Genomic DNA, 72,089 nt, shown 5'->3' on the forward strand with positions numbered 1-72,089 from the left:
CCCAATGCAGAAGGATCGGTGGATCTTCCAAACGAGGGAGTTTTCTACCTAAATGTAGCGGCTAAAATCCTATATTTTAGGCTACTGGTGGTTGTTGTTGAAAGGCGTTGGTTTTACGTGCGCTCAATTAAGATTCAGGATGCCGATCTTTTCGTTTGACATAAATAAAGTCATTTATTGCCAGTACAAATGTCCATTGTCTCACCGTTTCCATTTAGATCCACATAAATTCGACATACATCCAAAATCAAGCACAGTAGAAAACTGTTTGCCTCTACCTATTAACCACACCTGAACAGAATCATGGTTGACCTTAAATAACCCATCCCCCATCAGACACTCAGAACTCAAAATAAATACGCCCCCTGGTGGCGATAAACCCAAGAAAGAATAAATGGCTCCTACAAGTGACTTAATTTAACTGTCTACAGTAGCGGCTCTGAACGTGGGCGGTACCGCCCCCCAGGGGGCGTTCAGAGGCCGGCAGGGGGCGCTGGCGGACATTTTTACAAAAGGGAGGCGCTGGGATGCCTTTGGGGGGCGTTTGGTCGAAGGTAAACTTTACACCTTAAATCCACAACAATGCCAGTTTAGACTTTGAGCAACTTGGTAAAAATGTATTGTGTAACATTAAATCATGCTTGGCTGCAACGGTATCGATGGCAGCTCTTCTTCTATTCAGTGTTTGTAGCTTCATGGCGCAGCTCCGCTCCGCATCAGTTCAGCGTTACACCGGCTGATGACGCTGCTGTGATTCACTTTGTCTGGTATTTATGTAGGCTACGTTTTGGCAGTTCTGTGATCATGTCAAAGCAGCAATTTATATTAAAAAGTGTTTTATTTCCGTTTGAAAGCTGCCTGCCACCATGGAAGGACAACAGAAAATCGCTCTTAATTACTAAAATCACGATGCCTTCACTTTGTATCCCTCTGAAAAATGAACCCATTTAAATCAAGAAATCCGTCCATGGGTGATACCACGATAGAGAGCGTTCATTTTATAGCGTTAACACGGTGCTGTAAGTGGTCCGACGTGAAACGGGTGTGATGGAACAACGGTACCACAGCACTTTAAAATTTCAATAATCAGAATGCCGTAATTGTTTCCGTTGTTTTAAAAGTTTTATGTCAGTCTGCCTTTTCACCAAAGATATGTTTCCCGACCGCCCTGCATCTTAGGGAGTTAAAAAAATAAAAATAAAAAAGCCGAGCACATTGCGCAAAATTCTGAAACGTGAGAAGCGGGCAAAACGTAGCGACAAACTAGATGTGAATTATGGCATAAAAACAGAGAATCCGACGCTGAACCGTGAAAAATCAACACATGATGTGAAAAACATGACGATTAAGCGGCGCAGCAGGTGATGAATGAATATTACTGATGATCAATAAACAATAAAATAAATCTAGCAACAGGAAAGAAACTAAAGTGAACATAGCAATAAACCGAGAGAAGATAATACTAATCAAATGAAACTAAATGGAAATGAATGAAAAACAAAATGCAAGAATAAACTAAGAAACTAAAGTAAATACGGAGGAATAAACTGGTATGGCCGATTCAAAACATCTACAATAATGATAGTAACATTAATAATAAAATAACAGTCAGTGCAAAGTAGCCTACAAATTTTTTGGGACCTGGATAAGGGCTAGGGGGGCGCTGGCCCGAAAAAGGTTGAGAAACACTGGTCCACAGCATCAATTTATACTTTAGTATTTTATTAGCAAGCTTTAGCAGGGGAAAATGACATACAGCTTCTTCAATCAGAAAGAAAAAATTAAAAGATTAATATAAGTAATTATTTGGAAATCACACTCCCCAGTCACACTCCCAATAAACAAGAACAACAATAAAATAAGCGCACAAAACTCTTATGAGACAATTCCAGCAATCAACAGCTTTTACATCCTTTATTCATCTGTGTGATTTAACATTGTAAATCACTTAGTACTAAGTTTTTTTCTTTCTCTTGACAAGGTTGTAATGTTATACATGGAGGGTGGCTCTCATTATGTCCTCTAATATTTGCCCAATATGTTAAGGCTAATTGATCTCTCCTGAGCTCCAGTGGCATCTCACCCATCTCAACCTGTAGAGCTGAAACTGGAGTTGTTTTCATCGCCTCTTAGGCATCTCATAATATTTAAAATTCTTTTACTTTTTTCCACTATTTTACCTATATGCATTTTCCATGTTAGTTTTTTATCAAACCATATGCCCAAATACTTAATTTGCTCTTTCCTTTCTATAATACTCCCATATAATTTAAGATCAACATTAGTGTTCACCTTCCTTCTTGTGAAAACAACATACTTAGATTTAGATGTTGAGAACCTAAATCCCCATTCTAAAGCCCAGGCTTCTACCCTATTTAAGGCTTCCTGCACTTTCCTGTTCATAAATTCAGTGTTTTCCCTCTTTTCCAAATGATGCCATCATCAGCAAATAGTGAGACACCAAAATATGTATCTATGTTACTAAAGATATCATTAATCATTATACTGAATAACATAGGACTTATAATGCTGCCTTGAGGAGTACCATTTTCAACTAGATACTTAGAACTTATTTCTCCGCCTATTTTAACTCTAATATTTCTTTCGGTTAAGAAATTTTCAATCCATCTATATATTTTCCCTCTTACGCCTATTTGTTTTAATTTAATCAGCAGTCCTTCTTTCCATAGCATGTCATAAGCCTTTTCCACATCTAAAAAGACTGCTATCACATTCTCTTTGTTGATCTGGGCCCGTCTAATTTCATGTTCCAGACATACTGCTGGATCAGTTGTGCTTCTGCCTTTCCTAAAGCCAAATTGGTAAGTTTTTATCTTTTCCTTTGATTCAACGAAATAGATTAATCTGTTATTTACCATTTTTTCCATAACTTTACCCAGACACGACATTAGGGCTATTGGTCTATAACTTTCAGCTAAACTTGGATCTTTTCCAGGTTTACAAATAGGGATTATAATAGCTTCTTTCCATTTATTGGGCAGTATACCTTCCTTCCAACCTTTATTATAAAATTTTAGAATTATTTCTTTACTCACATCACTAAGTTTATTTAACATGTTGTATGTAATTTGATCATTACCAGGCATTGATTTGTTAGAATGCCTCAGAGCTCTATTTAATTCAAACAAGGAAAATTCCATATTAATAAAATCCTCATACTCTTCATCATTATGAATTAACTCAATATTTCGCTGTTTAGTTGTTTCACGTCCTAGCCTCTCTTTAGTATTTAAATTCTCTGTACTATGAACTTTTGCAAAAACTTTCGCCACTACCTCAGCTTTCATTTTATTGTCTATAATAATATTTCCATTATCTTTTATTGCTGGAATAACAACCTCTTTGGAATTTCCAGACATTTTTTTAATACTATTCCAAACCCTGTCTAATGCAGTGTTTTTTCTCAAGGATTCACAGTATTTCCTCCAATAATCTCGTTTTGCATTTCTTATAATTTTTCTGACTTCAGCCTGTTTCTTTTTATAGCTTATTAGATGTTGGAAGCAAATTACTTTCTTAAGTGTCTTAAAAGCCTTATTTCTTTGTTTAATTGCTATTGAGCATTCTGGAGTCCACCAGGGAACTATCTTCTTTTTTCTATTACCACTACTTATGGGTATACATAATTTGGCTGAATTAATTATACATTTCCTAATTTCTAAATTCAGCTCATTTATTGGTCTATTCATATCTACATTTTTTAAGTTAGCCTCGCTCAATATTTCAAATTTACCCCAATCTGCCTTCTCAAATTTCCATCTTCCTTCAAATTTTGTCTGACCTTGCTTTGGATTTATACCTATATTAACAAAAATTGGATGGTGATCACTCCCTATTGTGTGTTCTTTAAATACTTCCCATCTGCATAAACCAGCAATAGATTGGGAGACCAGGGTCAGATCAATGGCAGATTCTTTACCCCTCATAAAATCAATCCGAGTGCTTTCACCATTGTTTAGAGCGACCAACTCCTTTTCTTCAATAAACTCTTCTACAACTCCTCCATTATAATCGTCCTGGTCTCCCCATAAGGTGCTATGTGCATTAAAATCCCCACATCAAACTATTTTCCCTCTCCAATTTCCTAAGATTGATTCTAGTTTACATTTTTCTAACTGTTTACAAGGATTATAAAAATTTATTATTTTAGCATTCTCATTATCTGTCCAAACTTCAATGGCTATAATTTCTAAGTCAGATACTATTTGTAGCTGTATAAATTTTAAGTCAGATTTTAAAAATATAGCACATCCTCCTCCACTCCCGTTTGATCTGTCTTTACGTGAAACTGAGTAACCCTGAATACTAAACTGTAATGATGGTTTGAGCCATGTTTCCTGAACGCATATTATATCTGGTTTTGGATTTAGATTATTTATGAAGCCTTTAAATTCTTGACCGTTTGATATTAAACTGCGAGCGTTCCACTGTAAAATTATAATTATGTAATGGTTTGAGACGCCTCCAGTTCAGATGTTCCTTCACCCTGTCGCAGTTCATCATGAATTCTTTCCCAAGATAGATCTTTGACCTTGAAAAACTTTGCAGCTGCTTTCACTATAATTTTTATTTTTTCCGTTTTATTTTTTGCCTGTTCTGAGCAATTAATGATGTATGCCAGGAAGGGTATCAATTTTTCTAACGTAACGTTACCCTGGTTGTTGTCTGCCACTGTTTTTCTCTCATAGTTAATTTTTGGAGCACTATCATTATTCTTCACCTGTTTCACTGCCTCAGCATAAGTAACTCTCTTTTCAGTTTTTATTTTTTGAATTTCAGCAGCCTCTTTTCTTATCATGCATCCTGCAAATGCTGTAGTATGATTTCCTCCACAATTGCAACATTTGATAGGATTATTTCCACACTCACCATATGGATGTTCTCCTCCACACCTCCCACACCTCTGTTTCCCTTTGTTAGGTATTTTCTGATACCTACATGGAAAAAGAGAACCACAGACAACGTATATGAGTTTTTAGCCAAGCATCTGCAGAAGGAGAAGACACAGTGAGCTGCTCCTACGAGCCGTTCACAGAGCGTTCTGCCAATCTTTGGGTAGAGCTTGTCTTTTATTATCAAACTTCAAAGTGGGAGGATAGGCAAGATAGACAGCAGAGGAAACAGCTGAGGTCGTAAAACATTTTACCTAAACACAGCAAAGGTCGTAAAACAATTTAACATCTGTCCCATGATCTGAGCCCGGTTCAAATCTCGGTCAAACTGTTTCACATGAAGATAACAGGCAGCTGTGACTTCCAGGTCAGTTCACACATACAGTTTAAAGAAGAGAACACTTTAAACTGGCGAACATTAGACTGAAATATGAACTAAAGTAACAACAAAATGATAATACCAAAAAATCCCTATCACCCTTTACACACATCTGCAATATGTCCAAATCTTTGGCATTTGAAGCACCTGAGCGGTGGTGGAATATACTGCCTTACATTAAAACTCAAGTATCCAACCATTACCTTATCAGGCAGAACTCTATCTTTGAAGACTAACAGTACAGATGTACTGTCCGTTTTCTCTCCATTCCTAAAAGCCTGCAGGCGTTTGATGTTTGTTACTTCCCCTCCTTTAATTATCTTCTTCAGCTCCTCCAAATTCTCTCCTATAGGAATTCCTGATATGACTCCTCTAACTCCTTTCTCTTCTCCAACAACCTTCCTTTCAATCACTTCCTTTTTACACACCATTTGAAGTTTTAGAGCTTTATTCTTTTGTTCAGCATTTTTACAAATGATGAGCAGATTTCCATCTCTTAGGACTTTAGCTAGTTCGACTTCTCCAATAGCTCTCTTAAGTCCATTCGACAAACTAATAGGGCTTACTCCAAACATATCCTGTCCAGTTTTAAATTTTAGTATTACTTTAAACTCTTCCATCATTACTTTCTTCCTTACTTCAGCTGCTTCTTCCTCATCTTCAAAAGATCTTTTCCCAGTGCTTATTTTCTTTCTTGTCTTATCTTTTCCCCCTCCTCCTTTTCTACTTTCTACCATACACCACCCTGTATCCATAGTCTCGTCCTCCAAACTTCCTCCACTACTACTTGCCATCTGATCCACTCACAACCCGGATTATGCCAAAACCACCACCCAGCGAAGCTAGCGTTCAGTCCGTCCGTTTTCGCTTGAATCTCCTCGCTCCCTTCTCTTCTCTTCCTCCAATGTGTTGAATTGTTTTCGTCGTTGTTCTCTGTCTGCCAAGCTAACTCGTTGAGGTCCCTGCCTCCTTGTCGGTGGTTGAAGGAGGAAACTCTCAGAAGCCAGTTGCAAACAAGCCAGCAGCAAAGTGGCTGTTTGGTTGGGACAAACCACTAGTGTAAAAAGGGGGAGTCAGACTGTACCACTCCTAGTAGAGACTTGTACGTGTTTTTGTCAACACATTATGCACAGTCAATAATAATATTTACAGACACTCGCCATAATATAAATGTACATAAAGGAATCACAATTCACTGTTCTCAACATGTAGTGCGTAATTTGAAACATGATTAACCTCCACTTAGTAATAAAATGCTGACCCAGAGCTCAAGGATGGGGGGAGGGAAGAAGGGATGAGAGGGGTAAAGAGGGGAAGTCTGGGAGGAGCAGGTGTGTTTGGAGAGCTTTGGGAGGGAGTAGGGGGAGATGAGAAGGTGATGAGAGGTGCAACAAACTGCACAGATTGCACACAATGGTAAATCAACATTGAATTATAGTCAGAATGGTTGGTTTTTGGTTGAAGTCAACAAATGATGGTGGATCAACCATCAAACAACCATCCGGCTCTAGCCAATGTTGAAATTGTGTCATTGAATCAATGTTGTTTTCTGGTTGAAATTTAATCACTGAAATGTCGATGTCTGATCAACGTCTGATTAATGTTGAATCAATGTCAGCTGTTTTGCTGCACCTTCCCCTTTTCTCCTCCTTATCAGAGCTCTGGGTCAGAGCATTTTATTAGTGGTTAAATTAACCACTATAAAGGACAGGGGGTGATGATTCATTTCTGTACATTTTCTTACTTGTTCATAAAAATTCCTACTGACTGTTTGTGATATATTGACACAAAAACATCTACAATGTACTACAAGGAGTGGAGCAGTCCACCCCTGCTAATTGTTTCACCCGGCGCCCAAGGAGGAGGGGAGGAGAGTGGAAAGGGGGAGGAGATTGAGGGGTAGATGGGCCCAGGTGAGGGGTGGGTGGTGGGGAGAAAGGGGTGTGTGTAGAGGGGTGTGAAAACAGCTTACATTGATTGAACATTTAGATCACGAGTTTATCCCGAAACCTTGTCCTCAAGGCAAACTGACCTGGGTGTTTTCAGTTCAGCAAAACCCCGTTAATCAGACATCAATTAAGATCATGTGTGCTGAATTAAGGAAATGCCTAAAACTTGCAGGGTAGTGACTGGAGGACCAGTGCTGAAACACACTGGATTTGATGTTGGCATTTCAATCAATGGATATCGACAATAAATCAACATTGATTCAATGACACATTTTCAACATTAGTTAATTGGCTAGAATTGAATGGTTGTTTGATGGTTGCTCTAGCTTCTGTCATTGACCTCAATCATAAATTCAACCTTTGTGATCATAATTCAACATTGAATTAACATCTTTTGCAAACAAGCCAACAGCGTGTTTGGGCCATCCCACTCATAAATGGTAGGGGTGGACCGCTTCACTGTTGTAGTAAGCTGTAGATGTTTTGTCAATATATCACACACAGTAAGAATTTTTATTTCAAGTAAAAAAAGTGTACAGAAAGGAATCACCACTCACTATCCTCTACAGTGTTATTAAAAATGTGATAACCCCCACTCAGTAATAAAATGCTCTCACCCAGAGCTCTGATGAGGAGAGGAGGGGAAGGTGGTGTGTGGCAAAACAGCTGACATTGATCAATATTCATCAGACGTTGATCAGACCTCGGCATTTCAGTCATTAAATTTCAACCACAAAGCAACATTGATTCATTGACACAGTTTAAACGGTTTAATTGGATGGTTGTTTGATGGTTGATCCACCGTCATTTGTCGACTTCAACCAAAAATCAACGATTCTAACTATTTTTCAACGTTGATTTAACATTGTGTGTGATCTGGGTAGTTTTTCACCAAACCTTGTCCTCAATCAAACTGACCTGCGTGTTTTCAGTGCAGCAAAACCCTGTTAATCAGATGTCAATTAAGATCATGTGTGCTGAATTGGGGAAATGCCTAAAACTAGTAGGGCTTGGAGGACCAGTTCTGAAACACACTGGATTTGAAGTTGGCATTTCATTTATTTGGTGTCAACCAGAAAACAACACTGATTCAGTGATACAGTTTCAATGTTAGTTAATTGGCTAGAGTTGGATGGTTGTTCTATGAATGATCCACCGTCAGTTGTCGACCTCAACCATACATGCAACCTTCTTCTTCTTCTTTTGTTTTTTATTGGCGGCTGGCATCCAACTTAAGGTGCATTTACCGCCACCTACCAGACTGGAGTGTGGTCATCAGAGATCTCAGAGGGAAATTTTATTTTATTTTTTTTCCTCAATGATGTGCAAATCCACATCCTAACACACTCATTAATACATGAATTAATGCATGAGCATGCACTGGCATACACACACATACTTGGCCATATTCTAAATACGATTCATTAACCCAGTGTTATTTAAGAACCTAACTAAAAGATTTCTAACATAATTTGATTTATTATCTAATAGATCAGTGTTTTTCAACCATTTTTGAGTCAAGGTACACCGTTTTAATTGAAAAAATCCCGAGGCACGCCACCAACTAAAAATGGAAATAAAGATTCTCTGTAGCCGCCTATATATAGTCATTCTTATCAAAGTCTCTCGAATAGGAATCAAATAAACACAAAAATGTATTATCACATTTTACATTTCTTATTTCAAATTGCACTTAACACATCCACTTCAAAAATACCCCTGAACAGCCACAACACTGTGGTGTTAAATTTAAAGAAGTTGTAGAAAACTTCAAAGTGTTTTACAAACTAATCCACAAGCATCTTATAGCCAGAATACAGAAAATAATTCTTATTCTGAAAGAAGCAATAATATTTGGGAAACATTTCACTTCATATTCACTGTTACAATATGAAGAGTTGCATGTACAAAATGTCCATATCTGTATATTTTACCCACCTGGTGTGAAACCTGTGCATGTTTGGATGAGAACAGATGATTTCCTGGCAGAAATTGAAGAAAGACAAAGCTCTTCCTCAACATCTCTGTCTCTCTGGTTTTAGTTTTTATAGTAACCAGACTAGAGAAGCTCAATTCACACAGATATGTTGTGGGAAATGGACTCGTGCTCTTTCCAACTACTGCTGAGCTTCACTGTCTTTTCCATCACTGTCGTCACAGTCTTTCTAGATTCAGCGCTCTCACCGCTATCTGTAACATTCGTGCATCACTAATTCTCGTTTTAATGTAAAATGCTCTGTACCTACTGCCATCTAGTGGTAAGAACATTACATGATTACGCCGCTGCTACTACTACAGCAGATACTCGAAGATGGCATTATTTGCAGACAATCTCAAAAAATCTTTTAAAACTAATTAGGATATTTTTCGGAATATAGAGCGCACCATACTAGCACCCTCAATTAAAAAAATTTAATTAAATAAAAACTGAAAGCTGCTCTCGGTTTTCCATTAGGACCCAGCAGAATGCCTCGTCCTAATAAATCAGCTGGACTCAGCACTCCGTCTCCAAAGTCAAACCATGGTTTCGTTCACACCGAGCTTAAATGCAGCGGCTCTATTTCCCTCCTGTAGTGCCAGCCCTCAACTTAAAAGCTGCATGATATGAGTTTGAAAACATTTCTCCGTCGTGCCTGTTGCTAGCATGTGCTTGTTCTAAATGAAAATTAGCAGTTCTTCTTTGATTTACAATTTTGACTTCTAATGATTCACTTCCTGCTAGAGAGCCCCCTGGTGGTTGAAGAAAAATCCGCAGAAAAGCCACAGTGGGCTACAATCCGCATGGTTCAAAGTTAAGGAAAAAAGTAGCAGCTTTTAGTCCGGAAAATACGGTACCGTAGTGAAATTGAATAATTTCCACGGCACACCTGACGATCACTCACGGCACACTAGTGTGCCGCGGAACAGTGGTTGAAAAACACTGTAATAGATTAATCATAGACAGTCCTATATTCTTCCTGCTTAGTGACAACTTTAAAAACTGGCGTTCCTCTAAGTATTTATCACATTCTAACAAGACATGCTTCACTGTTTCCACCTGATTGCAATAACTACAAGCCCCAGTCTCATGCTTTCCTATTTTAAAGAGCGAACTATTAAGTCCAGAATGTCCAATTCTAAGTCGAGACATAACTACTTCCTCTTTCCGCCTTCCACTCAGATAATTACTATCTCCAACATTCCTTTGAATTGTATATAATTGTCTCCCATTTTCATGATTATCCCATAGCTCCTGCCAAATCTTAATAATTTCTTTTTGAATAATAGATTTACCCTCATTTTTACTCAAAGGAACATTCAGATGAACAGTATCTGATTTCAAGGCCTGCTTAGCTAAAATATCTACTTCCTCATTTCCTTCTATACCTACATGAGCAAGAATCCAGACAAATTTAACCACGCATTTATTGTTATGAAGATGAACTAATAATTGGTATATTCTTAATATTAAATCTAATCTGCAGGATTTGCCAGATTTAATACTTAATAATGCTGCTTGACTATCTGATGCTATGATAAATGTACTTCCCTAGTATCAGTATCAAGCAACCATTCTAAGGCCAATATAATGGCTGATAATTCAACTGTAAAAACAGCTAAATGGTCAGCTGCTCTCCTCTTAATCAAGACTTTATGGTGTGGGATATTCACTGCTGCTCCAGTTCTACCACTATTTGGATCTTTAGATCCATCTGTATATATAATTATGTTGTCTTTATATCTTTCAAAATATTTATTAACTACAACCCATTCTGGAGTCTTTCCCTTTTTAAGAATTTCACTTAATTGAAGATCAACTTCTGGAGTTAGAAATAACCATGGAGGAATTTCAGATTGAGGAACTTTAGGAGGAATTTTACCTCCTATACCAAGTTTCCCTAATTTAATCAATAATCCTTCTTTCCATAACATATCATATGCCTTTTCTATGTCAAAGAACACAGCTATCACTAACTCTTTGTTTGCTTGAGCTTTTCTTACTTCTGACTCTAGGCACAGAACTGCATCCATCGTATTTCTCCCTTTACGAAAACCACTCTGGAATGAACAAAATTTATTTTTACGCTCAATAAAATATGAAAGCCTATCTGTAACAATCCTCTCCATTATTTTTCCTAATTGGGATGTAAGAGCTATAGGTCTATAATTTGATGGGTCTGTTGCATTTTTACCAGGTTTTAATATGGAAATTATAACTGACTGTTTCCATTCTGCCGGAATTCTTCCAGTCATCCAAATCAGATTAAATAACTTTAATATAACAGTAAGAGATGAATATTTAAGATGTTTGAGCATTACATAACACACTCCATCCTTCCCCGGAGTTGATTGCTTAGCATTATTAATAGCTTTTTCTAACTCATACATAGAAAAGGGCATATCTATATCCTGGTTTGTGACTTCTCTCCTAGTAGTAACTTCTGGATTTTTATCCAATAAATCTAATTTATTACTTTTCATTTCTTCAGATAAATTTTCTGAACTATGTACTTTAATTAACGTTTCTGCTAATAATTCAGCTTTTTCTTTATTACTAATCGCTATTTTCCCGTTTAATTCTAAAACCGGTAAGGAAAAACTCTTTTTAACACCATTCATTTTCTTAATAACTCTCCATACTTCTGACAATTTGGTCTCTCTTCCAATGGAATTACAATACTGTCTCCAACAAGCCTTCTTAGCTGCTCTAATGGTCTTCCTAACTATAGCTTGTGCTTTCTTATATTGAATTAGTGCCTCAAAGGTATGACATCTTTTTAACAATTTAAAAGCTTTATTTAAAAGCTTTATTTCTTCTTATAGCAATACTACATTGCTCATTCCACCATGGAGTAGACTTTCTATTTCCTCTTACCTTTGATTTAGAAATTGAACTTTCAGCTGCATTAATAATGACAGATTTAATCATTGAATAACACATCTCCACATCACAAAACATATTCTCACCCAGTTTATTAAATTGACTATCAACTAAATTTTTAAACAACTCCCAATTAGCGTTACTTAACTTCCATCTTGGAATATGTCCCTCCTCTTCTTTTATCACTTCAGAACCAACTGAAACTAGAATAGGAAAATGGTCACTGCCCATTGGAGAATCACTCATCACCTCCCAAGAAGTAATTCCAGCTAATCTATTTGAAACCAATGTTAGGTCTAAAACACTCTTTAGATTCCTACAGCATTCATATCTAGTAGTGCTGCCATCATTAAGGCAAACCAGAGAATGTAACTCAAGAAATTCTTCAATAGCCAATCCATTTGCATCTGTATTAAGACTCCCCCATATAACATTATGAGAATTGAAATCACCACACCATACAGTCTTACCTACATTTTGATCATTTACTTCATTAAGATTTTGAATGGACAACTTCTTGTTAGCATTATAAAAATTTGTCACCAACATTTGATCATTTTCTATCCAAATCTTAATAACTATTGATTCATAATTCTTCCCTATTGATTCCACTTTATATCTTATACTGTCTAGAACAAAAGTTGCCACTCCCCCTCCTTGTCTTTCTGTTCTATCATTCCTAATTGATGCATACCCAGAAATTTTGAAATCCATATGAGGCTTAAGCCAGGTTTCTTGAATGCAAATCAGGTGAGGTTTAACTGTCAAATCTGAAATATATTTCTTAAACTCTAGACCATTACTAATAAGACTTCTTGCATTCCACTGGAGAATAATTAACATGACGAGGAGGGGCCGCCACTGCATGATTGAGGTTGAGAAGATTGTGTCTCATTTAATTTTTCCTTAATTGATTCCCAATTAACATTTTTACAATCAAGATACTTTTGGGCTGCCTTCACTATTATTTGGATTTTTTCCGTTTTCCTTTGTGTTTGAGCAGTACAGTTAACAACTTCTACCATGAACAATACAAAATCCTCCTTTGTCATGAGTAGAGTATCACCTTTAATCTTGGAGCATTCTGAACAATTAGATCTTTCTTTTTCTCCTCCAGACACTTTCTTTGGATATAATATTGGTTGAACAGGAACTTTTTTCGTTGCTTCCGCATAAGTAATGCCTGTAGTGACTTTGATTTTCTGAACTTCCTCAGCTCTTTTACTAGCTGTGCATCCTCTAAATCCTGAACTATGCTCACCTCCACAATTACAACATTTCAGCGGAGCTCCTTCCTCACATTTCCCATACTCATGTTCCCCAGCACATCTCCCACATTTCTGTTTCCCCTTACACACTGCAGCGACATGTCCAAACTTCTGGCATTTAAAGCATCACAGGGGCGGAGGAATAAATGGTCGGACATCATAGCTCATGTATCCCACAAACACTTTATCTGGCAAACTGTTCTCTTCGAATTTTAACATGATAGAAAAACTATCACTCCTCACTCCATTTTTATTTCTTTTCAATCGTTTGGCTTCCACCACTTTCCCTCCTGAAACATTAGACTTGATGTCAACAACTGGTACATCAGGTGGAATTCCCGAAATGACTCCGCATACATACTTTTTGTTATCCAAAAGTCTTCCTCTTACATTCTCACCCAGGATTCTTTTTGTATTTATCGCCTTTTCTTTTTGTTTAATATCATTACAGATAATCAACAACGATCCATCTCTTAATACTTTAAAAAATTTCACCTTTCCAACCAGAGCATTGATTTCTTTTGTGAGCTTTATTGGATTCCAATTTCCAAAGGACACACCCTCTTTGACAAACTTCAGAATTACTTTAAATTCTGTCATCTTAATAGCTTCTCCTTCATCCTCGGAAACAGATGATTCTATTTGTTGCCTTGATTTTTTCCGTTTATGCTTAGCTTTTTGAATCTGCCAAGGTCCTTCATTTTTCACATCATCAGCACCCTCTTCCATTTCCGCACAATCACTACCTGTCACATTTCCCTCTGACATCCTTCCAACCATTCACAGTCTGGTCGTACCTCTTCCGCCAACCAGTCGACCTGGGTCCGACTCCACAACTCGTCAAAATTTTTCAAACCTGAAGTCTGTCCTTCCAAACACAAGCGTTCCCCAACACAGGCTCTGGCTGTGCTACCGTCTTCCTGTTGCAGCGTCCTCCCACTCTTAGTTGTCTCCCTGGTCCAACACACTTGAATCCAACAGCTCTGGCAAGCCTACATGCAACCTTTGTGATAATAATTCAACATTGAATTAACATTTTTTGCCAACAAGCCAACAGCAAAGCAACTGTGTGGTTGGGCCATCCCACTCATGTAAATGGTGAGGGTGGACCGCTCTACTCCTTGTAGTAAGTTGTAGATGTTTTTGTGTCAATATATCACACGCAAACAGTCAGTGAGAACTGTTATGAACAAGTAAGAAAATGTACAGAAAGGAATCAGCACCGACTATCCTCTACAGTGCTTAATTTAAAACATGATAACCCCCGATCAGTAATGAAATGTTCCTCATCTGACCCACAGCTCAGATGAGGAGGGGAGGGGAAGGAGTACGGCAAAACAGCTGACATTGATTCAACATTGATGAGATGTTGATCAGACAAACGCGTTTCAGTCTTTATATTTCAATGACAGAACAACATTGATTCAATGACACAGTTTCAACGTTAGTTACTTGGCTAGAGCTGGATGGTTGTTTGATGGTTGATCCACCATCATTTGTCAACTTCCAACCAAATATCAACGATTCTAAATATTTTTCAACGTTGATTTAGCATCGTGTGCTATCTGGGAAGTCACCATCTGTAAAAACATGCTTGAGATTAAGGAAAGATTTAATTGTGTCTCCACAGTTTTAACAAATTTGAACACTAAACCTCTAAATACAAAACAACTAGTAACCTAAAATTACAAATGTAAGAATGATAAACATAATAATTCTAACAATAATGTATTGAGTTCTGCTCCAGCACAAGGGATTTTACAGACACATCCACCTATGTGACGTACCCCTCCACTTCACGTGGAGGGATCCGTCATTTATTGTGTTTTATCCTGAGGCGGAGCAGAAGGGGCGGGACCAGGATTCGCCAGGCCCAGCGCGTCCTCGGTATACAAGCAGCCTGCTTCAGCGCGTGGGAGGAGGATAGAGGAGCTGAAGCTGGCTTGGAGCTGAGTCGGCTTCTCCACCCAGCTCTGCTCTACAGAGGTGGGTATTCTCTCACCTGCCTGCCCACCCCGTCTTTGTTTGGGTTTTGTTTTGTTTGATCTTTCTTTCCTTTTGCAGGACTTTTCCGCTTACCACCGGCTGCAGAGATGACATCAACCACAGGGGGGCCACCCGCTTGTCGCTGTTTATTTTTTTGTGTTGTTTAAGAAAGAGCGTATTTCTTGTATTGAAGGCCGTGTCTCCCTGGCTTTTGTTACGGCTCACGAGCCGGGTCGTAACAAAATGGGGGCTCGTCATTAGTTGAACCTGGTTGCACTTGAATAGTTTGTCGTTTTTGGTTAGATTTTGGTTTCTGGACTTTTTTCTTTGTTTAAATGTCCACCGTTGGTTCGAGAATAGGCTTGGAATCATTTTGTGGTTGTTGGATGGCGTAATTTGTTTTTTTGTTTGTTTGTTTTTTCTCTCCGGGTGTGGTGCTTCATTTATTTTATTTTTTTCTGTAATCGGTGTGTTGATCGTGTGAACCTGTTTGCAGCTTTGCTCCCCTGATAGGCGATAGAGGTGTGGCTCCTTTGGGCTTCATCTGGTTGTTGTCTTGGTAGTGTCGCTTCTAGGTGGTTAGTGTTAACTGTTTACAGTTATCTCTGGAGCACATCCGTGGGATTCTAGTCAGGGGATCTGTATAGATTTCCTTTCTGGCCCGCTGGTTTAAGGTGCATAACAACCCACCGCCAAAAAGCGTGAAGACTAGGGATCAGCTGTTTGTTAGGTAAGTTTTGCATATAGGCAAGAGTAGTGGGGTTCTTCAGTCTGCCTATTGTATACACGACTTGGCGCTTTTCCCTGATTATTGTTCGAGTTCCGTTATTATAAGCGATCATGACTTCTCTTTCTGGATTTTTTGATTCTCCCTCAGAGGAGTTTTTGGAAGATTGCTCAAAAGAGCAGTTATTCGAGATTGGAAAACACTACGGTGTAGAAATTGATGGCCGACAGTCTAAAGAGAACGTGAAGTCCATTTTGGTCGCAAATTTAGTTGAAAAGGACATTTTGCACAGATCAGTTGGTGAAATTAGTGCATCTAAACCTGCTGTTTTACCCCCTGGGTTGACATGTGAACAGCATAGGGAATTACTGTTGCTACAGTTTGAGCACGATAAATTCAAAAGGAAAGCACAACTGGAGGCAGAGCATACTAGGTTGGAGATCGAACGGACACGGTTAGATTTGGCTAAACAGGGTGTCGCTTCTGGAGTCTCTCGTTCTCCTTCTGTTGCTTCTGATGGTGTTGACATGGAGTTTGATGTCATTGGGAATTTACGTTTGTTGCCTAAATTTAATGAACTTTATCCAGATTCTTTTTTTGTCATTTTTGAGCGTGTGGCTGAGGCGCGCAGCTGGTCTGACTCTGCACGTGTGCTATTGTTGCAGTGTGTGCTTGTGGGGTGTGCTCAAGAAGTTTTTTCTATGTTGTCTGACTCTGATTGCCATGATTATGCTAAGGTGAAAGCTGCTGTTTTAAAAACTTATGAGTTGGTGCCTGAGGAATATCGGCAGAGGTTTAGGAATTGCAGAAAAAACTCTGAGCAGAGTTATCTGGAATTTGCCAGAGATATTAAAATGAATTTTATGCGATGGTGCGCGGCCGCAGAAATTAAAACATTTGAGCAGTTGTGTGAACTTGTTGTTTTGGAACAACTTAAGAACTCAGTTCCTGAGGTGGTTGCAACTTATATTTGTGAACAGAAAGCTCAGACTGCAGCTGCAGCCGCGGCACTCGCGGATGATTACGTTTTGACCCACAAATCCCAGTTTCCAACAGCGAGTGGTTTCAGGGGGGACACTGGGCGAAGCGATCATTTTTGTCGTCCTACTGGAGTGCGTAAGGTGGAAGTTAAACCTTCTGGTTCTTTTGGCAGTAATGATCGGTGTAACTACTGCCATAAGCGTGGTCATTGAAAAGCGGATTGCCATCTATTTAAGTCCAGAACTCCAACATTTCAGCCTATAGGCCAGAGGGCGCTGGTTTAGCGGCACCTGTGTTTACAGGTGTAGAGAAACGAAAGGAATCACCGCTCATAGAGCCTTTGGAATCATATTTACCATTTATAAGAGATGGTTGAGTATCATTGGCAAAAGGTGAAAAGAAAATACTTGTGAAAGTACTTGGAGACACTGGTGCGTTTAATTCTTTTATTCAGGCGGATGTATTGCCTCTCTCCGAGCACGCTGACATGGACAACTGTATTCCGGTGAGGGATATGGGTTTGAATGTTTTGTTGGTTCCTCTCCACAGGGTGTTTTTGGAATGCCAGCTTTTTTGTGGAGAGGCTTTGCTGGCGGTGCGGCCTGCGTTACCTATTGACGGGGTCTCGGTCATCTTGGGTAATGATCTAGCAGGTTCCAGCATGTGGACAGATGAATTACCCGCAGCCTCAGTTGATGGTGAGCCGGAGTCTCAAAAGTTTAATCCACAAGAGGAGAGTGAGAGTGAATTTTCGAATGTTTTCACAGCTGCTGTGACTCGAGCTATGTCGCGCTCTCAGGTGAACAGTGAGAAGGACGCACAAGATGAAAATAAAGATCACAATTTCTTTTTTCCTCTGGCTGATTTCCCATTTCCTGTCACTTGTACTGATTTGATAACGGAACAACGTGCAGATTCCTCATTAAAGGAACTATTTCAGCAAGTTCGTTCGGAGGGTGCCGTTTCAGACCACGAAGGTGCGCATTTTCTTCGAAACTCGGTGCTAATGAGAAAATGGGTGCCACATTTTGGTTCTGTGGAACATGCTGTGTTTTAAGTAGTAGTTCCCTCTAAATATCGTGAAGCACTGTTGAAAATAGCACATGATGAGTCTGGACAAGCTGGTGTTAAAAAAACATACGACCGAGTCCTTAGACATTTTTTTTGGCCTCGTTTGAAGAGGGATATTTCCTCCTATGTTAGGACATGTCATGTCTGTCAGTTAACTGCAAAGCCTAACCAACCGTTGAAACCCACTCATTTATTACCCATCTCTGTTGCAACAGAACCGTTTGAGCACTTAATTGTTGATTGTGTTGGTCCTTTGACAAGGTCGCGATCTGGGGCTTGCTATTTGTTGACTGTTATGTGCCAAAGTACTCTATCAGGCGGCTTACCCGTTACGCACAATAACAGCAAAATCTGTGGTGCGTGCTCTTTCTCAGTTCATCTCTGTATTTGGTATTCCTCAGACTATTCAGTCGGATCAAGGCACAAATTTCTCTTCACGTCTTTTTGGCTAGGTGCTAAAACAGCTTCGTGTTAAACACAACAGATCTACGGCTTACCATGCAGAAAGTCAAGGAGCGTTGGAGCGTTTCCATCAGACTTTAAAGTCATTGCTTCGCGCTTATTGTATAGAACTGGGGAAGGATTGGGAGGATGGGTTACCCTGGTTGATGTTGGCTGCTCGGGAGGTTACTCAGGAGAGCATAGGCTTTAGCCCAAATGAGTTGGTGTTTGGACACACCGTTAAGGGTTCGTTAGCAGCTGTGGCAACAAAGTGGAAAGAACCAGAACCACCCCAAAATCGGATTGACTACGTAAATGGTTTTAGGCATAGACTGTATGCAGCGCGGAATTTGGCTAAAGAAAAATAGTCTTCTAGCCAACATAAAATGAAATCTTTATTTGATCGTCGAGCAGTGGAACGCTCATTTTTGCCCGGGGATCAGGTTTTGGCACTGTGTCCTATTATTACATCTCCTTTTCAAGAAAAGTTTTCTGGCCCGTATACAGTGTTAAAGCGACTCTCTGATCAAAACTACCTCATTGAAACGCCTGAGCGCAGAAAAAACACGCAGTTGTGCCACGTGAATTTGCTAAAGCCATACTATGCGCGAGATCATGTAAAAAAATCTCCCGAGCACATACGCCCAGTTTGTGCGGTTAATGAGGTTTGTCTGGACACTTGTTATAAAGAGGAGACTGGTACCTTGGACAGCGCCATGACGCACGGGCGTCTTTCCAACTCTGAGTCGCTGCAGAAATTGGATGTATTATTATCACATCTTTGCGAACATCATTCAAAACAATTGAATGATGATTCAATTGAATGATGACGGGATTTCCTTGTGGGAACCCGTGTTTGTGGGTGAGGGTGTGACGTCCCCCTCCACTTCACGTGGAGGGATCCGTCATTTATTGTTTTATCCTGAGGCGGAGCAGAAGGGGCGGGACCAGGATTCGCCAGGCCCAGCGCGTCCTCGGTATATAAGCAGCCTGCTTCAGCGCGTGGGAGGAGGATAGAGGAGCTGAAGCTGGCTTGGAGCTGAGTCGGCTTCTCCACCCAGCTCTGCTCTACAGAGGTGGGTATTCCCTCACCTGCCTGCCCACCCCGTCTTTGTTTGGGTTTTGTTTTGTTTGATCTTTTTCTTTTCCGCTTACCACCGGCTGCAGAGATGACATCGACCACAGGGGGGCCACCCGCTTGTCGCTGTTTATTTATTAGTGTTGTTTAATAAAGAGCGTATTTCTTGTATTGAAGGCCGTGTCTCCCTGGCTTTTGTTACGGCTCACGAGCCGGGTGGTAACAACCTACCACAATGTTTAAAATAAATATTCAGCAAACACCAGGAAAACATACATTGTTGTGCTCACATGACCCAGGTTAGTTTAGTCAGATATTTGGAAAAAATATATTTTGTGTATATTTTATTCAAATTTTGTGCTTTATCCATAGGACCCGTTTTGTCCCTATTCCCAAGTCAAATATTTTTTTTCATTTGCTATTTTTGTCATAATTATTGATATTCTTGTTAATTAAATACCAATGATAATATTTAGACAAGTGAAAACAATGTAATAATTTCTGTTTAGAAATAAAAGACCTTTATGATTGTCAATTGTAGTGGACATCAAGGCCATTTCAGTGTATTTAACGTCTCCACATTGTTGTAGGAGAAATAAGTGAAACAGTTGTCAGATGAAGATTAGTATCAGCCTCTGGTAGGTGTCTTCATCAGATCCAGAACAATCTGATGAAGAGACAGACTCATGGTGCGTTCACATCAAACACGTTTTGAGCATCAGGTCCATCTGGTTTACATTCACAGTCTGTAGAACGTCATAAAAATGGTTCAAAATGTGTCATGCTAGACGCTCGGAACGCTCCTCCATAGCCCTTATTGCACCTCCACATAGTCTTTAAATGTATAAGAAATGTGCCTGATGTTCAAAACACTTTTAGTGTGAACGCATCATCAGAGCCAAGAGATAGCAGGAAAGCCACCATGCTAGGTGGGACAGGATTAATTTGTATGTTTTTCCAGGACCAGACATTTGAGATGGGAATGTCCATTTCTTGGTTCTTGGTCATAAAGATCTACGCCACCCTCCATCACTTCTGGTTGTCGTACCTGGACACGAGTTTTTTCTTTTTTTGGCCATCGATTGCAAATATCGTTTAGATCTTTCCCGTAAATGGTGGAGGCCATCACCACAGGTTTATCATCAAACCACTTTGTGACAATCAGCTGAGATGTTCCCTTCTGTTCACAGTGGTCCATCTTCTGGTGGCTTTGGTATTATTTGGTTCATCATAATGGTTCCAGTTGTGGGAACCCGTTTGAAAAGTTTGTAGAACTTTTTCCTCATCATTTCCCTTTAACTGCACTTTTCATTTTTTTTAGTCCAGAAGACTCTGAGAAAGCCAAGAGAGGCCATGTGTGCTGATATTCTGAAGAAAGTCCTTGTTTATGTGTGTGATTTTATACTTCTGTCTTGTTCAAAATAAATGAATTAAATAATTAAATAAATAAAAAATAAATAAATAAAGTCTTCATTTTTGGCAAAAGTGTTTGGGGACACCCCCAATTTATTAATTTTTTTTTTTCATTTTGACCTCTTTCCTTGGGTTAATATGATTCATTAATCTCTAATCTGTACACTTTCCTATTTTTTTTAAGTCAGTCAGATTAGACTGAAATTGTCCTGATGTCCACTACAATGGACATGCTGTGAAATTGAAATTTTAAAAAGTAATTTAAAAAATAATAAAATGGTAAGGTGTTCATTTTGGCCGAAATAAATACAGAAATTGGAAGGCACATTTTTTTCTTCGGTTCTCAGGAGGATATGCATGTTTCAAGTTTTTAAGGTTTTAATTGACCCATTATGTTTACTATTAAAAAATGTACTAAGATAATTATTTCCAGAAAACACACGCTGTACTTTTAGTTCAATGTGTGCTGAAATGGAAACCTGTTACCATATAAACCTCTGAATCCAAGCACTGAGCACCCACTGCTCCTGAAGTGATGCTTTCACAATGCAGTTTATTTTTGTTTTCAGGCCAGAAAACCAAAACTTTCCCTTTTGGTGCTGGCAGAGCCAGAGAATAGTTTGGTTTATTGGTTTCTTCAATGAAACGGAGAGAGAAGTCCGAGTTGGAGAACAAAGCAGAGAGGCCACATCCCTAAAACAGAGGTGGCACTACTCTGCCCTTTTTCTCCTGCTTCTTCTCCTTGTCCTCCCATCTTACAGTTTTCTCCCTTGGTCCCATTGTAGCACTGGCACTTGAAGTGCTGACGGAAGGCCTTTAGCTCTGCTTGGCCTGAGGATCCTGTGACCTTCAGATTTCCGCTCTGACTTATGATACTGTGAGTGGAGGCGTTGAGGTGCAGAAACACGGCCCTGTCCGGTTCTCGGCGAAGACAGCATGATAGGTATTTTCCTAGAACCTACATAAAAGAACCACAGACAACGTATATGAATTTTATGACAAAGCTTCTGCAGAAGGAGAAAAAACTCTGTCAGCTCCTCCGAGCTGTTCACAGAGCGTTCTCAAGATCTTTGAGTAGAGCTTGTCTTTTATTTTCAAAATTCAAAGAGGGAGGATAGGCAAGATAGACAGCAGAGAAAAAACAGCAAAGGTCGTAAAACAATTTACCTAAACAAAGCAACCCAGTTCCAGATGCGATATCTGATTTACGGCCTGAGCCCGGTTCAAATCTTGGTCAAACTGTTTCACCTGAAGATGAACAGGCAGCTGTGACCCCCAGGTCAGTTAATACACACACTAAAGAAGAGAACACTTTAAACTGCTCTAACATTAGACTGAATATGAACTAAAGTAACAACAAAATGATAATACCAAAAAATCTCTAACACAGCGACCATTAAAATTGCACAATTTCTGGCTGCACTCCTTTACTGCTGTGGTCACATTGAGAAGGTACCGTCCCATGTCTCCCCTAAAATAGTTATTCAAGTCAGAACAGCCGCTCTGCAGCACAGAGGAAAGATATTAGCTTTAAAATACATAATAGCAGCCTATGCAACATGAGGGGAGTAGAGAAAGTAATGCTCTTACACTAGTTGCATAGGTTGAGCGCCCCCAGAAGATCACTCCTGCAGCTCCCAATGCAACGCTCTCACCAATGGTGTTGACCAAATCTTTCTGTAAAGGATGTATATGAATACTTTAGCTGTATGAGATGTATTGTAGAGAATCTGAGCTCTAGTTACATATAGAGCTCTGTGTTCTATATGTAACTACAGCCCACAGTTAAATATGATATTTAATGCCATATGAAAATAATAGGTATTTTATGGCCAAAAATATGACTCAGAGCTGAGCTCTGTAGATACCAAGGAAGTTTTATATTTTTGAACTTTCAGCTTCAGTTTGTCATGTAGCATGCTGTATTTACACAAAAGGGCAAACTTTTTTGAAATCTCAGATTAGGTACGTTCTCCAGAAATACACACCAAATGTTGCTTTTTTATAGTAAAATCCAGCCTTAATGAGCTAACTGCAAATATAAAATGTTACGGGCATCTTTAAATATCAACTCCAAACTTTTTGTCTTTTTTAAATAAAAATATTTCAGTGATTGCCCTGGTTCAATTTATAAATAATTACTCATGATAGAAAAGTAAAAACAAAGTATATTTGAACTTTGGTAATTATAAGAAACAACAAAAATCTGTATCTGGTAGGTCATAGTTTTACAAAAAGTGTAACTGTCCTTCTAGAGCTGCTGCCTGGTGGCTGCTGCAGAGTGCGGCGGGTGTATTTATATGGGTGGAGCAGAGACATGTAGAGGGAACATATCGGCTGCTTTAGCTGATGCTTAGATTAGGTTTATGGACAACTGGAAAATAAATTTCCTACCATCCAGGTCACAACAGATGGGTGGCGTGACTTTCTCTGTGTGGGCCGAAGGTGCCACACAGAGAAATTGACATAAAAGCTATAAATGGCTGGAAAAAATTTGATTTAACCTATAAAACTGACTGAATATCAAAATACAGACTAAAATCTTTATGATTCTGCTATTTATCATTACATTGAAAATAACACATTTTTGTATAATTGTTATCCAGGTTAACTTAAAAAGTGAGGTGCTAATGTTACAGGCTAATTTCCAAGGCTACAGAAAAGTAATTGTTAAAGCTGCACAAACATGAAAATTTGGGACGATGTGAATGTCCGATATTATTACTGATCAAAGTGGGAAACACCCCAAAAGTGGTGGAGAATGACCGAGCTAAGATCCGGTGGGACTTCCAGATCCAAACAGACAAGATGGTAATGGCGAACCAACCGGACATTGTGGTGGTGGATAAAGAACAGAGGAAAGCCGTTGTGGTGGATGTAGCAATACCAAGTGACTACAACATCAGGAAAAAGTAGCATGAGAAATTGGAGAAATACCAGGGCCTCAGGGAGGAACTGGAAAAGACCTGGAAGGTGAAGACCACAGTGGTGCCTGTGGTCATGGGGGCCCTCGGGGCAGTCACCCCCAAACTGGAGCAGTGGCTCAAACAGATCCCAGGAACAACATCAGACATCTCAGTCCAGAAATGTGCAGTTCTAGGCACAGCCAAGATACTGCGCAGAACCCTCAAGCTCCCAGGCCTCTGGTAGAGGACCCGAGCTCAGAGGATGAAACAGACCACCCGCGGAGGGTGAGAAGGGAATTATATATATAAAATGGTTCAAAATGTGTCATGCTAGACGTTTGGAACGCTCCTCCATAGCCCTTATTGCACCTCCACATAGTCTTTAAATGTAAAAGAAATGTCCCTGATGCTCAAAACACTTTTGGTGTGAATGCACCATCAGAGCCAGAGATAGCAGGAAAGTCACCATGCTAGGTGGGACAGGATTAATTTGTATGTTTTTCTAGGACCAGACATTTGAGATGGGAATGTCCATTTCTTGGTTCTTGGTCATAAAGATCTATGCCACCCTCCATCACTTCTTGTTGTCGTATCTGGACACAAGTTTTTTCTTTTTTTGGCCATTGATTGCAAATATCATTTAGATCTTTCCCGTAAATGGTGGAGGCCATCACCACAGGTTTATCATCAAACCACTTTGTGACAATAAGCTAAGATGCTCCCTTCTGTTCACAGTGGTCCATCTTCTGGTGGCTTTGGTATTATTTGGTTCATCATAATGGTTCCAGTTGCGGGAAGACCTGCTTGAGAAGTTTGTAGAACTTTTTCCTCATCATTTTCCTGTAACTGCACTTTTCATTGTTTTAGTCCAGAAGACTCTGGGAAAGCCAAGAGAGGCCATGTGTGCTGATATTCTGAAGAAAGTCCTTATTTATGTGTGGCGTTATATACTTCTATCATTTTCAAAATAAATAAAATAATACAAAATTAAATAAGTAAAAAAAAAAAGTCATTTCTTGGAAATAGTGTTTGGGGACACCCCTGCAGTTTGCAGTTTGGTTTTCATTTCAAGTAACAAACAGTAGACTAAAACCAGAAATGGATAACTTCTGGTTATTAAATGTATTTTCTAAATTTGACATCTTTTCTTGGGTTAATGTGATTCATTAATCACTAATCTGTACATTTTCCCTTTTTTTTTTATTTAGTCATATTTTAGAAAGAAATATCGTGATGTCCACTACAATGGAGATGGTGTGAAATTTAAATTTAAAAAAAAGGATCTAAAAAAGTAATAAAATGTTAAGGTGTTCATTTTGGCCTAAATAAATACAGAAATTGGAAGGCAATTTTTTTTCTTCGGTTCTCAGGAGGATATGCATGTTTCCAGTTTTTAAGGTTTTAATTGACCCATTATGTTTACTATAAAATATGTACTAAGAGAATTCTTTCCAGAAAACACACGCTGTAGTTTTAGTTTAGTATTTGCTGAAATGGAAACCTGTTACCATATAAACCTCTGAATCCAAGCACTGAGCACCCACTGCTCCTGAAGTGATGCTTTCACAATGCGGTTTATTTTTGTTTTCAGGCCAGAAAACCAAAACTTTTCCTTTCGGTGCTGGCAGAGCCAGAGAATAGTTTGGTTTCTTGGTTTCCTCAATGAAACAGAGAGAGAAGTCCGAGTTGGAGAACAAAGCAGAGAGGCCACATCCCTAAAACAGAGGTGGCACTACTCTGCCCTTTTTCTTCTTTTTCTTCTCTTTCTCCTCTTCCTCCTTTTCCTCCCATCTTACAGTTTTCTCCCTTGGTCCCATTGTAGCACTGGCACTTGAAGTGCTGACGGAAGGCCTTCAGCTCTGCTTGACCTGGGGATCCCGTGACCTTCAGCTTTCCTTTCTGACTTGTGATCCTGTGAGTGGAGGGGTTGAGGTGCAGAAACACGGTGCTGTCCGGTTCTCGGCGATGACAGCGACCGTTAAAATTGCACAATTTCTGGCTGCACTCCTTTACTGCTGTGGTCACATTGAGGAGGTACCGTCCCATTGGTCCCCGAAAATAGCCATTCAAGATTGTACAGACGTTCTGCAGCACAGAGGAAAGATATTAACTTAAAAATACATAACAGCAGCCTATGCAACATGAGAGGAGTAGGGAAAGTAATGCTCTTACACTAGTTTCATAGGACTTGCCCCCCCAGAAGATCACTCCTGCAGCTCCCAATGCAACGCTCTCGCCAATGGTGTTGACCAAATCTGTCTGCAAAGGATGTATATGAATACTTTAGCTGTATGAGATGTATTATAGAGAATCTGAGCTCTAGTTACATATAGAGCTGTGGGTTCTATATGTAACTACAGCCCATAGTTAAATATATGATGTTTAATGCCATATGAAAATAATAGCTATTTTATGGCCAAAAACATGAAAAACAACATGAGTAATTATCATGTTTTAGATGAATGCATTGGAAAAATCTAATCTGGTGAAGGGTTACCTTGAGTTACTACCAAATTAATCACATGTAAAATGTCTGGACAATAGGAGCGGATTGGAACAGAAGCTACATTCTTTGACATGCACACACCTGGCAAGTAAACTTGATTCATCAGGTGGAAACTAAATATAATTTAAGAATTATTTTACTTTTCAATGGGATCTGAGCTAAACTATAAGTTTTTTTTAACCCTCCTATTATGTTGCGATTCAAATTGACCCGTTTTAAAATTTAAAAATATTTTTAAAATAGTTGGAATATTTTTTTGCATGAAATGTTTTCTATCTGTCTTAATAGTTGCACTTGTCGTGAAATCTGGTGTAAGCATGTGAGATCTGTCCAGGTACACGCAGAAAACGGATTAAAGGCCCGAGAGATAACAGTAAACATTGTATGATGATTTAACAATGATTTGGTTTGTACAGGTTATAATAACCATACATATGCCAATGAAGGAATGTCTGTAATATGTAATCAATATATATGTTCTGTACCTTTAATCAGCTGAGTGTTATAATGCATTGTGGAAAATAAGGGTTGATAACTCGATTGTGACATGTTAATCAATGATTATTAAAGATTAAGAATGTGTAAGGAAGGGAGATCATGAAGTAAAATGTTGATTATGTTTTGTGAGGAGAATAAAACTCAAGATGAGTCACTGTATGCTGAGCGAGGGTGGGCAGAATCAGAACAAATGGTCAACGAAAAACAAGGGAAGTGCCTTGATGAGGTAAGGAGGCAGAAATGAGTCATCAGAGGCTTGGGGAAGATTGGGGCTTTCCGCAGACAATGCCGCAGTAAGCAGGCGCTGAGGTAATGCAGCCCTGCCGCAGTGAGCAGGCGCTGAAGTAATGCAGCCCTGCCCAGAGGACCGCCCTGAGTTGAGAGCTTAAAAGCTGTAACACAAGGCAGAGACGGGGTTCTTCGTTCTTCTTGCGCAGAAGAGGAGCCAACAAGAGGAAGCAGGCTAAAGACCAGCGTGAGAAGCAACAATCACCGTGGTCCCGGACGATAAAGTCTACCCCACTGTGTCCTATACAGAACCGGAAAAGCCAAAAAGGAGGCCCGGAACCGGCGCCTGGCGGTCGCTCTCCTCCACTTTCGCACGGAAGAAGAAAAATTAGAACTAATGGATACATCGGAAGAAGGGGGTCAGGTCGTCAAGTCTACAAATCAGCGAAAAAATAAATACCAAAATGGGAAGAGATATTTTGTGAGTAAATTATTTAAAGTGGGCCCAGAAGTCTGGTCTGGGCTCTCTGCGAAAGGGCCCTTTTTGAAACTCCCGAACGGGTCCATTTTACTGGACATGCCTCGAGAGGACTTCACTGCGTCCTACCCGCTCTCGGAGGCCTATTTTCTCAACCACCTCGTCTATCTTCGACCCACTGACTGGCAGGAGGCAAAGGAAGTAAGAAGAAGCGAGGAAGCAACGCCACGGCCGTGGCATGATCCGTTTTACTTTCTCCCCGTGGAATACCCGATTTGGAGAGGGACATGTAAATTGTAAATTTATTCATTTTACACATTTGTAACCCCCCATGCATCTACTTGTTACAACGATACTGTTCGGATCAAGTTTAAGTGCAAAAAGATTAAAAAATGTCCAATTTTATGTTTTTTGCAGCTATGAACCATATTTCACACACCACACACACACACACCCACACACATGCAGACACAAACAAATCAATTCCTGCCTACTCTTTACTTCTATGAACTGCGAGAAGCAGGTGTTCATACATTTGACGGGAACCTTTTCTGTTCCCATGGGAAACTCCACCACACTGAGTGGGCACTCAGTAGAAGTGGAGGAAAACAATACTCTCTGCATGACTCATTATCTTGATTTTAATTGGCGGGTCAATTTGACCGGAACAATATGTGTGTCTCAAGTTCAATTTTAAGATCCCCTTGAAAAAAAAGGTAATATAGAAAAATTTACTAAAGATCACTTTCATGGAAATTATTGTTTTTGTGTCTAGGTTTTTTTCAGTGGACATAAAAAATGTAAATTTGATTTTTATGTCCAAATTAGTAATTGAGTAAGTTGTCGTCTTTAATCCTTAATTCCTGAGAAATAAAAAAACATAATTGCACAAATATTGATTGAAATGGTTAGTATTGGAGTTAATAATCAGATAAAAAAATGTTTTGGAGGAATTTTTGGGTTTCTGACACTATTGCATGATAAAACATTCCCCGGGTCAAATTGACCCACAATCATTATTGTTGTACCTCAGAAACGAACATAATAGGAGGGTTAAACGACAAACAGCTGGACTTCAGCAGGTGACATTTACTTATTTACCATTTCTTATTTTTTTACATTCTCCCTCAACATCAATTTATATCCCCATGGGGCATTTTGTTGAATTAGCAAGGAAGTAAATTGACTCAGAGCTGGGCTCTGTAGATACCAAGTTTTATATTTTTGAACTTTCAGCCTCAGTTTGTCATTTATGCTACAGAGACATGTAGAGGGAACATATCGGGCTGCTTTAGCTGATGCTTAGATTAGGTTTACGGACAACTGGAAAATAAATTTCCTACCATCCAGGTCACAACAGATGTGTGGCGTGACTTTCTCTGTGTGTGCCGAAGGTGCCACACAGAGAAATTGACATAAAAGCTATAAATGGCTGGGAAAAGTGAGAGTTACTATAAAACTGACTGAATATCAAAATACAGACTAAAAGCTGGAGCACAGAAAATTTTCGTTATGATTCTGCTATTTATCATTACATTGAAAATAACATTTTGTATAATTGTTATCCAGGTTAACTTAAAAAGTGAGGTGCTAATGTTACAGGCTAATTTTCAAGGCTACAGAAAAGTCATTGTTAAAGCTGCACAAACATGAAAATTTGGGACGATGTGAATGTCCGATATTATTACTGCTAATCCGACAGTATTTACCAATAATTTTTTCAAATTTTTTATCACATTACTTGATTAATCGTAAGAATAATTGAAAGATTACTTGATTACAAAGATAACAGTTTAAAACAGCACTATTTCCTCCAATCAACCAACCTCAGTTAAAAGGGTCATCCCATTTCTGAAAAAGGTTTGGGTATAAACAAAAACAGGACGTGCCAATCCATCCCCAACAGATGCGACGCGTATTGCCTCCTTCACCCTGTTCTGGACAAACAGGCGTGTCTGATCAGTGGAGCGCAGTTCAATTTCCAGGTATATTGAGGGAAAAAGGGCGGTGCTTTCATTCCACAGCCAGTTCAGTTGATCATTTCGCTCAAACTCAACGGCAGGACAATGTCCTGTGTAGGTTTTCAACTTTTCTCCTTTAAATTCATAGTTGTAACAATCAGGATACAGGTAGTAGCCCCACAGCTTATTCGGTCTCAATTTTTTACCCTGCCTCAGGGTCTCTTGCATGAATTCACGAGCCGCAAGTTCAAATTCTTCTGTCGCAGCAGTCTGCAATTGCTCATTAGTCAACGAAGGGTTCTTTTTTTTAAACAGGTCACGAGATTTCTCTTTATAGACCTCTTTGCCAGACCAGTTTCGGACCCATAAGGGCCGCCATTCCCTCCAGTCCATGACACACAGACCTTTAGCCTTGCGGTCTGGTATGTATTTGTCTAGATCCTCAGACATTTTTTCAAGGTGCTGAGAGAGACTGACACTTTGTGGAAGGCCTTCATTCACTGCTGTTCCTTTACTGTCATAATAGGGATAAATCCCAAGTCGTTCCTTATAGAACAATGTGAGATTCTGTCCGAAAACGTCCTCACTGGGGGTTGCCACTATGTGAAACTGATCTAATGATAACTTAACATTGTGTTCCGTCTCACAGTCCTGAGTCTGACCGTTCCAGACAAAGAGAACTGGCTTCTTGGAGTGTAATGGCCAGCTTGTCTGCTTTGTGTCTGCTGAACCCAAGACTATCCATGATGTAAACAGAGCGAGAAACCAGGACAGTCGGTCAACTGCTGAGAGGAAAGAGGGGAATACAGTCTCCATGGTGGTCCCTGCTACCTTCACTCTTCTGTTTCCAAAAGACACAAAAAGATGTGACATTGAAATACAACATTTGACAGAAAAATCTGTGTTCTCTGTATTGTTCGACTGTCTAATGTTTTATAAAACAAACAAAAGAAAATCTGAATTGGGTCACTTCAGGCTGCAGTGTGAACGTAACCTTTGTCAACGAAAGTTTGCTTCTTTCACAAAGAGCGTTCACTCAGTCATGTTTCTGCAAACACAATATTACAAGATGATCATGGAGATGATGTCCTTGGTTTCTTACCATTTAAGATGTAAAGCAAAGTTGAACCAGACACTGCAGGGAATCGACCCGAGGGACAGCAGAGCAAAACAAAAACAAAACAAAAAACAAAACAAACTGACAAACTTTTTAACAAATTAATGCTTAAATCAAAACATCTCAGTTCCATTTCCTGTTTCAAAAATAAACATACTTTCTGCTAGTTTAAATCATTGTTATTAAACTGTAATTATTACTTGAAAACTAAATTACATTGTCACTCTAGTAAACTGCATTAACTATTAATTAATTACCTATAAAATATTTTAATATTCCTAATAGGAATGTGTGATACCTATTAATTTATCCATATATTCATATCATATATATATATATATATATATATATATATATATATATATATATATATATATATATATATATATAAAACATAAAAATGGTTAAAAATGTGTCATGCTAGACGTTCAGAACGCTCCTCCATAGCCCTTATTGCACCTCCACATAGTCTTTAAATGTATAAGAAATGTGCCTGATGTTCAAAACACTTTTGGTGTGAACCCAACATCAGAGCCAGAGGTAGCAGGTAAGTCACCATGCTAGGTGGGCCAGGATTAATTTGTATGTTTTTCTAGGACCAGACATTTGAGATGGGAATGTCCATTTCTTGCTTCTTGGTCCTAAAGATCTATGCCACCCTCCATCACTTCTTGTTGTCGTATCTGGACACAAGTTTTTTCGTTTTTTGGCCATCGATTGCATATATCGTTTATTTTAGTCCAGAAGACTCTGGGAAAGCCAAGAGAGGCCATGTGTGCTGATATTTTGAAGAAAGTCCTTATTCATGTATGTCATTATATACTTCAATCATTTTCAAAATAAATAAAATAATAAACAATTAAATAAGTAAAAATAAATAAAGTCTTCATTTCTTGGGCAATAGTGTTCGTGGACACCTCTGTAGTTTGCAGTTTGGTTTTCATTTCAAATACAAGCAATAGACTGAAACCAGAAATGGATAACTTCTGGTTATTAAATGTATTTTTCAAATTTGACCTCCTTTCTTGGGTTAATGTGATTCATTAATCACTAATCTGTACATTTTTCCATTTTTTTTAATTCAGTCATATTTTAGACAGAAATCTTCCTGATGTCCACTACAATGGACATGCTGTGAAATTTAAATAATAAAATGTTAAGGTGTTCATTTTGACCTAAATAAATACAGAAATTGGAAGGCACATTTTTTTTCTTCGGTTATCAGGAGGATATGCATGTTTCAAGTTTTTAAGGTTTTAATTGACCCATTATGTTTACTATAAAATATGTACTAAGAATTCTTTCCAAAAAACACACACTGTAGTTTTAGTTTAGTATGTGCTGAAATGGAAACCTGTTACCATATAAACCTCTGAATCCAAGCACTGAGCACCCACTGCTCCTCAAGTGATGCTTTCACAATGCAGTTTATTTTTGTTTTCAGGCCAGAAAACCAAAACTTTTCCTTTTTGTGCTGGCAGAGCCAGAGAATAGTTTGGTTTATTGGTTTCTTCAATGAAACAGAGAAAGAAGTCCGAGTTGTAGAACAAAGCAGAGAGGCCACATCCCTAAAACAGAGGTGGCTCTACTCTGCCCTTTTTCTTCTTTTTCTTCTCTTTCTCCTCTTCCTCCTTTTCCTCCCATCTTACAGTTTTCTCCCTTGGTCCCGTTGTAGCACTGGCACTTGAAGTGCTGACGGAAGGCCTTCAGCTCTGCTTGACCTGGGGATCCCGTGACCTTCAGCTTTCCTTTCTGACTTGTGATCCTGTGAGTGGAGGGGTTGAGGTGCAGAAACACGGTGCTGTCCGGTTCTCGGCGAAGACAGCGACCGTTAAAATTGCACAATTTCTGGCTGCACTCCTTTACTGCTGTGGTCACATTGAGGAGGTACCGTCCCATTGGTCCCCGAAAATAGTTATTCAAGTCCGAACAGCCGCTCTGCAGCACAGAGGAAAGATATTAACTTAAAAATACATAACAGCAGCCTATGCAACATGAGGGGAGTATGGAAAGTAATGCTCTTACACTAGTTGCATAGGAGTAGCTCCCCCAGAAGATCACTCCTGCAGCTCCCAATGCAACGCTCTCGCCAATGGTGTTGACCAAATCTGTCTGCAAAGGATGTATATGAATACTTTAGCTGTATGAGATGTATTATAGAGAATCTGACCTCTAGTTACATATAGAGCTGTGGGTTCTATATGTAACTACAGCCCACAGTTAAATATATGATGTTTAATGCCATATGAAAATAATAGCTATTTTATGGCCAAAAACATGAAAAACAACATGAGTAATTATCATGTTTTAGATGAATGCATTGGAAAAAACTAATCTGGTGAAGAGTTACCTTGAGTTACTACCAAATTAATATAATCACATGTAAAATGTCTGGACAATAGGAGCGGATTGGAACAGAAGCTACATTCTTTGACATGCACACACCTGGCAAGTAAACTTGATTCATCAGGTGGAAACTAAATATAATTTAAGAATTATTTAACTTTTCAATGGGATCTGAGCTAAACTATAAGTTTTTTTTTAACCCTCCTATTATGTTGCGAGTCAAATTGACCCGTTTTAAAATTTGAAAATATTTTTAAAATAGTTGGAATATTTTTTTTGCATGAAATGTTTTCTATCTGTCTTAATACGTGCACTCTACATGTAAATTGTAAATTTATTCATTTTACACATTTGTAACCCCCAATGCATCTACTTGTTACATCGATACTGTTCAGGTCAAGTTAAAGTAAAAAAATGATTAAAAAATTTCCAATTCTATGTTTCCTTGCAGCTATGAACCATATTTTACCACACACACACACACACAAACACAACACACCACACACACATGCAGACACAAACAAATCCACTTTCTCCCTACTCTCTTTACTTCTAACCCCATGGGGTTTGGCTTACTTACTAGCCAAACCCCATGTAAATTACTTAAAAACAAAAATAGCCAAATCCATGGCAGTATTGTACAAAGTAAGGGATTTATTTCATGACAAAGCTTTATTTATGTTATATAATGCAATAATTGCTCCACACCTGACTTACTGTATTGAAGTCTGGGGGAAAGCATGTAAAACAATTACAAATCCCATTTATATTTTACAGAAACGAGAAATAAGATGTATCACCAGAAAACATTATAATCACCCATCAAATGCTTTATTTTGTCAGTTGAAATTATTGAAATTTTATGAGTTGGTTGATTACAATATTTTGCAGGTTATGTATAAAGCTCATAAAAGCTTATTACCTCTTAATATGCAATTATACTTCGTTAAGAGAGTAAGTAATTACAATCTTAAGGGTATAGAAATGTTTGTAAAGCCCAAGATTCGAACAAATTTGAAGGACCGATGTACATCAGTACAAGGTATAAGATTGTGGAATAATCTGGAAAGTGATTATAAAAATGCTGGCTCGATAGATATATTTAAGAGAATGATAAAAGTTAAGTTGTTGAAGACATATACAATTGTATAATGTGCAATCATAACAATTGCTGTACAAGAAGGAGTTGATGTTTTTTTTTCTTTCTTTTTTGTTATGTTTTATTAATTGAAAACTATCATTGTTTGAATTTGTTTATATTTGGAAAAAAGGGGCAGATATTAATAAGAATTTTATTCTTTTTCTGCTACCTTTCATTTTATTTGTGTTTTGTATATTCTTTTTTGTATGTATAGCATCTGTTTTGTTTTAAATGAAATGAATAAATTCTTTAAAAAAAATAAAAAAACTTCACTATGAACTGCGAGAAAGCAGGTGTTCATACAACTTCGGACGGGAACCTTTTCTGTTCCCGTGGGAAAACTCCACCCACACTGAGTGGGCACTCAGTAGAAGTGGAGGAAAACATAAATACTCTCTGCATGACTCATTATCTTGATTTTAATTGGCGGGTCAATTTGACCCGGAACAATATGTGTGTCTCAAGTTCAATTTTAAAGATCACCCCTTGAAAAAAAAGGTAATATAGAAAAATTTACTAAAGATCACTTTCATGGAAATTATTGTTTTTTTGTGTCTAGGTTTTTTTCAGTGGACATAAAAAATGTAAATTCCATTTTTATGACCAAATTAGTAATTGAGTAAGTTGTCGTCTTTAATCCTTAATTTCTGAGAAATAAAAAAACATAATTGCACAAATATTGATTGAAATGGTTAGTATTGGAGTTAATAATCAGATAAAAAAATGTTTTGGAGGAATTTTTGGGTTTCTGACACTATTGCATGATAAAACATTCCCCGGGTCAAATTGACCCACAATCATTATTGCTGTACCTCAGAAACGAACATAATAGGAGGGTTAAACGACAAACAGCTGGACTTCAGCAGGTGACATTTACTTCTTTACCATTTCTTATTTTTTTACATTCTCCCTCATAACATCAATTTATATCCCCATGGGGCATTTTGTTGAATTAGCAAAGAAGTAAATTGACTCAGAGCTGGGCTCTGTAGATACCAAGTTTTATATTTTTGAACTTTCAGCCTCAGTTTGTCATTTATGCTACAGAGACATGTAGAGGGAACATATCGGGCTGCTTTAGCTGATGCTTAGATTAGGTTTACGGACAACTGGAAAATAAATTTCCTACCATCCAGGTCACAACAGATGTGTGGCGTGACTTTCTCTGTGTGTGCCGAAGGTGCCACACAGAGAAATTGACATAAAAGCTATAAATGGCTGGGAAAAGTGAGAGTTATACTATAAAACTGACTGAATATCTGGAGCTGGAGCACAGAAAATTTTTATGTTTCTTTATGATTCTGCTATTTATCATTACATTGAAAATAACATTTTGTATAATTATTATCCAGGTTAACTTAAAAAGTGAGGTGCTAATGTTACAAGCTAATTTTCAAGGCTACAGAAAAGTCATTGTTAAAGCTGCACAAACATGAAAATTTGGGACGATGTGAATGTCCGATATTATTACTGCTAGTCCGACAGTATTTACCAATAATTTTTTCAAATCTTTTATCACATTACTTGATTAATCGTAAGAATAATTGAAAGATTACTTGATTACTAAAATAACAGTTTACAACAACACTATTTCCTCCAATCAACCAACCTCAGTTAATAGGATCATCCCATCTCTGAAAGTGGGTTGGGAATAAACAAAAACAGGACGTGCCAATCCATCCCCAACAGATGCGACGCGTATTGCCTCCTTCACCCTGTTCTGGACAAACAGGCGTGTCTGATCTTTGGAGCGCAGTTCAATTTCCAGGTATATTGAGGGAAAAAGGGCGGTGCTTTCATTCCACAGCCAGTTCAGTTGATCATTTCGCTCAAACTCAACGGCAGGACAAAGTCCATTGTAGGTTTTCAACTTTTCTCCTTTAAATTCATAGTTGTAACAATCAGGAAACAGGTAGTAGCCCCACAGCTTATTCGGTCTCAATTTTTTACCCTGCCTCAGGGTCTCTTGCATGAATTCACGAGCCGCAAGTTCAAATTCTTCTGTCGCAGCAGTCTGCAATTCCTCATTAGTCAACGTAGAGTCCCATTTTCTCAACATTTCACGAGATTTCTCTTTATAGACATCTTTGCCAGACCAGTTTCGGACCCATAAGGGCCGCCATTCCCTCCAGTCAATGACACACACACCTTTAGCCTTGCGGTCTGGTATGTATTTGTCTAGATCCTCAGACATTTTTTCAAGGTGCTGAGAGAGACTGACCTTTTGTGGAAGGCCCCCATTCACTGCTGTTTTTTTATCGTCATAATAGGGATAAATCCCAAGGCGGTCCTTATAAAACAATGTGAGATTTTGTCCCACAACTTCCTCACTTGGGGATGACACTATGTGAAACTGATCTAATGATAACTTAACATTGTGTTCCGTCTCACAGTCCTGAGTCGGAGCATTCCAGACGAAGAGAACTGGCTTCTTGGAGTATAATGGCCAGCTTGTCTGCTTTGTGTCTGCTGAACCCAAGACTATCCATGATGTAAACAGAGCAAGGAGAAACCAGGACAGTCGGTCAACTGCTGAGAGGAAAGAGGGGAATACAGTCTCCATGGTGGTCCCTGTTCACCTTCACTCCTCTGTTTCCAAAAGACACAAAAAGATGTGACATTGAAATAAAACATTTGACAGAAAAATCTGTGTTCTCTGTATTGTTCGACTGTCTAATGTTTTATAAAACAAACAAAAGAAAATCTGAATTGGGTCACTTCAGGCTGCAGTGTGAACGTAACCTTTGTCAACGACAGTTTGCTTCTTTCACAAAGAGCGTTCACTCAGTCATGTTTCTGCAAACACAATATGACAAGATGATCATGGAGATGATGTCCTTGGTTTCTTACCATTTAAGATGTAAAGGAAAGTTGAACCAGACACTGCAGGGAATCGACCCAAGAAACAGCAGAGCAAAACAAAAACAAAAAACAAAACGAACTGACATAAACTTTTTAACAAATTAATGCTCAAATCAAAACATCTCAGTTCCATTTCCTGTTTCAAAAATAAACAAACTTTCTGCTAGTTTAAATCATTATTAAATTGTAAATGTAATTAGAACACTAACTTCCAAAGTCTATATTGAAAACTAATAATTTATTACCTATAAAATAATTTGCTATTCCTAATAGGAATGTGCAATACTTATTTATTGATTTATTTATATTATTATTGTGATTTATTGTGACACATTGCCTTTGTGTCTGTGGCTGCACTATATTTTTATGTTCATTGAGATATTAATTCATATCAATATCTATTGTGAAGTGTGACGGTAACGATATGTATAACAATATTTTTTGGAATAAAATTAACAATAGAAATGAAAAACATCACATACTAATTTTATATTTGCAAACATCAAAACCTTTCTCAGGTTTCATTTTTAGATGGTAAAACAAAACAATAGCATTTCCTTCCTTTGCAGCACTGCAAAAGGGAGATTCCAGTTAACATTTGTAGATTACATTTTTCTGCTCCTGGTCTGACTCTTTAATCCTCCCACAGTCTTAAGAGATGGGGTCACCGGGTCATTTAGACCCCACAAGTTTACTACTCTGTACACGGTCTGGTGGGGTCCCGCTGCTCCTGTGTGCGCCTATACATGTTATTTTGTTTGTGACGTTACAACCTTTTCTTTAACAGACGAAGTCAGATAGGTTGGTCCATTCCACCATAGATGATGGTGGATGAAGTTCTTGACACTCTGACCTCTGGAAGGTAAGTCTGCTGGGTTGTTTTTTCTGCTCCAGTGAAACCAAAGTTCAGGGATGGTGAGTTCTTGTATCTCAGTCACTCTGTTTGCAGTAAATGGCTTCTACTTCTGAGCTGGGCTGCATATCCAGTGCAGAGCGATCAGAGAATCTGTCCACATTTTGAGTTGACCCTTCAATGGGTTGAGAAGGTTGTTTCCCCGGCTTGCTCCAATTCGAGCTCCAATAAGCTTCACTTGTGGCAGACATTTGCCTTCATGCAGATACTCTTGTTTTAGATGCCACAAAATGATGTTCTCTCTCATTTTCTTCATTCAGCAACTTTTCGAAGCACTCCTTCCATCTTCCTATCACACTTTTTGTACCCGTCAGTACAGTTCCATCTTGATCCCCAATCCCCCTAACCTGTTGGACATCCTTCCCATCTTTATCTTTCTGACCGTATGCACTTTTGTTTGGTCCCAGCTAACTTTGTCTTCATATCGCTCCGTATCTCCCTGCACTCCTGGTGACTCTCTTCAGTCCTCAGTTTGGACCACTTCCTCTTCACTGCCTCCTCTTTGTCCTCTGTTCTACCTTTTTCCTTCTCACCTCAGAATCATTCTACACATTACTAAAGATCTACCACAACCTTGCAGTCATTGAATTCTTTCAGATTACATTGTCTACACAAGATGTATTTTGCCTGTGTGCTCCTATCTCCACTCACTGAGTTCCTTTCTCTTTTGGAAGAAAGTATTCGCTACAGCCATTCCTATCCTCTTTGCAAAGTTTACCACCATCTGTCCTTCTGTGTTTCTATTCTGGATGCCACGTCTGCCTATCACTTCCTCATCACCTCTGTTCCCCGCTCCAACAGGTTCACAGACATCTGCCCTTATCACTACTCTGGATATTCTGCATCACTCCATCTAACTCACTCCAGAATTTCTTCTTCTCTTCTAACTCACATCTTGCGTGTGGTGCATAGCCAAACCAACATTAAACATCACACCTTCAACTTCTAACTTCAGACTCAACCTTCCTGACACTCTTTTTACATTTCTGACAATCTCCTCCTTTAAGATAATCCACATTATTTCTCTTCTCATCCAAAGATTGAACGCTGCTCCTAGGCTTTGAGCCTAGCTTTCCACCTGGTTTTCTGAACACATAATATGATACTGGAAAGATTTTTTAATGAAGCTCTTTGGGTCTGATAACTGTGCATCTATATTCCATGTAATGTAACTTACTTATAACAGCATGTACAAATTTATCTTAGCAAAAGAAAAACTAAAAAATCCTGACTGATAAATTAAGTTTTTAAGGAATCCATATGCCACATTTAAATATTTCTAAAGTTCTAGAGATACTGTATTGAGGAAACAAGTGACAGCTTATCATGAAATCCTAATTTAAAAATGAAATTCTCCAGCGTAAAATATGAACATGAAATGGTTAAGATAGTTTCTTTATTTTGCCAGATGTAATTTAAAAAAAAAACAGCAGTAAATCTTCGCAAAATAGATTTTATATTTCTAGTAAGTTTTATAAATACTGAGACAAAGCTGCTAATAAAACAGTGTTCAAAATCGTACTCATGCCTCTAAAATGATTAAACAGAAATGCTTAAGAAATGTACAACAATCATTTACCCATTTGTTTTAGGACATTCACAGTGGAAAACAATTCAAACAAGGAAAAATCACCTAGTACAGCTTTCTACCGACAGAAGGCTAACAGACCGAAATACACTAAGACACAACCTTTCACAAGTGGAAATACATCATGAAGCCAAATGTACCATGCAAGCAAATAAGTACCTTATATTTTGTACTATAAGCCGCTACTTTTTTCCTAATCTGTGAACCATGCGGCTTATAGGCAGTGCGGCTTTTCTGTGGATTTTTCTTCCAATTTTTCTACAACCACCAGGGGGCTCTTTAGCAGGAAGTGAATCATTGGAAGTCAAAATTGGAAATCAAAGAAGAAAGTGCTAATTTTCATTTAGAACAATCACATGCTAGCAGCAGGTACAATGGAGAAATGTTTTCATCGGACGTGCCCCCTTTTTACTCGGTACACGCCTTGAAGCCTGGATTCAGATGGCCCATCACTAGGTAGCGGGTAAATCTAAAACTCTAACATAGGTAAGTAGTGATGGGTAAATGAGGCGTTTCGACTCAGCAACACAGTAATGATACTGTGTTGATACTGTGTCACTCAATACTGACACCTGCTGGACATTAAAAATTCCTACAGGCAACGTAGCGATTTGATGACCAAGTCTATACAATAGGATTTAAGTCTTTGTATTTTATTGACTATTATATGTTGTAGTATGTCATATCTTCAGTTACATTTAAAATATATTTGATATACAGTGTTATTTCACAGTAATCAGCCATGCCCCTAACACCTCCCAACTCTAACGGACTGACTACTGACCAGCTCTCCAACTAACGGGTCCGAAAAAGCCCCTAATTCCTGAGTATTACCATGGCTGAATTGTAGAGGACATTTTGTTTAAGCTGGCTGCGAGAGAGACACGTCTAAGCTCTAACTACCTTCAATCCAAACGTTATGACCCGGTACAGTTCCTATATATCAGACATCGGAGTAGCTCGCCGGTGCCCGAGAACAAAAACCAAATTCGTTAACGGTAGCTCTCTCTCTAATTAATTGCGTGCACTTGTTACAGCTTAGATAATTTTAGAGACCCGGCGTGAGTCCCAGGGTCATTATTTATCATAACCAAAGAAACGTCTGAAGTCCTCAATTTACTAGGATCATGAACATTGATTTTACATTAACCTGAAAAACTAGTTTCTAAGTGACTTAATTTAACTGTCCACAGTAGCGGCTCTCAACGTGGGCGGTACCGCCCCCCAGGGGGCGTTCAGAGGCCGGCAGGGGGCGCTGGCGGACATTTTTACAAAAGGGAGGCGCTCGGATGCCTTTGGGGGGCGTTTGGTCGAAGGTAAACTTTACACCTTAAATCCACAACAATGCCAGTTTAGACTTTGAGCAACTTGGTAAAACTGTATTGTGTAACATTAAATCATGCTTGGCTGCAACGGTATCGATGGCAGCTCTTCTTCTATTCAGTGTTTGTAGCTTCATGGCGCAGCTCCGCTCCGCATCAGTTCAGCGTTACACCGGCTGATGACGCTGCTGTGATTCACTTTGTCTGGTATTTATGTAGGCTACGTTTTGGCAGTTCTGTGATCATGTCAAAGCAGCAATTTATATTAAAAAGTGTTTTATTTCCGTTTGAAAGCTGCCTGCCACCATGGAAGGACAACAGAAAATCGCTCTTAATTACTAAAATCACGATGCCTTCACTTTGTATCCCTCTGAAAAATGAACCCATTTAAATCAAGAAATCCGTCCATGGGTGATACCACGATAGAGAGCGTTCATTTTATAGCGTTAACACGGTGCTGTAAGTGGTCCGACGTGAAACGGGTGTGATGGAACAACGGTACCACAGCACTTTAAAATTTCAATAATCAGAATGCCGTAATTGTTTCCGTTGTTTTAAAAGTTTTATGTCAGTCTGCCTTTTCACCAAAGATATGTTTCCCGACCGCCCTGCATCTTAGGGAGTTAAAAAAATAAAAATAAAAAAGCCGAGCACATTGCGCAAAATTCTGAAACGTGAGAAGCGGGCAAAACGTAGCGACAAACTAGATGTGAATTATGGCATAAAAACAGAGAATCCGACGCTGAACCGTGAAAAATCAACACATGATGTGAAAAACATGACGATTAAGCGGCGCAGCAGGTGATGAATGAATATTACTGATGATCAATAAACAATAAAATAAATCTAGCAACAGGAAAGAAACTAAAGTGAACATAGCAATAAACCGAGAGAAGATAATACTAATCAAATGAAACTAAATGGAAATGAATGAAAAACAAAATGCAAGAATAAACTAAGAAACTAAAGTAAATACGGAGGAATAAACTGGTATGGCCGATTCAAAACATCTACAATAATGATAGTAACATTAATAATAAAATAACAGTCAGTGCAAAGTAGCCTACAATTTTTTTGGTGGGGGGCGGTGAGGGACCTGGATAAGGGCTAGGGGGCGCTGGCCCGAAAAAGGTTGAGAAACACTGGTCCACAGCATCAATTTATACTTTAGTATTTTATTAGCAAGGGAAAGTATTACCATGGCTGAATTGTAGAGGACATTTTGTTTAAGCTGGCTGCGAGAGAGACACGTCTAAGCTCTAACTACCTTTAATCCAAACGTTATGACCCGGTACAGTTCCTATATATCAGACATCGGAGTAGCTCGCCCGTGCCCGAGAACAAAAACCAAATTCGTTAACGGTAGCTCTCTCTCTAATTAATTGCGTGCACTTGTTACAGCTTAGATAATTAAAGCAGGGGAATAATAATAATAATAATAATAATAATAATAATAATAATAATAATAATAATAATAATAATAATAATTAATAAAGCAGGGGAAAATGACATACAGCTTCTTCAATCAGAAAGAAAAAAATTAAAAGATTAATATAAGTGTAGCCGGGGCATATTGTCCCGCCCGAAGGTGTGCTGCTGCGCCCTCTTCCTCTTGCCCATATATGGAAGACGCTGTGGCGGAGCGCAGCTGGCTTGTTAGGGAGACAGGTAATCGGCATCTACATTTAAAAGCGGGTAGATCGCTGAGGAGATCAGATGCAGGCTGATGACTCGTATAGAGGTATGTTTAACATTGATCGTGAGGTGGGTTTAGAATTGATGTCTGATTCTGCCATTGATGGTTATAGGAAACGTACTTAGTGACGTCGAGCGCCGTTTACTGGTTTCACTTTAGAGAAGGTACGAACCGTTTTCTTTTATTGGCTGCTTAATGTTCTTGTCTAACTTGATTTCTTTTGTGTGTAGGGTGGCCTGCTACTGTTTCAGTTTTTGATTTGTTTCAATTTCATTTCTTTGTTTTACTTTTGTTACCTTGGTTATTGTTGATTTAAAAGAACTTTCCTTGTGTTGCTGTTGTTTAGGGAAAGGGAGTTTCTATTGTGGCCTCCTGGCTTGTTTTCAACTGGGACCTATGCTGTCCCTGGGTCCTAGGCTGTTTTATTTAGATTGAGACTAGTGGAAGGGGAGTTTTTTTTTTCTTTTCTTTGTATTCACCAGGAATTGTTGTGAGTGTGCTTTTGTTGGGGAACACTCGGGTGTATTTAGTTGTATTTGTGTTTTCTTTATTATTCCTCCCCCAAACAGTCTAATTTTATTTAATCAGGTTTTAAATATTCTTCAGCTTTAAGGATCTCAGGACCAGCATAGACTCCCACTTTTAGAGTGGTCATTCGGTAAATAAAATAAAGTGACTATTTATTTTTGCTCAACTTTGTGAATTCAATAAACTGTTTAATCTGCAGCAGTGCCTCTGTCTATGTTTACAAACTTATCTGTGTGATCTGGTAAAAAGAGGGTTTAGAGCGGTACTCAAGGTCACATAAGTAATTATTTGGAAATCACACTCCCCAGTCACACTCCCAATAAACAAGAACAACAATAAAATAAGCGCACAAAACTCTTATGAGTCAATTCCAGCAATCAACAGCTGTTACATCCTTTATTCATCTGTGTGATTTAACATTGTAAATCACGCTTATTCCTATAACAGCGTAAGCTAACAAACATGCTAACAACTAGCCATCACCGTTCGGCTTTAGACACGAAACTATCTCATTTGATTTACTCACCTTTTGTTCTTCCATTAGTGCGATGGAAGCTTCGGGGACTCCTCTGGCTTGTAAAAAGTCACTTAAATCAGACATCTTTCTCCAGAACGTTAGCTGTCCGCCACAACTCGCATCTGTGGTTCTGAAGCTGGTTGCTTGCTGGCGCCCATCAGCTAGAATTCTGAGATTAAAGTCAGAATTCTGAGATTAAAGTCAGAATTCTGAGATTAAAGTCAGAATTCTGAGATTAAAGTCAGAATTCTGAGATTAAAGTCAGAATTCTGAGATTAAAGTCAGAATTCTGAGATTAAAGTCAGAATTCTTTTCTTTTTTTTTCTGGTGGCCCTAATCCTCTTCCGTAGGAATCTATGTTTTTGCATCCACCTGAATAATGTGTAGTTACGCCACTGATCCGCAGTCATGGCATTACAGCGTCTCCTCCAAGCTGCTTTGCGAGATTCACAGCTGTACCTACGGCAGAGCGATGGATCTCATCAAACGAGCCTCCGGTCCGGTTTTGCGCTGCCTCTGGCCACAGTTTTTTTTGTTTTTTTTTTTTCCAGCAGACGTTGAAAGTTTCAGTTTCCATCTCCTGAGTGGCCAATCTGTATTAACCTCTCCGGAACATGGCCTCCTTTTGAGCAATATGGCTGAAAATAACATGCCCAAAATGAATTGAATGTATCTCAAGAACTACAGAGTTTATTTTAATTGTTTTGGTATCAAAACAAAGGCAAGACCCTAGGGAACATGTTACAACTCTAAAAACCACCCTGCCTGTTACTGAGGAAAGTGTATTAATATGATAAACAGCAGAAATTAAGAAAAAAATCAATTTCCGCCTAAAAAAACCCACTTCAATCTATGAATGCTCCTTTCAAAACATGCAGTGAAAGCCAAAAAAAGTAGTAATAACAGTACACAATCTGACCTTTTACTGTGCCAAGTTTCATGAAAAAAAAAGTCAATCATATGAGTTTTAGAGAGGTGCTTCTATAAAACTCTAGGTGGACCTTCCAAATTAGCCATTTTGGCACAATTTGTGCCATTTGAACTTTCTTAGTTTTTATTTATGTAGGGTCTGTTTTAATCATTTATTCTTTTCATATAATAAATTATTTATCATAAATAAGTAATTACATATAATTGTTTTTGGGGGTTCTTTTGAAAAATCCACATTGCATTCATTCATAAAAAGAGAAAAAAAAATAGACAAATTGTAATAGACTGAAAATGGAACAGATTAACTCACAATAACACTTCAAATAGAATTATATAACAATGAAAATGCAAATAGCAATGAAAACTAAGTTGTCAAAATGATATTATCAAAGGAAAAACTAATATATCTCATAATTACATTACAATAACTGCGCTCTGTGCGTAAAACCTCCCAATTCCCCATTCAATTTTTCAAAACTACACGGGGCAGTTTCTCGGGAACCCATTGGTCAATTTTGACGATTGACATGTCGTTCGAACCGTCAGAGCCAATAGAATCTGAGGGCGTTGACATTAATACGGAAACTAAAGTCATTCACCAATTACAGCGAAAAAAAGGCATGTGACGTAAATTGACCAAATTTGACCCGGCATAATGTGAATGCACGTAAAACACGGAAATGCCTCTGTGCCGAACTAAAAACCATGTGAGATGTACTCAGGGAAAAGGGATTATCGGACCAAGTGGAAATATTTACTCTAATATGGATTATGACCACGAAACGGCAAAGGTAGGACTGGATTTTTGATTTTAGCTTCGTGAAATGAGCCATTTCTGTTCTTCTTCTTTAGCTGCTGGTTCATTGAGTTTTGCACGTAGCATGGTGACTCTAGTATTGTTAAAAACCTCAGAGCTTCGGCTTTACTCTGATTAATAGTTTTTGTATATCGGGCCTCCTTGGTCTTTTACTATTGTGTTTTTTGCGTTTCTTTTTATTAATCTGCTTAGTGTTCAATCTGGGTGTTGAGGAAGAAAATATCGATCCTATCATTTAGAAGAGCTTTTTCCCTTTACGTGGATATGCAATATGCCTATATTGATAAATGTATAGCATGTGTTTTTAATTGATCTTGTTGCGGCAAGCTAGCGACACCGTAACGTTATTGGCACTCAGGTAGCGCGAAGACTGTTTTTACCAATCAGGACGAAGAACACTGTGGAAAAGAAAACTACACAAAGAAATCTGCGAAGCAGCAATACCGTGAAAAGTGAACCGCGTTACAGCGAGCGTTCACTGGATATGAAATAATTTATAAAAAGCAACTGAGTAATTTGTAGAATAGCTGTACGTCTGAGTTTATCTAGGTGTACCTGGGACTTCATTCTCATGCCTGGCCTCATAATGTCTCAGCATTGAAAAGGTGGATTTATTTAAATACGACAGTTTAGTTAAACATATGCGACACCTAACCTGCAGAACATAATATAAAAGTAAACTAAAAGTCAGTTTCAGCTGAATTTGAGTTCAGATAGATTAAGTAGAAACTGACAAGAACCGGATGAAACGACAAAAATGAAAACAAATTTATTTTCCAATACAAGATCAAAATGGTCCCACGCTGCGGAAACATTTCCTTTGAAGCTGCTCCATAGATGACAATGTTAAAAATCAAGAATTTGTTTGGCAAATGCTTTTGACAGATTCGCTTCCTTATGAACACAGTTTGGCATCCAGTGTCATTTCGAAACAGTTCCTGTATCGGTCACGTGTCTTGCTGAAACCAATACGCGCACCGACACAGGTGTTGGTCTATGGGCTTGATGCATGCGCCGGCGCGTCGGTGTTGCTGGACCCATCACTATCGGTAAGTAATGTTTCTCCTTCTGCATAAGACCTGCAAATTCAGTGTTTGACTTGAATTGTTTAAATCTAGAAACCACTGGAAGCCTCTCCTGCTTGGTACTGGGGTGTGGTGGAATTCACCCTCCCCACTGCAGTTTTTAGATAAAACGGGTATGTATTATTTTATTGCACCCATATAGCTCCATAACACAAAAATAACAATTATCTATATATAGAACATATTGGAAAGCGGATCCTCCTGCTGTGGGCCGGTGTTACGTCAATCCGCGTTTCCCCATCAGATACGGTTCCCCCCCAAAACGCGTAGCAAGAACGTGCTTGTTTGGCGCGCTTGTCTGAGGAACTACGGACACCGTTAAAGCTCAAACAACATGTTTCGGCAAAGTTGTCAAACTTTCTTCACGTTTTTGCGGGAGACTAATAGTAATACTACTACTAATAATAATAATACAAAATAGTAATGATAAATACATATCTGTCACACATGGTAAATGGACTGAACTTATATAGCGCTTTATCCGATCATTTTTTGACCACTCAAAGCACTTTACACTAGAGTCACATTCACCCATTCGCACTCACAAACGCTCACACATTTGTACACCGATACGCAGCTCGGTAAGCAATTTAGGGTTAAGTGCCTTGCCCAGGGGCACATCGACACGTGGCAGGAGGAAGCTGGAATCGAACCTACAACCTTCCGATTGCAAGACGACTACCCACAGAGCCACAGTCGCATATATATATATATATATATATATATATATATATATTATATATATATATATATATATATATTTTATAGATATATATATATATATATATATATATATATATATATATATATATATATATATATATATATATATATATAGCATGGCAATGCATTTTAATGCTCAATGTTACCCATCAGATAAGATTCACCTTGTTTTACAGTGGGGGAACCGTATCTGACGGCCATCAGATACCGTTCCCCCACTGTAAAACAAGGGGAACAAGGGTAATATCGAGCATTAAAATACATTGCCCTGTTTTTATTTCATAAATATATAAATGTAAATGTAACTAAACATATATATACATTTATAATAATTATATATGTGACATATACGCGCGTGCTTTCTCAGTGCTCAGCACCAGCACGCGCGTACTTTGCCGCGTGGGCATGGCGGAGCGGCAAGAAGACGCAGGGGGATTCGTATCTGATGGGGAAACGCGGATTGACGCCACACCGGCAAGGATCCTCTGGTTTGGGGTGAAATCATCCAACTCTGGTAGGTGACAATGGTTTCCTCTGCCTACCATCTTCGGTAATCACCTACTAACAGTGTCGTATAGTAACGAAGTAAAAAGACTTCACTACTAAGTATATTTTGGAGTACTTCATACTTCCCTCGAGTATGAAAATTTGATAACTTTCACTTTTACTTCACTATATTTCCGAACTTAATTACATACTTTTACTCCGATACATTTTCAATGTGTGGTTTAGTTACTCGTTACAAAAAAGCACAAGAGAGAAACGCTAATGTTTTGACCCCACCTACCGATTGACTGCAACAAAGTCATTAGCCTACTTGCCTGGACTTGTTCGTCACCACCAATAGGATACACCTGTTTCGCTTCTTCCATTAAATACAAAGCAAGTCTCGCAATCAGCAGCATGGAGGAGGAGACGGAGACCACAACGACTGCAACTACGTCGGACACGGAAACAGGGGAACCACCAGCTGGTGATGACCCAGATAGCACAGAATGATTGAAACAACATTGAAAATGGTCGGTGACTTGAATGTTGAATCAACGTTAGGGTTTCAACCATAACTGACATATCAATGTTGATTCAACCATCATTTGTATGTCAATTTACATGCATATTTGTGCTGATATTGCATTGAATCAGTTAGGAATCAACATTGATTCAACCTTCATCTGAATGTGGTTCTACATGCAGATTTGGGTTGATTTCATATTGAATGAAAGCTAAGGATTTATGTACATTTTTAGGTCTGATAGGTCTACATAACATACCACTAAAAGTTTCTTCACTGGTGTTAAACACTATATTATTTGCAGATCATGGGTAAACTGTACAAAAGTTTAAAAATGGCAACATAGGTTTGATAACATTTTAAGATAAGAGGGACAGATCTTTAAACAATATTTAACTCCTTTTTGACTGTCAGAATAACAGTCTATTGTCCACAGAAGAACAGAGTCCATGAGGTTAAGCTTTATACAGTATGAACCAGGAAAACAGTCCAAGTTGTGGTAACCCCAGTATCACTCTGGTTAGAGTTATTTTGATGTTTTACTCTCATTCTGGCGTGTAATGAAGCCACTTCTTGACAGTTTTACTGCTGTCCTCCAGAGTCATTCGGACCACCCGACAGTGCAGCGGCTTCGCCTTTAGAATTCAGAGCAAATACTGCGTGTCAACATGTTTCATTAACGCAGTTATTTTTGATTTACAGATACAGCATACATCAAAAAAAAAGAAAAAGACAAAATGATACAAAACTAACTACTTGAACATTAAAAGTAACATTTGGCTACATTGAGGAGCTGGCGGCCAGCATTGCCTACCTTTAGAATTCAGAGCAAATACTGACCGTTGTACCACCAGCACACAGTAACGAACGCCAAGTACGGCGTTCTTCAAAGGACACACTTTACAACGTTCCGCAACCCAAAGAGCAGATCCAACACTTTGGTGACATGCGCCACCACATTCAAGCACTGTCCTACATATACAACTACATTTACCTATGAAACTGCACTCTAGTGTAGGATTTATGATGCTGCACTCATGTTAAAATGAGGGAATCAGTACCCCGCCTCTCGCCCGAAACATTAGCTGGAGATGGGCACCAGCACCCCTCCCGACCCCACTAAGAGACAAGGGTGCAAGAAAATGGATGGATGGAATATTTAAAATAAAGGCTGTTTATCAGAAAACCTAAAGATAAAACTCGGGGATGATCAGTGTTTATTTAACACACCAGAGACAGATAAATAGAGCAAAAGGTGATTTATACTGTAGTTGGAAAAATTATTTATAATTTATACAGAATAAACTTCCATCAAATAGCTGGTTTAATCTTCAATCAACTACAAATATTTCCAAATAAGTTTATTAAATTCATTACAAAATGTCCATGTGCTGATAAAGATCCCACAGCAGTAGTAATAGATCAGTTCAGTTTAACCAGTTACCAATCCAAGAAACAACAGACTGAATCAGTCATTAGCAGGTTTAGTTCAGTGTTTTACCTGCCTTACATGTTTTAAGTGTTTCCTTCCTGCCTCACCTGGATTCAATCTGTGGATGATTAACAACCTTCTGCACTTCTTGATGGCTGCAGACTGTCATGCAATTATCTAACTCAGTTGTTCTGGAACAGAGACACATCTAAGCACGTGCCTAAGCACATCATAATAAAAAATGAAAAACAAGTCATTACTATAAACGATTTAAAGCCCACCTGGAGCAGCCAGCCTTACACTTTCTTGTCCACCACATGTTCTCCCAGACCAAACAATAGGCCCCGCCCTATTTTAAAAACTCAAATCTCACAAAATCTTCTTCTTCTTCTTTTTCTTCTTCTTCTTTTTGGTTTTATGGCGGTTGGCAAACAACTTTAAGGTGCATTACCGCCACCTTCCAGGTTGGAGTATGGATCAGAAGCTTATATCCTTCTCATAAGACCTGTCCTTCTAAGAAAACTAAAAATACTATCAAAAATTATATCCCCTGAGGATCTTTGAAACAACTCTCTAATATTCAAATTATTTTTATTTTTATTTAATTCTCTCCATAGAATCTCTCTTTCCCGTACATATTTGTTGCATTCTAAGAAAATATGTTGTACTGTTTCTAATTCACCACAAAGACAACAACCTGTGCTATGCTTATTAATTAACTTAAGGGTATTATTTAATCCTGTGTGTCCAAACCTAATTCTAGAAATAACATCTTCTTCATTTTTATATCTGTTATCTTTCCTACACTCCCCAACTTTTTTTTGGATATTATAATAAAACCTCCCTTTTTCTCCTCTGTCCCACTGTTCTTGCCATTCTCTCTTGACATATTCATTTATAATATTTTTAATCTCATTTTTACTTATTTTAATATTCAAATCAACAATTTCCTTTCTTGAGGCACTCTTAGCAAAACTATCTGCCAACTTGTTTCCTACTACGCCAATGTGGGCAGGAATCCAAACTAATTTGACCTGAGTGCCCTGGTTTTTGATCCTGGAGATTAAGTTAATTATATCCAATATAATATCTTGCCTTGATTCTGAATTTACCTTTTGGATACTAATTAATGCACTGCTAGAGTCTGAACAAATTAAACACTCTCTTTTTTTTATTTCCTCCATCCATTCTAATGCCATTAATATTGCCATGAGTTCACCTGTATACACTGCCAGTTTATTATTTATTCTTTTATTCTTCATAAAGTTTAAATCTGGAGCAATGAATGATATACCAACTTGATTATTTACCATTTTTGAGGCATCTGTGTATATTTGAATATAACCTGAATTTTTTTTTTATATATAATTTTCCACTTCATTCTTTTCCAATTCTCTTCCCTTTTCCAGCAGTTTTAAATCAACTTCAGCCTGATCACAAGCCCATATTGGAATGACAGGAGTAACAACCACTGGACTAATTAGGTATTTATCGATCCCTATATCATTTACTTTATCTAAAATTATCCATCCAAAACTGTTAATTTGCTTTTTTTCTTTCTCTTGACAAGGTTGTAATGTTATACATGGAGGGTGGCTCTCATTATGTCCTCTAATATTTGCCCAATATGTTAAGGCTAATTGATCTCTCCTGAGCTCCAGTGGCATCTCACCCATCTCAACCTGTAGAGCTGAAACTGGAGTTGTTTTCATCGCTCTGCAGCAAAGTCTTAGCGCCTGGTATTGTATTTTATCTATTTTGTTCAGTAGACTACCGGAAGCTGAATTATATAGAATACATCCATAATCAAAAATAGTACGAATTAGTCCGATGTAAATTGTCTTTAATGCTTTCCTGTCTGCTCCCCATTCTTTGCCTCTTAGGCATCTCATAATATTTAAAATTCTTTTACTTTTTTCCACTATTTTACCTATATGCATTTTCCATGTTAGTTTTTTATCAAACCATATGCCCAAATACTTAATTTGCTCTTTCCTTTCTATAATACTCCCATATAATTTAAGATCAACATTAGTGTTCACCTTCCTTCTTGTGAAAACAACATACTTAGATTTAGATGTTGAGAACCTAAATCCCCATTCTAAAGCCCAGGCTTCTACCCTATTTAAGGCTTCCTGCACTTTCCTGTTCATAAATTCAGTGTTTTCCCTCTTTTCCAAATGATGCCATCATCAGCAAATAGTGAGACACCAAAATATGTATCTATGTTACTAAAGATATCATTAATCATTATACTGAATAACATAGGACTTATAATGCTGCCTTGAGGAGTACCATTTTCAACTAGATACTTGGAACTTATTTCCCCGCCTATTTTAACTCTAATAGTTCTTTCAGTTAAGAAATTTTTAATCAACCTATATATTTTTCCCCTTACGCCTACTTGTTTTAATTTAATCAGCAGTCCTTCTTTCCATAGCATGTCATAAGCCTTTTCCACATCTAAAAAGACTGCTATCACATTTTCTTTGTTGATCTGGGCCCGTCTAATTTCATGTTCCAGACATACTGCTGGATCAGTTGTGCTTCTGCCTTTCCTAAAGCCAAATTGGTAAGTTTTTATCTTTTCCTTTGATTCAACGAAATAGATTAATCTGTTATTTACCATTTTTTCCATAATTTTACACAGACATGACGTTAGGGCTATTGGTCTATAACTTTCAGCCAAACTTGGATCTTTTCCAGGTTTACAAATAGGGATTATGATGGCTTCTTTCCATTTATCAGGCAATATACCTTCCTTCCAAACTTTATTATAAAACTTTAGAATTATTTCTTTACCCACAACAAAGAAACAAAGATTACAATATGTAATTTGATATGTAATGATCAAATTACATATTGTACGTAATTTGATCATTACCAGGCATTGATTTGTTAGAATGCCTCAGAGCTCTATTTAATTCAAACAAGGAAAATTCCATATTAATAAAATCCTCATACTCTTCATCATTATGAATTAACTCAATATTTCGCTGTTTAGTTGTTTCACGTCCTAGCCTCTCTTTAGTATTTAAATTCTCTGTACTATGTACTTTTGCAAAAAACTTTCGCTACTACCTCAGCCTTCATTTTATTATCTATAATAATATTTCCATTATCTTTTATTGTTGGAAAAACAAACTCTTTGGAATTTCCAGACATTTTTTAATACTATTCCAAACCCTGTCTAATGCAGTGTTTTTTCTCAAGGATTCACAGTATTTCCTCCAATAATCTCGTTTTGCATTTCTTATAATTTTTCTGACTTCAGCCTGTTTCTTTTTATAACTTATTAGATGTTGGAAGCAAATTACTTTCTTAAGTGTCTTAAAAGCCTTATTTCTTTGTTTAATTGCTATTGAGCATTCTGGAGTCCACCAGGGAACTATCTTCTTTTTTCTATTACCACTACTTATGGGTATACATAATTTGGCTGAATTAATTATACATTTGCTAATTTCTAAATTCAACTCATTTATTGGTCTATTCATATCTACATTTTTTAAGTTAGCCTCGCTCAATATTTCAAATTTACCCCAATCTGCCTTCTCAAATTTCCATCTCCCCTCAAATTTTGTCTGACCTTGCTTTGGATTTATACCTATATTAACAAAAAATTGGATGGTGATCACTCCCTATTGTGTGTTCTTTAAATACTTTCCATCTGCATAAACCAGCAATAGATTGAGAGACCAAGGTCAGATCAATGGCAGATTCTTTACCCCTCATAAAATCAATCCGAGTGCTTTCACCATTGTTTAGAGCGACCAACTCCTTTTCTTCAATAAACTCTTCTACAACTCCTCCATTATAATCATCCTGATCTCCCCATAAAGTGCTATGTGCATTAAAATCCCCACATCAAACTATTTTCCCTCTCCAATTTCCTAAGATTGATTCAAGTTTACATTTTTCTAACTGTTTACAAGGATTATAAAAATTTATTATTTTAGTATTCTCAGTATCTGTCCAAACTTCAATGGCTATAATTTCTAAGTCAGATACTACTTGTAGCTGAATAAATTTTAAGTCGGTTTTTACAAATATAGCACATCCTCCTCCACTCCCGTTTGATCTGTCTTTACGTGAAACTGAATAACCCTGAATACTAAACTGTAATGATGGTTTGAGCCATGTTTCCTGAACGCATATTATATCTGGTTTTGGATTTAGATTATTTATGAAGCCTTTAAATTCTTGACCGTTTGATATTAAACTGCGAGCGTTCCACTGTAAAATTATAATTATGTAATGGTTTGAGACGCCTCCAGTTCAGATGTTCCTTCACCCTGTCGCAGTTCATCATGAATTCTTTCCCAAGATAAATCTTTAACCTTGAAAAACTTTGCAGCTGCTTTCACTATAATTTGTATTTTTTCTGTTTTATTTTTTGCCTGTTCTGAGCAATTAATGATCATTAATTGCTCAGAACAATTAATGATCATTCTAACGTAACGTTACCCTGGTTGTTGTCTGCCACAAATCTCACAAAATCTCACAGGATTTCATACTTAAGCCTGGAGCGGTGGGCAGGATGAAAATAATACAAAATGAGACATGACTTAAATTATTAAGACTTGTAGATGTTTTTGTGTCAACACATTATGCTCAGTCAGTAATAATGTTTACAGACAAGTAAGAAAATGTACATAAAGGAATCACAATCAAATGTTCTCAACATGTAGTGCGTAATTTGAAACATAATTAACCCCCACTTAGTAATAAAATGTTCTGACCCAGAGCTCAAGGATGGGGGGAGGGAAGAAGGGATGAGAGAGAGTAAAGAGGGGAAGGCTGGGAGGAGCAAGTGGGTGTGGGGAGTTTTGGGAGGGAGTAGGGGGAGATGAGAAGGTGATGAGGGGTGCATCAAACTGCACAGATTGCACACATGGACACCTCGAGGGCCGGTGTCCTGCAACTCTTAGACGTCTCCCTGATAGAACACACCTGGATCCAATAGCTGAATCACCTCCTCTGTTCAGGCAGGTTCTCCAGAGTCCTGCTAACGACCTTGTTATTCGACTCAGGTGTGTTGAAGTAGAGACACATCTAAAAGTTGCAGGAGACCAGCCCTCGAGGCCTGGAGTTGCCCACCCCTGCCCCAGTCCCTGACGTAGTTGTCGCAGGCTCGATTCCCGGCCTTGGCAACCTTTGCTGCATGTCTTCCCCCTTTCCTTTCAATGAACTATCAAATAAAGGCCACTAGAGCCAAAAAAATCTTTAACAAAATAAAATGTGAAAATTTAAAACCTTCACCTAAAATTAAAATTTTCACCCGGAGCCCAAGGAGGAGGGGAGGAGAGTGGAAAGGGGGAGGAGATTGAGGGGTAGATGGGCCCAGGTGAGGGGTGGGTGGTGGGGAGAAAGGGGAGTGAAAACAGCTTACATTGATTGAACATTTAGATCACAAGTTCTTCCCCAAACCTTGTTCTCAAGGCAAACTGACCTTCGTGTTTTCATTTCAGCAAAACCCCGTTAATCAGACATCAATTAAAATCATCCATCTATCCATCCATTTTCTTACACCCTTGTCCCTCAGTGGGGTCGAGAAGGGTGCTGGTGCCTATCTCCAGCTAGCGTACCGGACGAGAGGCGGGGTACACCCTGGACAGGTTGCCAGTCTGTCGCAGTCAATTAAAATCATGTGTGCCGAATTTGGGAAATGCCTAAAACTTGCAGTGCTTGGAGGACCAGTGCTGAAACACACTGTATTCACTTTGATTTTACTTAACTTAAATAATTAAGTTCGGTACCACATTTGTATCCCTCGTCTGACACAATGACTCAAGCTAACCAGGGACACATATTTACCATTTTTGAAGTAAACTAAATGATTTGAGTAAGACTGACTTATCTTAAACATACTTAATAAATTTGTTAAAAATAAATTAACAAATTGACTTGTTAATTTGTTAATTAATTTAGTTAATTAACCAATTAAATTAATTAATTAATTTAATTAATTAATTAAATTAAATTAATTAATTTAATTAAATTAAATTAAATTAATTCAATTGGTTGAATTTAACCAATTGAATTGGTTAAATTCAATTGGTTATTGAATTTAACCAATTCAATATATTATATTGAATTGGTTAAACTTAATAAATTAAGTTGCATAAATTTAATAAATTCAGTTGGATAAACTTAATTTAATTGCTTGTTACCTACAGAAGCAATTCAATTAAGTTGGTTCAACTATTTTCTTTTTAGAGTGTGTTTTATAGTTGATCCACCGTCATTTGTCGACTTCAACCAAAAATCAACCATTTATCAGACCTCGGCATTTCAGACTTAACGATTCTAACTATTTTTCAACGTTGATTTAACATTGTGTGCTATCTGGGGAGAGCCCATGGACTTATTTAAACACAATATACTCTTTTGTGGGTGTTAAAGATTTGTCGTAGGGCCGTGCAGAGACCACTAAAGGGGCAGGTGCTCAAAAAAAAAAAAAAGGGCACATCCAATCGTATTTTAGGACAGAATATTAACAAAGCCTCTCAGCTTTCAAAGTTTAATAAACAATGATAAATTACAAAATTGCGAGATATACAATCAAAGCTAAGGAGAATCTCTACATAGAGCCTACAACTATGCATATGTAAGATATTTTATTAGTAATTTCTTTCTGCAGGTCTATTTTGTTATAGGAAAGTATTGCAATATTCAAACCCTCAATTTAGCAAGATATGTAAATCAGAGCTGGACCACCAGACATATTTTGTCTTTACATAATTACACTATTAAAAATATGAACAATGGCATCATGCAACCTTTTAGTGGACTGTAATCGATAACAGAGCTGCCTGTTTGCTGCACTTGCAGTGGAGATGAAGATGGTCCATTCAGGAAAGCAGAGCTGCATCAAACTTTAACATGGAATTGCAGAAATAAACCAAAAAAACAAAAGCAAATATTTAATTGTTAATGTATGTCACCATGAGAAAAGTCTACTGAATTTTGCTTAAAAAAACTTCTTTAAACATTTAAATCACATACGTCTCATGAAGTGAATTTTTTTTTGCAAAACAAACTTATTTGTGTATGTCAGAAATCTTTTCTTAATATTCTAAGGTTTTGTTTGTGACTCAAAGTTTTGCTTGTGATTCTCACATGAGTCGTGGGCAGGGCCCAAAATTGCAATAAAAGATTTCTGATGTGTGCAAATAAAAGTTTATGTTTGGCAAATAACTTTTTATGTTCACAAGACAAAAATTTGTTATTTATTTAATTAAAAAGTTTTTTAAACAAAACGATTTTTTAAAAAAATAAATCATTACAATTCCAAAAGTTTTAATTACAATTTTATTTTACTTCACTGAGGTTAGTTTTTTTCCCCCCATTGAATAATTGGGGGGAAAAAAAATTAACTTTATACCCTTTGAACCAGACCCTAAACTTACTTAAAGTCTGGGTTGAGTTTTTTTCCCTTTCATTAATGACATACTTTTATTACATTCATTATATCTATCATGGTAATTCAGGGTGAGTTATTTTTTCAATTCTAAATGAATATCCTTGTTGGACTTTTATTTAAGTGTTATTTTCCTTCAATATACATTTACCTAACGCCAGAATAAATGAAATGTACATTATGTAGCAAAGGAAATTAGAAGATCGGACATATATCCATCATGGAGATGATCGGTTTTGGACAGGCGATGTGCCCTTATTGCATAATAAATACTAAAGAATCACTTATATCATTAATGGTACAGGGAAGAAGCTTTTAGTTATCTTGCTTTGCTAGCAAAATCATTAGCTGGCAACTAGCTTATAGCACAACAACAACAGCCTAATGTCTGTATGATAAAAATACTGAATCGATCGATAAGAACAGTTTTCCTCACGTGGCTGTCTCCTCCCACTCAGTAGTTCTTCAGAGAAAGGCAGACGCAGAGGCCTGTTAGTGTCTGTTGTATTTCATAACCTCTCTGCTTAAACCGCGACTCCGAGCTGAAGCAGAAACGATACTTCAACGTTTTCCGTCATCTGACAAGTACCAAGTCTACTCCACTTTATTCACCAAAAACTTTTTTTTTTTTTTTCACCAAAAACTGTTCTGTAATCTGGAACGTTCGCTACGTTGAGCTCCGCAGTTAGCCGCCTTATCTCACTGCGCGAGAGGCAACTGCGTCATGCGTCACGGGCAAAAGGTCAAAGGTAACAAGGTGACCAGAGGGCTTATTATGTTGTACAATAAAAATAAAATAATAATAATAATTTTAGTACATGTTATGTGTCACAAGAGGGCTTAGAAAATAATAATACAAAAAAAATAAAAATTGACCAAAAGGGCACTTGGGGGGAAGGAGCAAAAAGGGCAGGTGCTCAAGCACCCCCAGCACCACCCTCTGCGCGTGCCTGGTCGTACTGCATGAAGTGTATGTTTTGCCTGCCCAAAGATGTGGAAATTCTATCTTACAAAAACTCCCCGTCCAACGTGAAGAAACACATCGAGGTAACTCCTTATGAAATGGTTATAATCCTCCTGTTTCAGTAACTATAGCTTGGTCACTAGGCACTATTGTGAAATCTTGAGCATAATGTTACCTGTATAAATAAACTTTGTTTGGCATTGTTTCAGTTCCACATGTGCTGTATTTAGCTTAGGCCTAATGTTGACTGTAGCAAGCTACCTAGACTCCTCTGTTCAAGGGGGGACAGAAGCCATAGCAATAGCAATTTAGACTAAATTTAACAAATATAGGAAAGGCATACAAGTTCAAAACCACAAACCATTAACACGTGCTACTCTTTAAAACTGGCACAAACTTTGTGTGTGCTTCTGTCTTGACAAAGCCAAGGTTAGCCGACCTTGCAGTCGCCACAATAGCTATGTTTACATGATGGCCAATGTTCAATACCAACCAGTTTACTTAAATAACATTGTATTAGATCAGTGTTTCTCAACCTTTTTTGGGCCAGCGCCCCCCTACCCTTTAAATTTGTTACTTTGGAACATTCTATTGTTTTGTGTGGCCTCCAGCCTTTGTTCAGGTAGCAACCTTGGGTTCTTTTAGACCAGTGGTTCTTAACCTGGGTTCGATCGAACCCCAGGGGTTCGATGAGTCGGTCTCAGGGGTTCGGCGGAGCCTCTGCCGTGGAGGTAAAGACACACTTGTATAAAGTCGTGATGACACATCCCGCTGCAGAGGATCACGTTACATTGCTTAGCCAATCAGAGCTGCAGAGGAGCACTGATTGAAGGAGTTCCACCCTCAGCATGGATTTGACCTTGTGTCTTTATTTACTTCAGCAAAGCTCACAGTTTTTACCAAATTCTGTAGCTTCCAGTGTACTTCTAAATCTGCTCCTTAGTCACATCTTTTCGGGGTTGCTACTGCCTCTAGTGGTGTGGGGGTGGTAACACAACTAATACAATTACATTACTAAATCAGAATACCGCAAAGTCTTTATTATTTATTAGAAATTTTTCATTCTCTTAAGAATGTAGAGCTAATTAAATGATCTAAACAAGACCTTAAAGTGGTTCCAGTTTCTCTCGAAGGCCAACCTGGTGAAACTGTGGCAAATTTTAAATACCTTGGGTCATTCCTGGACAGTCAGCTCAACTTTGCTGAAAAAACTGACCATATTTTGAAGAACTGTTCTCAGAGACTCTACATTTAAAGAAGACTTAGTGATCTTGGGGTGACCCAACTAGACTCTTGGGTTGCCCCTATGTCTTGAATTTGGAAAAAGAAATCGTTTTATTTATCACTACAGGGGTGATATGTGCATGCAGTTTCAGTGCATGCGCATATGAAACTGATGGGTTCTGTACCTCAAAAAAGGTTAAGAACCACTTTTAGATTTTTCTATTAAAGTATTGATGTTTTTAATTAGTTATGTTGGAGTTAACCTAATTTTTGTCTTTGGGCAAGTTTAAATTGTAGTATTTGTGTTTGTTTGTATTTGCTGGCCTCCTGCGAGACTGGAACTGTGTGTTGTGTGAGTGGCCGGTGTTGGGATTTCTTCACGATTGGATGCCTGTTCACAAGTGTTTGGGGTGATTTATTTTGGATTTAAACATTTATTTTAGGAACCATTTCCCATTTGGACCTCCCTCCCCCTGCTGGTAGGCCTCAGTACTACACACTCCCCTGTGTTTCCTGATGTTTGTCTCTTTTTTTAAAAAGCAAACATCCCTTGTCCCTCAGTGGGGTCAGGAGGGGTGCTGGTGGCTACCTCCAGCTAGTGTACCGGGTGAAAGGCAGGGTACACCCTAGACAGGTTGCCAGTCTGTCGCAGGGCAACACAGACACACAACCATGCACACACACACCTAGGGAGAATTTGGAGAGGCCAATTAACTTGACAGTCATGTTTTTGGACTGTGGAAGGGAACCGGAGTACCTGGAGAAAACCCATGCATGCACAGGGAGAACATGCAAACTCCATGCAGAGGGACCAGGCCGGGAATTGAACCCAGAACCTTCTTGCTGCAAGGCAACAGCTCTACCAACTGCGCCACTCTGCCTAAAAACCAAACAATAAAATGTAATACATTTTTTTAAAAGTCTTGTTCTCTTTGGTCACGAACCTTGAGCCTACTGGCAACCTATTTCCTTGGGTGCAATTCCCAAGGTGGCGTTGTTGACAACTTCTGGTTACCCTGCTGTGAAGAGCAGAGTATCAGATCTCTACCTTAGTGTTGCCACACAAGTTAGTAGAGGGAGATTCAGATCTGGAGTTGTCAGGTGAAGATGAGGATTAGTATCAGCCTCTGGTAGGTGTCTTCATCAGATCCAGGACAATCTGATGGAGAAACAGACTCATGGTGCGTTCACATCAAACACATTTTGAGTGTCAGCTCCATCGGGTTTACATTCACAGTCTATGTAGAACGTCATAAAAATGGTTCAAAATGTGCCATGCTAGACGCTCGGAACGCTCCTCCATAGCCCTTTGCACCTCCACATAGTCTTTAAATGTAAAAGAAATGTGCCTGATGCTCAAAACACTTTTGGTGTGAACGCATCATCAGAGCCAAGAGATAGCAGGAAAGTCACCATGCTAGGTGGGCCCAGATGAATTTGTATGTTTTTCTAGAACCAGACAATTGTGGGATGGGAATGCCCATTTCTTGCTTCTTGGTCATAAAGATCTACGCCACCCTCCATCACTTCTGGTTGTCGTACCTGGACACAAGTTGTTTTTTTTTTTGGTTGTTTGTCCGATTGCAAATATCGTTTAGATCTTTCCCATAAATAGTGGAGGCCATCACCACAGGTTTATCATCAAACTACTTTGTGGCAGTCAGCTAAGATGCTCCCTTCTGTGGTCTATCTTCTGGTAACTGAGGTGGCTTTGGTATTATTTGGTTCATTATAATGGTTCCAGTTGCTCGAAGACCCGTTTGAGAAGTTTGTAGAACTTTTTCCTCATCATATTCCTGTAACATTTTCTAATTTTTTTGAGTCCAGAAGACTCTGGGAAAGCCAAGAGAGGCCATGTGTGCTGATATTCTGAAGAAAGTCCTTATTCATGTGTGTCATGTTCTACTTCTATCATTTTCGAAATAAATAAAATAATACAAAATTAAATAAATAAATAAAAAAGTCTTCATTTCTTGGAAATAGTGTTTGGGGACACCCCTGCAGTTTGCAGTTTGGTTTTCATTTCAAGTAACAAGCATAGACTGAAAGCAGAAATGGATAACTTCTGGTTATTAAATGTATTTTCTAAATTTGACCTCTTTTCTTGGTTTAATGTGATTCATTAATCACTAATTTGTACATTTTTCCATTTTTTTGAATTCAGTCATAATTTAGATTTAAATCATCCTGATGTCCACTACAATGGACAGGGTGTGAAATTTAAATTAAAAAAAGTATCTAATGAAATAATAAAATGTTAAGGTGTTCATTTTGGCCTAAATAAATACAGAAATTGGAAGGCACATTTTTTTCTTCGGTTCTCAGGAGGATATGCATGTTTCCAGTTTTTAAGGTTTTAATTGACCCATTATGTTTACTATACAATATGTACTAAGAATTCTTTCCAGAAAACACACGCTGTAGTTTTAGTTTAGTATGTGCTGAAATGGAAACCTGTTACCATATAAACCTCTGAATCCAAGCACTGAGCACCCACTGCTCCTGAAGTGATGCTTTCACAATGCAGTTTATTTTTGTTTTCAGGCCAGAAAACCAAAACTTTTCCTTTCGGTGCTGGCAGAGCCAGAGAATAGTTTGGTTTCTTGGTTTCTTCAATGAAACAGAGAGAGAAGTCCGAGTTGGAGAACAAAGCAGAGAGGCCACATCCCTAAAACAGAGGTGGCACTACTCTGCCCTCCTTCTCCTTTTTTTACTTCTTCTCTTTCTCCTCTTCCTCCTTTTCCTCCCAGCTTACAGTTTTCTCCCTTGGTCCCGTTGTAGCACTGGCACTTGAAGTGCTGACGGAAGGCCTTCAGCTCTGCTTGGCCTGGGGATCCCCTGACCTTCAGCTTTCCTTTCTGACTTATGATCTTGTGAGTGGAGGGGCTGAGGTGCAGAAACACGGCCCTGTCCGGTTTTCGGCGAAGACAGCGACCGTTAAATTTGCACAATTTCTGGCTGCACTCCTTTGCTGCTGTGGTCACATTGAGGAGGTACTGTCCCATTGTTTCCCGAAAAAAGTTATTCAAGGCAGTACAGCCACTCTGCAGCACAGAGGATAGATATTAGCTTAAAAATACATAACAGCAGCCTATGCAACATGAGAGGAAGTAATACTCTTACACTAGTTGCATAATATTTGCCCCCAAAGTAGATCACTCCTGCAGCTCCCAATGCAACGCTCTCGCCAATGGTGTTGACCAAATCTTCCTGAAAAAGATGTAGTTGAATACTTTAGCTGTATGAGATGTATTAAGAGAATCTGAGCTCTAGTTACATATAGAGCTGTGGGATCTATATGTAACTACAGCCCACAGTTACATATATGATGTTTAATGCCATATGAAAATAATAGCTATTTTATGATCAGAAAGATGAAAAACAACATGAGTATTTATTAATGATTGGTCCAGCAACACCGACGCGCCGGCGCATGCATCAAGCCCATAGACCAACACCTGTGTCGGTGCGCGTATTGGTTTTAGCAAGACACGTGACCGATACAGGAACTGTTTCGAAATGACACTGGATGCCAAACTGTGTTCATAAGGAAGCAAATCTGTCAAAAGCATTTGCCAAACAAATTTTTGATTTTTTACATTGTCATCTATGGAGCAGCTTCAAAGGAAATGTTTCCGCAGTGTGGGACCATTTTGATCTTGTATTGGAAAATAAATGTTTTCATTTTTGTCGTTTCCATCCGGTTCTTGTCAGTTTCTACTTAATCTATCTGAACCCAAATTCAGCTGAAACTGACTTTTAGTTTACTTTTATATTATGTTCTGCAGGTTAAGTGTCACATATGTTTAACTAAATTGTCTTATTTAAATAAATCCACTTTTTCAATGCTGACCCAGATAGCACACGATGTTAAATCAACGTTGAAAAATAGTTAGAATCGTTGATTTTTGGTTGAAGTCGACAAATGATGGTGGATCAACCATCAAACAACCATCCAATCAAACCGTTAAAACTGTGTCATTGAATCAATGTTGTTTTGTGGTTGAAATCTGATGACTGAAATGCCGAGGTCTGATTAATGGTTGATTTTTGGTTCAAGTCGACAAATGACAGTGGTTCAACCGTCAAACAATCATCCACCTCTAGCCAATTAACAAAACGTTGAAATCTAATGACTGAAATGCGTTTGTCTGATCAACATCTCATCAATGTCAGCTGTTTTGCCGCACCTCTTCCCCTCCTCTCCTCCAAGCTCTGGGTCAGAGCATTTTATTACTGAGCGGGGGTTATCATGTTTTAAATTAAGCACTGTAGAGGATAGTCAGTTCTGATTCCTTTCTGTACATTTTCTTACTTGTTCATAACAGTTCTCACTGACTGTTTGCATGTGATATATTGACACAAAAACATCTACAACATACTACAAGGAGTGGAGCGGTCCACCCTCACCATTTACATGAGTGGGATGGCCCAACCACACAGTTGCTTCGCTGTTGGCTTGTTGGCAAAAGATGTTAATTCAATGTTGAATTATTATTACGAAGGTTGCATGTATGGTTGAGGTCAACAACTGACAGTGGATCAACTATAAAACACACTCTAAAAAGAAAATAGTTGAACCAACTTAATTGAATTGCTTCTGTAAGCAATTAAATTAAGTTTATCCAACTGAATTTATTAAATTTATACAACTTAATTAAGTTTAACCAATTCAATATATTATAATCATCCAAGTCAATTTGTTAATAAATTTGTTAAAAAAAAATAAGTATGTTTAAGATAACAGATTTAATTCAGTCTTACTCAAATCATTTAGTTTACTTCAAAAATGGTAAATAAACTTACATAGCACTTTTCCAGTCATTTTGACTACTGAAAGCGCTTTACACTAGTGTCACATTCACACACATTTATTTAATGCACAGATCACTTGGGGTTAAGTGCCTCAGGGTCTCATTGACATGTGGCAGGAGGGAGCTGGAACTGAACTGTCCACCTTCCCACCACAAGACAACTGCTCTACCCAGAGAGCCACGGTGGCTTACCAGTGAATCTGTCCCTGGTTAGCGTGAGTCATTGTGTCAGACAAGGGAACTTTATTTCAAGTAAAGTCAAAGTGAATCCAGTATGTTTCTGCACTGGTCCTCCAAGCCCTGCAAGTTTTAGGCATTTCCCTAATTCGGCACACATGATTTTAATTGAAGTCTGATTAACGGGGTTTTGCTGAAATGAAAACACGAAGGTCAGTTTGCCTTGAGGACAAGGTTTGGGGAAGAACTTGTGATCTAAATGTTCAATCAATGTAAGCTGTTTTCAAACCCCTTTCTCCCCACCACCCACCCCTCACCTGGGCCCATCTACCCCTCAATCTCCTCCCCCTTTCCACTCTCCTCCCTTCCTCCTTGGGTTCCGGGTGAAACAATTTTAATTTTAGGAGAGGGTTTTAAATTTTCACATATTATTTTTTTAAAGATTTTTTTGGCTCTAGTGGCCTTTATTTGATAGTTCATTGAAAGGAAAGGGGGAAGACATGCAGCAAAGGTTGCCAAGGCCGGGAATCGAGCCTGCGACAACTACGTCAGGGACTGGGGCAGGGGTGGGCAACTCCAGGCCTCGAGGGCTGGTCTCCTGCAACTTTTAGATGTGTCTCTACTTCAACACACCTGAGTCGAATAACAAGGTCGTTAGCAGGACTCTGGAGAACCTGCCTGAACAGAGGAGGTGATTCAGCTATTGGATCCAGGTGTGTTCTATCAGGGAGACGTCTAAGAGTTTCAGAACACCGGCCCTCGAGGACCAGGATTGCCCACCCCTGGATTAAGGCCTCCATGTGCGCAATCTGTGCAGTTTGTTGCACCCCTCATCACCTTCTCATCTCCCCCTAACCCCTCCCAAAACTCCCCACACCCACTTGCTCCTCCCAGCCTTCCCCTCTTTACCCCCTCTCATCCTTTCTTCCCTCCCTCATCCTTGAGCTCTGGGTCAGAACATGTTATTACTAAGTGGGGGTTAATTATGTTTCAAATTACGCACTACATGTTGAGAACATTGGGTTGTGATTCCTTTATGTGCATTTTCTTACTTGTCTGTAAATATTATTGCTGACTGTGCATAATGTGTTGACACAAAAACATCTACAAGTCTCTACTAGGAGTTGTACAGTCTGACTTCCCCTTTTCACACTAGTGGTTTGTCCCAACCAAACAGCCACTTTGCTGCTGGCTTGTTTGCAACTGGCTTCTAATTGAATTCTCCTCTGAGCAGTTTTATGGTAAGTTTTTCAATATTACTTTGATATTAAATGTGTTTATTGAAAAATAAGGGCATTGTTTTGTACCCATAGTAATCCTGGTTATTTGGGGGCAAAACAGATATTTTTTAATAATTTAGGTCATGTCTCATGTCTCTACGTATGAAATCCTGCGAGATTTTGTGAGATTTGAGTTTTTAAAATAGGGCGGGGCCTATTGTTTGGTCTGAGAGAGCATGTGGTGGACAAGGAAGTGTAACGCTGGCTGCTCCAGGTGGGCTTTAAATTGTTGTGATAGTAATCACTTGTTTTTCTCTTTTTATTATGATGTGCTTAGATGTGTCTCTGTTCCAGAACAACTGAGTTACATGATTGCATGACGGTCTGCAGCCATCAAGAAGTGCAAAAGGTTGTTAATCATCCACAGATTGAATCCAGGTGAGACAGAAAGGAAACGCTTAAAACATGTAAGGCAGGTGAAACACTGAACTAAACCTGCTAATAACTGATTGTCTGTTGTTTCTTGGGTTGTTAACTGGTTAAACTGAACTGGTCTATTATTACTGGTGTGGGATCTTTATCAGCATGTGGATATTTTGTAATAAATTTAATAAACTTATTTGGAAATATTTGTAGTTGATTGAAGATTAAACCAGCTATTTGATGGAAGTTTATTCTGTATAAATTATACATTTCCCAAATACAGTATAAATCACCTTTTGCTCTATTTATGTCTCTGGTGTGTTAAATAAACTCTGATCCTCCCTGAGTTTTATCTTTAGGTTTTCTGATCAACAGCCTTTATTTTAAATATTGATTCCCTCATTTTAACATGAGTTCAGCATCATAAATCCTACACTAGACTGCAGCTTGATGGGTAAATGTAGTTGTATACATAAACATTACATTTTAATTTAACAGTGAGTGTACATGGGAAACTATATATTTTGTATTTGTTCTCAGACATGTAACCAGTACATTGTTTAAACTTTGAATGTCTTTCAGAACTTTTCACATTTTTATCATCTTTCTAATCGGCACCTTCCTCACTTTGTGTTTTTCAGCCGTTGCTCTGCAGTTTGACCGAAAGCTGACTCTTAAAGACGGCAGTAAAACTGTCAAGAAGTTGCTTCATTACACGCCAGAATGAGAGGAAGACATTGCAAGAAATCAAAGTGACGCCAACCAGAGTCAAACTAGGGTTACCACAACTTGTACCGTTTCCCTGTTTCATACAGTACAAAGCTTAACCTCATGGACTCTGTTCTTCTGTGGACAATAGACTGTTATTCTAAAAAGGAGTCAAATATGTGTAAAGATCTGTCCCTCTTAAATAAAATAGTTATATACCTATGTTGTCATTTTTAAACTTTTGTACACTGTTTACCCATGATCTGCCAATAATATAGTGTATAACACCAGTGACGAAACGTTTAGTGGTATGTTATGTAGACCTATCGGACCTAAAAATGTACATAAATCCTTAGCTTTCATTCAATATGAAATCAACCCAAATCTGCATGTAGAACCACATTCAGATGAAGGTTGAATCAACATTTATTCCTAACTGATTCAATGTAAAATCAACTGAAATATGCATGTAAATTGACTTACAAATGAAGGTTGAATCAACGTTCAACGTTGATTCAATGTTTCTGGCTGACATTGATTCAATGTTGTTTCAATCATTCTGTGCTATCTGGGGAGGCATTATGAGGCCAGGCATGAGAATGAAGTCCCAGATACACCTACATAAACTCAGACGTACAGTCATTCTACAAATTACTCAGTTGCTTTTCATAAATTATTTCATATACAGTGAACGCTCGCTGTAACGCGGTTCACTTTTCACGGTATCACTGCTTCGCAGATTTCTTTGTGCAGTTTTTTTTTCCACAGTGTTCTTCGTCCTGATTGGTAAAAACAGTCTCCGCGCTACCTGAGTGCCAAAAAAGTTACGGTGTTTAATACAGATTGGCCACTCAGGAGATGGAAATAGAAACTTTCAATGTCTGCTGGGAAAAAAAAACTGTGGTAAGAGGCAGCGCAAAACCCGATCAGAGGCTCGTTTGATGAGATCCATCGCTCTGCCGTAGGTACAGCTGTGAATCTCGCAAAGCAGCTTGGAGGAGACGCTGTAATGCCATGACTGCGGATCACAATTTATGCACACGCACATCCGCTGACCTGAAAACAGGTTTTGTTCTTGGTTTTCAATGTAGAGTATTTACTTATGCTGTGTAATAACTGTAAAAACTAAAGGTAAATACTTCACGGATTTTGCCTATCACAGGCTATTTTCGGAACACAACCCCTAAGAAAAACAAGGGTTCGCTGTAAATGTAGAGTTTACATAATTTTTTTCTACAGCAGAAGTGTTGTCAAAAAAGCGTAACAGGTTCAATTTCAAAAGGTTGGAAAAAAAAATTTTAATAAAAATGTGTTGGAAAAAAACTGTCCATGCATCCTCATTCCAAACACATTCACTTAAATTGTCATTTTATGGTACATGTTCACATTCTTTATTGACTGTATATCAAATATATTTTAAATGTAACTGAAGACATGACATACTACAACATATAATATTCAATAAAATACAAAGACTTAAATCATATTGTATAGACTAGGTCATCAAATTACCACGTTGCCTGTAGGAATTTTAAATGTCCAGCAGGTGTGAGTATTGAGTGACACAGTATCAACACAGTATCAATACAATGTTGCTATGAGTCGAAACGCCTCATGACGCCTCCTTTACCCATCACTAGTGATTATCATGTTTTGAATGCGTTGGAAAAAACTAATCTGGTGAAGAGTTACCTTGAGTTACTACCAAATTAACATAATCACATGTAAAATGTCTGGACAATAGGAGCGGATTGGAACAGAAGCTACATTCTTTGACGTGCACACACCTGGCCAGTAAACTTGATTCAGCAGGTGGAAACTAAATGTCATTTAAGAACTATTTAACTCTTCAATGGGATCTGAGCTGAACTAAAAGTTTTTTTTAAACGATAGACTGCTGGACTTCACCAAGTGAAAGTAACTTCTTTACCATTTCTTATTTTTTCACATTCTCCCTCATAACATCTATTTATATCCACATGGGGTGTTTTGTTGAATTAGCAAGGAAGTAAATTGACTCAGAGCTGAGCTCTGTAGATACCAAGTTTTATATTTTTGAACTTTAAGCCTCAGTTTGTCATGTAGCATGCTGGATTTACACAAAAAGGCAAACTTTTTTATTTATCTTTTTTAAATAAAAATATTTCAGTGAATGCACTGGTTCAAATTATAAATAATTACTCATGATAGAAAGTAAAAATAAAGTATTTTTGAACTTTGGTAATTATAGGAAACAACAAAAATCTGTATCTGGTAGGTCATAGTTTTACAAAAAGTGTAACTGTCCTTCTAGAGCTGCTGCCTGGTGGCTGCTGCAGAGTGCGGCGGGTGTATTTATATGGGTGGAGCAGAGACATGTAGAGGGAACATATCGGGCTGCTTTAGCTGATGCTTAGATTAGGTTTACGGACAACTGAAAAATAAATTTCCTACCATCCAGGTCACAACAGATGGGTGGCGTGACTTTCTCTGTGTGTGCCGAATGTGACACACAGAAAAATTGACATAAAAGCTATAAATGGCTGGGAAAAGTGAGAGTTACTATAAAACTGACTGAATATCAAAAAACAGACAAAAAGCTGCAGTACAGACAATTTTTATGTTAAAAGGCTAATTTTCAAGGCTACAGAAAAGTAATTGTTAAAGCTGCACAAACATGAAAATTCGGGACGATGTGAATGTCCAATATTATTACTGCTAGTCCGACAGTATTTGGTAATCAAATTACTTGATTAATTGTAAGAATAATTTAAAGATTACTTGATTACTAAAATAACAGTTTATAACAGCACTATTTCTTACAATCAACCAACCTTAGATAAAATGGTCATCCCATATTTGTGAGTGGGTTGGGAATAAACAAAAACAGGACGTGTCAATCCATCCCCAACTGATGCGACGCGCATTGCCTCCTTCACCCTGTTCAGGACAAACAGGCGTGCCTGATCAGTGGAGCGCAGTTCTTTTTCCAGGTATATTTCAGGAAAAAGGGCGGTGCTTTCATTCCACATCCAATTCAATTGATCATTGCGCTTAATCTCAACATCACTACAGCGTCCTGTGTAGGTTTCCAATTTGCCAGAGTAGTCATAGTTGTAACAATCAGGAAAAACGTAGTAGCCCCACAGCTTATTCGGTCTCAAATTTTTACCCTGCCTCAGAGTCCCCAGCATGAATTCACGAGCCGCAAGTTCAAATTCTTCTTGCGCAGCATTATTCACTTGCTCTTGAGTCAACATAGTGTTCTTTCTGGCCACCAGTTCACGTGACTTGTTTCTATAGCGATCTTTGCCATGCCCGTTTCGGCCCCACAAGGGGTGCCATTCCCTCCAGTCAATGACAGTCAGACCTTTAGCCTTGGGGTCTGGTATGTATGTGTCTATATTCTCAGACATTTTTTCAAGGTGCTGAGAGAGATTGACACTTTGTGGAAGGCCCCCATTGACTGCTGTGTTTTCAGGGTCATAATAGGGATAAATCCCGAGGTTTTCCTTATAGAACGTTGTGAGATTCTGTCTGAAAACGTCCTTACTGGGGGATGACACGATGTCAAACTGATCTAATGATAACTTAACATTGTGTTCCGTCTCACAGTCCTGAGTGGGAGCGTTCCAGACGAAGAGAACTGGCTTCTTGGAGTGTAATGGCCAGCTTGTCTGCTTTGTGTCTGCTGAACCCAAGACTATCCATGATGTAAACAGAGCAAGGAGAAACCAGGACAGTCGGTCAACTGCTGAGAGGAAAGAGGGGAATACAGTCTCCATGGTGGTTCCTGCTACCTTCACTCCTCTGTTTCCAAAAGACACAAAAAGATGTGACATTGAAATAAAACATTTGACAGAAAAATCTGTGTTCTCTGTATTGTTTGACTGTCTAATGTTTTATAAAACAAACAAAAGAAAATCTGAATTGGGCCACTTCAGGCTGCAGTGTGAACGTAACCTTTGTCAACGACAGTTTGCTTCTTTCACAAAGAGCGTTCACTCAGTCATGTTTCTGCAAACACAATATTACAAAATGATCATGGAGATGATGGCCTTGGTTTCTTACCATTTAAGATGTAAAGCAAAGTTGAATCAGACACTGCAGGGAATCGACCCGAGGGACAGCAGAGCAAAACAAAAACAAAACAAAAAAAACAAACTGGCACAAACTTTAACAAATGAATGCTCAAATCAAAACGTCTCAGTTCCATTTCCTGTTTCAAAAATAAACAAACTTTCTTCTAGTATAAATCATTAATTATTAAATTGTAAATGTAATTAGAACACTAACTTCCAAAGTCTGTATTGAAAACTAATAGTTCATTACCTATAAAATATTTTACTATTCCTAATAGGAATGTGCAATATCTATCTATCTATCTATCTATCTATCTATCTATCTATCTATCTATCTATCTATCTATCTATCTATCTATCTATCTATCTATCTATCTATCTATCTATCTATCTATCTATCTATCTATCTATCTATCTAGTGGAGCTCAGGTCAACATTATAGTTGTGTCTGTGGCTGCACTATATTTTTATGTTTATTGAGATATTAATTCATATCACAATATTGTGAAGTGTGGCAGTAACGGTATAACAATATTTTTTGGTATAAAATTTACAATAGATATAAAATTTACAATAGAAATGAAAAACATCACATACTAATTGTATATTTGCAAACATTAAAATCTTTTTCAGGTTTCATTTTTAGATGCTAAAACAAAATAATAGGAAGTGGATCATTGGAAGTCAAAATTGGAAATCAAAGAAGAAAGCACTAATTTTTATTTAGAACAAGCACATGCTAGCAGCAGGTACAATGGAGAAATGTTTTCAAACTCATATGATGCAGCTTTTAAGTTGAGGGCTGTCGATCTGGCACTACAGGAGGTAAATAGAGCCGCTGCAAGTAAGCTTGGTGTTAACAAAACCCTGGTTCGTTTTTTTGTTTTGTTTTTAATAACTATTTCAAACAAATAACATGAACATACATATGGACGTTAACTCAATGACAAATATTAAAATATAATAATAAAAACAAATAATAAAGAATAATCACAGACGTTCAGGGTGTTGCTGTTAAAATCTAGAGAGACAAAATTTAAAGAAACATATATACACATGGGTAAAATAAAACAATGTGTACTTTTTCAGTTATAGTTTTCATAACAAATAGTGTCAAAAAATATATTCAAATATATATGAAGAAGGATATATTACAGCAAAAATATAAGTAAAAAAACCAAAAACAAAAAAACCAAAGAAAAAACAGAGGGATCTGCTTATGAGATTAAGTTAAATTTTTGAAGAAGAGTTAAAGTTTTTAACCGTTTGTTATTATTAAAGTTAAGTTTTTCAGCAGAGGCAATATACATTTTTAAGTCAGTTTCTTGAAAATTTCAAGAAACTGGGATTTTTTTCACTCCATTTCATCTTGTGGACATAATATTTTTCTAGGATTATAATAAGA

At 38.2% G+C, this 72,089-nt stretch overlaps 3 protein-coding genes across 3 annotated transcripts; all 3 read right to left on the reverse strand.

Moving 5' to 3' along the window:
• Positions 1-25,528: 25,528 nt before the first annotated feature.
• On the reverse strand, positions 25,529-30,839 carry LOC145551686 (hyaluronidase-1-like). The gene is made up of 4 exons (XM_081607126.1): positions 30,747-30,839; positions 29,510-30,485; positions 26,146-26,232; positions 25,529-26,058 (listed from the first exon to the last, which is right to left on the reverse strand). The coding sequence occupies exons 2-4, from the start codon at positions 30,458-30,460 to the stop codon at positions 25,633-25,635; spliced, it is 1,464 nt and encodes a 487-aa protein (XP_081463252.1). The 5' UTR covers positions 30,461-30,485; positions 30,747-30,839; the 3' UTR covers positions 25,529-25,632.
• Positions 30,840-32,169: 1,330 nt separating this feature from the next.
• LOC145551691 (hyaluronidase-4-like) lies at positions 32,170-37,225 on the reverse strand. The gene is made up of 4 exons (XM_081607132.1): positions 37,099-37,225; positions 35,858-36,837; positions 32,787-32,873; positions 32,170-32,699 (listed from the first exon to the last, which is right to left on the reverse strand). The coding sequence occupies exons 2-4, from the start codon at positions 36,809-36,811 to the stop codon at positions 32,274-32,276; spliced, it is 1,467 nt and encodes a 488-aa protein (XP_081463258.1). The 5' UTR covers positions 36,812-36,837; positions 37,099-37,225; the 3' UTR covers positions 32,170-32,273.
• A 24,564-nt stretch (positions 37,226-61,789) lies between these two features.
• LOC145547524 (hyaluronidase-2-like) lies at positions 61,790-70,800 on the reverse strand. The gene is made up of 4 exons (XM_081607129.1): positions 70,674-70,800; positions 69,437-70,412; positions 62,405-62,491; positions 61,790-62,325 (listed from the first exon to the last, which is right to left on the reverse strand). Exons 2-4 carry the CDS (start codon positions 70,385-70,387, stop codon positions 61,894-61,896), a joined length of 1,470 nt encoding a protein of 489 aa, XP_081463255.1. The 5' UTR covers positions 70,388-70,412; positions 70,674-70,800; the 3' UTR covers positions 61,790-61,893.
• Between the last annotated feature and the right edge of the window lie 1,289 nt (positions 70,801-72,089).

This window comes from Poecilia reticulata, chromosome 5, assembly GCF_904066995.2.
Source record: "Poecilia reticulata chromosome 5, P_reticulata-male-v2, whole genome shotgun sequence".
Classification (NCBI taxonomy): Eukaryota; Metazoa; Chordata; class Actinopteri; order Cyprinodontiformes; family Poeciliidae; genus Poecilia; species Poecilia reticulata.

Excerpts from the sequence above, each read along its gene's own strand:
- LOC145551686 (XM_081607126.1), bottom strand. The coding sequence starts at position 30,460 with ATGGAGACTGTATTCCCCTCTTTCCTCTCAGCAGTTGACCGACTGTCC. Across the intron at positions 26,233-29,509 it reads GGATGACCCTTTTAACTGAG|ACAGATTTGGTCAACACCAT; the intron begins GTTGGTTGATTG and ends CATCCTTTGCAG. Across the intron at positions 26,059-26,145 it reads GCAAGTCCTATGAAACTAGT|AACGTCTGTACAATCTTGAA; the intron begins GTAAGAGCATTA and ends TCTGTGCTGCAG.
- LOC145551691 (XM_081607132.1), bottom strand. The coding sequence starts at position 36,811 with ATGGAGACTGTATTCCCCTCTTTCCTCTCAGCAGTTGACCGACTGTCC. Across the intron at positions 32,874-35,857 it reads GGATGATCCTATTAACTGAG|ACAGATTTGGTCAACACCAT; the intron begins GTTGGTTGATTG and ends CATCCTTTGCAG. Across the intron at positions 32,700-32,786 it reads GCTACTCCTATGCAACTAGT|AGCGGCTGTTCGGACTTGAA; the intron begins GTAAGAGCATTA and ends TCTGTGCTGCAG.
- LOC145547524 (XM_081607129.1), bottom strand. The coding sequence starts at position 70,387 with ATGGAGACTGTATTCCCCTCTTTCCTCTCAGCAGTTGACCGACTGTCC. Across the intron at positions 62,492-69,436 it reads GGATGACCATTTTATCTAAG|GAAGATTTGGTCAACACCAT; the intron begins GTTGGTTGATTG and ends CATCTTTTTCAG. Across the intron at positions 62,326-62,404 it reads GCAAATATTATGCAACTAGT|AGTGGCTGTACTGCCTTGAA; the intron begins GTAAGAGTATTA and ends TCTGTGCTGCAG.